Raw genomic sequence first — 65,876 nt, 5'->3', positions numbered from 1 at the left:
CCGGATGTTGTGATGCATGTCTGTAATCCCAGCTACTCGGGAGGCTGAGGCATGAGAATTACTTAAACCTGGAAGGTGAAGGGTGCAGTGAGCCGAGATCATACCATTGCATTCCAGCCCGAGGTGACACAGTGAGACTCTGTCAAAAAAAAAAAAAAAAAAAAAGAGGGAAAGAAAGAGCGAACGAGGCTGATGCCTCTGCACTGAAATGATCTCCACGATGTATTTGAAAAGTGGAGAGAAAAGAGGGCAGAACTTATGGGGTAAAAAAAGAAAAAGACAATTAAAAGAATAGCTGGGCCAGGCGCAGTGGCTCATGCCCATAATCCCAGCACTTTGGGAGGCCAAGGCAGGTAGATATCTTGAGCTCAGAAGATGCCCAGCCTGGGCACCATAGTAAGACCCCCCACCATCTCTACAAAAAATACAAAAAATAGCCAAGCATAGTGGCATGCCTTAGTGCCAACTACTTGGAAGGCTGAGACAGGAGGATTGCTTGAGCCTGGTTGAGGCTGCAGTGAGCCATGATCATGCCACTGCACTCCAGCCTGGGCAACAGAGCGAAACCTTGTCTCAGAAAAAAAAAAAAAAAAGAAATTATTTCAATGGATCTTGCAGTATTGACTGGATAGAAGGCTGGAAGCCAATAAAGCAAAGAGAATACAAACAGACTGTTCTAGAAATTCTATGGATTAAGGGTGGCAACCTACTTGTACTGTTGGGAATTTGTCTTAAAACCATGTCTTCTTAGAAAGCATACATTTATTTATGTATTTATTTATTGAGATGGAGTCTTGCCCTGTCACCCAGACTGGAGGGCAGTGGTGCAATCTCAGCTCACTGAAACTTCTGCCTCCTGAGTTCAAGCGATTCTCCTGCCTCAGCCTCCTGAGTAGCTGGAATTACAGGCACCCACCACCATGTGTGGCTAATTTTTGTATTTTTAGTAGAGATGGGGTTTCACCACGTTGGCCAGGCTGGTCGTGAACTCCGGACCTCAAGTAATCCGCCTCCCTCAGCCTCCCAAAGTGCTAGGATTACAGGCGTGAGCCACCACGCCCGACCAGAAAGCATACGTTTTCTATTTAGATTCTATGCTTATCTGGCGTGGCTTGATATGGGGGTGCTGATGGAGATTGGGAGGTAGAGAAATACCCTCCCAATAATAACAGCCAAATGCAACATAGCACTTGTGATATTTTCTGTGAATTTGATTAGTATGAACTCATTTCAAACTCCTAAAAACCGCGTGGGGCAGGTCCTTTTAACACCCCCATTTCACAGGTGAGGACACAGTGGCCTTTCTAATATCACACACCAGCAAGTGTCAAAGCTTCAAACCCAGGCAGCCTGGTCGCAGAGAGTCACATAACCACTCTGCAAACCTGCCTCCCTCTGCTTCAGAGGGGCTCAGATTCGGGGTTTGCCTCTCACTAGCTGGGCAAGCTTAGGCACCGGCCTTCTCAGAGCCTTGGTTTTCTCGCCGCAGAATGACGGTAATTGCGAAGTTGTTGAGGAGCATTTGAAGCACCTGATTCTTGGTGCTCAATACAGGGAACATGTGATGGTTACTGCCGACTTAGAGCAGAGCTCAGGCAGGCACTGCACCAGGATTTGATTACTGATGCATCTCCAAGCTGAGGTAAGCCTGTGGTCCCATGCCAGGGAGCAGCTGCCAGTGCCTCCGTCTGCTGCAAAGCTTGGCTGTGTATGGATGGGTGGGACAAGTCACTCCAGAAGCTTCTCCCCTTAAGACATCTTGACATTAAGGAATCTTCTTCCTTTGCTCCTCTTTCTGTCCTCCCTGCCCCCATTCCTCCCTCCCTTTCTTCTTTAAATGCCCAAGGTCAGTTGACACCTTTTCTTAAGTAACTCAATAAGCAAGACAGGCAGTTTGCTCATGGTTGGCAGTGGGCAGGATTAAGGGAGGATTAAGGCCCTTTGTCAATTTCTCATCTCCTGTCTGCAGAGACAAGACCTGAAGGATTGCTAAAGAATGCCCTTGGTAACAACCGTTTCTCCGGGGCCCTGTTTGGCCTCCCTCTGGCTGGGTGGAACCCCCTGTGTGCAGCCTTCGCAGGGAGGTGGGCCAAAGGCTGCCAACACTGGAGCAGGTGAACTATGGCATTTGCACTGGGCTGGGTCTCCATTCTTGGGCCAAATCAACTCACCTCTTGGGCGAGTTGCTTCAGACTTCAGAGACAAGCCACATCATGCCGAGAGGCTTTCCCCCAGTTCCAGGGCCCAAGGGTGCAGGCACGTAGCCAGCCCAGCCTTCTCTTCCCTTTGTGTTCTCCCCTTGGTTTCTCCTCCCTTGTGAAGAAACAGCACACCTGCTTTTACACAAGGCCAGTCCTCCACGGGCGCCCTCATCCCACCCCTTTTGACCTTCTCAAGGACTTCAAGTCTGTAATGATCCTCTCCCGCTCCTGACTCACCCGTCTCTCCCTCTCCCTTGCGACTCAGCAGCGTACAGACCTGCCTCTAGATTAAAACAAAAACAGAAACCCCTCCGACCACCCCCTCCACCCTTTTTTCCTGCTTTTCCTCAGAGACAAACTTCTCAGCAACCCCTGCCTCCTTTCCTCAATTCCCATCCATTCTCCAGCCCACTTCCAGCTGGCTTTGGCACCTACCATCCCTCCTCTCCTCTCAGATTCACTTTTTTTTTTTTTTTTTTTTTGTTAAGATGGAGTCTCGCTCTGTCACCCAGGCTGGAGTGCAATGGCACGATCTCAGCTCACTGCAGGCTCCGCCCCATGGGTTCACTCTGTTTTCCGGCCTCAGCCTCCCGAGTAGCTGGGACTACAGGCACCCGCCACCTCGCCCGGCTAATTTTTTGTATTTTTAGTAGAGACGGGGTTTCACTGTGTTAGCCAGGATGGTCTCGATCTCTTGACCTTGTGATCTGCCCGCCTCGGCCTCCCAAAGTGCTGGGATTACAGATGTAAGCCACTGCACCTGGCGCAGATTCACTCTTGTCAAGGTCACCAGGAATACCCCGTGCACAGTACAACGGGCACTTCCATGTCCTCGTGGGATGGGTCTTCCCAGCTGCACTTGACGCAGCTGACCCAGGGCGCTCCCCTCCCTCCCCTCCTGGGGCACGCTCATGGCTTTCCCACCTCCTCCCTCTGACCATCCTGCCTCCTTCCTCGGACCCAGGGCGCTCTCCTCCCTCCTCTCCTGGAACACGCTCATGGCTTTCCCTCCTCCTCCCTGGCCACCTCCTCCCTGGCCACCTCTTCTCAGTCTTCATTTCCGACTTTTCCTCTTTCTGTTCTCTGAATGTTGGCTTTCGGCATGGCTCGGCCCTGGGTCCCCCTCTAGCTACACTCTCATGGGATGATCTCATCTGTGGCCAAGGTTTTTAACATAATCTAGAAGCTGAGACTCCGGTATTGCATCTCTGGTCTTGCTGTCAACTCACATGTCCGTGGCCTGCTGGATACCCCTGTTCTGTCTCTTGGGCATTCCACACTTAGTGTTTCCTAAATCAGACTGTCCAGGGCCTTCCACACTGGTTTGCTCCCAGTCTCCCTTGGAGCCGGCACTGGTGCCACCCTTCCACCCGGTGCCTGGCTGCCAAGCTTGATTCCCTCCTCCTCCTCCCTAAACCCTCCCCTCCACAGACCTTACTTTTTTCATCCTCACATTGCCACCCTAGGCCAGGCCACCATCAGCTCCTGCCTGGACACTGTGACAGCCTCCTAAGTAATCGACAGCCCCCATTTTTCACGCTGCTGCCATTGAGATCTTTCTAGAATAAAAATCAAATCAAGCCAGTCCTTTGCACCCTATTGCTCTTCAGGTGAAGCTAACCTCCTTAACTCGGTTTACACAGCCCCTCCCAGCCAGCCCCTCCCTGCCTCTCCCACCTCCAGTGCCACCCCCAGACCTCAAGTGATCCGCCCACCTCAGCCTCTCAAAGTACTGGGTGGTGGCTCACACCTGGCCTCGTCCTCCTCCACCCTTCCCCTTCCCCTTCCCCTTGCCCTCCTCCTCCTCCTCCTCCTCCTCCTTCTACTACTCCTTCTTCCTCCTTCTTCTTCCTCCTCCTTCTTCTATGAGTGGTCAGTTATTCCAATGATAGATTACAGAATTGACTTCTGCCTTTCACAAATTAAATCATAACCCGTCTCCTGAAGTTTGAACACAGCCTTGCCTAATTTTGTTTCATTTATATTATTGTCATCACTACAGTTATTTGGGGTGGATTGAGGACACGGCTGGAGCTGGAGTGTGGCTGTGACCTCCTCTTGACATCTTTCTGCACCACTATTAATGGTATCCCAAGTGCTGGGCACAGAGGAGGAGATAGATCAATATTTGATGAATAAATGGCTGGGCGTGGTGGCTCACGCCTGTAATCCCAGAACTTTGGGAGGCTGAGGCAGGTGAATCACCTGAGGTCAGGAGTTCAAGACCAGCCTGGCCAACATAGTGAAACCCCATCTCTACTAAAAATGAAAAAATTAGGCCAGGCGGGGTGGCTCACACGTGTAATCCCAACACTTTAGGAGGCTGAGGTGGGCAGATCACCTGAGGTCGGGAGTTCGAGACCAGCCTGACTTAACATGGAGAAATCCCATCTCCACTAAAAATACAAAATTAGCCAGGCGTGGTGGCACACGCCTGTAATCCCAGCTACTTGGGAGGCTGAGGCAGGAGAATCGCTTGAACCTGGGAGGTGGAGGTTGCTGTAAGCCAAGATTGCGCCATTGCACTCCAGCCTGGGCAACAAGAGCAAAACTCTGTCTCAAAAAAAAAAAAATTAGCTGGGCATGATGGGGCATGCCTGTAGTCCCAGCTACTTGGGAGGCTGAGACAGGAGAATTGCTTGAACCCAGGAGGCGGAGGTTGCAGTGAGCCAAGATCGCGCCATTGCACTCCAGCCTGGGCGATGAGAGCAAAACTCAGTCTCAAAAAAAAAAAAAAAAAAAAGACTTTGATGAATAAATGAATGAATGAATGAAATCATTCTCAAACCAGAGCTTCGAGTTTCATGTTATTGGCCTGGAGTGGTTAATTTTGTCAACATACACAAGACTCTCAGTCTCCAAATCGTGGAACTATAGGATGGCAGGATGGGAGAATCCCTGGACCACTCAGGGCCCAACCTCCAAATTTATCAGTTGAGCCAGCTGAGCCATTGCTCACCCACAGTTGTCCCAGAGCAGGCAGGCTGCCTGCAGGATGGAAGAACGTGGAGGAGGAAGGGTGTGCAGGGGCCAGGTCTTACCTGGACTTGTTGATTTTATTCTCAATGTGATGAGAAGTCCCAGGAGACTTTAACATAATCCCTGATCTTATTTTATTTTATTTTTTTTAAAGATCATTGCAATCCCTGCAAAACCAGATTCAGGACTGGAGAGAGAAAATAAGGTATGGGCTGGGGAGTCAACACACATTTGTGCCTCTTTAATGGCAAGGCCTAGGAGCACATGCCTGGGGTCAGCTTGCCACCGTGTGGCCAAACCTAAGGACTGCACATCTCCCATCTTGCTTTCCCAGGGCTCCATGTACTTGTGGAGACAGGATTTGGACCCAGGTCTCTCCTCCCACCAAAGTCCAGGGTCTACAGGTCCGAGTTCAAATCCCGGTTCCTGCACTCCCAGTCATATGACCAAAGAGGATTCAGGTTCTGTGTCCAACTCATGGGGACAGCAACACACTCATCTCTCACAGTGAAGACCCAGTAAGAAATGGCAGCTGTAGGCCGGGTGCAGTGGCTCACGCCTGTAATCTCAGCACTTTGGGAGGCCGAGGTGGGCGAATCACAAGGTCAGGAGATCAAGACCATCCTGGCTAACACGGTGAAACCCTGTCTCTATTAAAAATACAAAAAATTAGCCGGGCGTGGTGGCAGGCACCTGCAATCCCAGCTACTTGGGAGGCTGAGGCAGGAGAATGGCGTGAACCCAGGGGGTGGAGGTTGCAGTGAGCCGAGATCGCACCACTGCACTCCAGCCTGGCGACAGAGTGAGACTCTGTCTCAAAAAAAAAAAAAAAAGCCAGGTGCAATGGCTCAAGCCTGTAATTCCAGCACTTTGGGAGGCCGAGGTGGGCAGGTTGCCTGAGCTCAGGAGTTTGCGACCAGCCTGGGCAATATGGTGAAACCCCACTTCTGAAAAAAAAAAAAAAAAAAAATTAGCTGCGCGTGGCGGCGTGTGCCTGAAGTCCCAGCTACTCAAGAGGCTGAGGCAGGGGAATTGCTTGAACCCGGGAGGCAGAGATTGCAGTGAGCCGAGATCGCACCACTGCACTCCAGTCTGGGTGACCGAGTGAGACTCCGTTTCAAACAAACAAACAAACAAACAAACAAAAATAGGGGCTGAGTACAGTGGCTCACACTTGTAATCCCAGCACTTTGGGAGAGGATTGCTTGAGGCCAGGAGTTTGAGACCAGTCTGGGCATCATGGTGAGACCTCCACCTCTATTTAAAAAAATAAAAAATTATAATAAATAAGTAAATGTCTAACCACCTTATCTTAGGGAGGAAGAAACTGAGGCTCAGAGAAAAGGTAGAAAGCAAGATTTCTCGGGCCGGGCACGGTGGCTCACGCCTGTAATCCCAGCACTCTGGGAGGCCGAGGCAGGCAGATCACCGCTCGGGAGTTTGAGACCAGCCTGACCAACATGGAGAAGCCCCATGTCAACTAAAAACCCAAAATTAGCTGGGCATAGTGGTGCATGCCTGTAGTCCCAGCTACTTGGGAGGCTGTGGCAGGAGAATCACTTGAACCCGGGGGGCGGAGGTTGTGGTGAGCTGAAATTGTGCCATTGTACTCCAGCCTGAGCAACAAGAGCGAAACCCCGTCTCAAAAAAATAATAATAATAGAAGAAAGAAATCAAGACTTCTCAAGGCTCTGTTCAAAATGCAGGACTTCCACTCCCCAGGTCAGCAGCGAGCCCAAGGCTCTAGCTCCAGCAGAAGGCTGGACAGTGTTGGGGCTGGAGGTGCCAGGCAGGCACCCCAGAATGAGATTCAGAAACGGCCAGTGAAGACAGAAGCCACGGCGCTTTGGAAGCCCAGCTCCTTCTTCCTGCTGATCAACAGGCATCCAGAGAGCCTGTGAGCGGGGTTGTGTGCTCCAGACCATGTCCCAGGTGTACAGAATTTCAGGCATTTAGTGAAGATCTTGCCCAACACTTTTTTGCCTTACAGGAGAGGAAGCTGAGATCCTGAAAGAGGTGGGGCCCGGCCCGGGGTCACTCAGCAATTTTCAGTAGCTGCTCCCTACTGGAGAACTGTGTGTCTGAGGTCGCGGCCATCTGTCCAAAGAGTTTCTTCTGACCAAAGAGCTCATTTTCATAGGGTGACCACAGAGGTATGTATTTTATAACCTTACCTCATTTCATCATTCCAGCAGCCTTGCAGGGAGGTTTATTTCCATTTTGCAAATGAGGACTCTGAGGCTCAGGGAGGTGATGTGACATGCGCAAGGCTGGGAGGGGTGGGTGAGGACTTGCCCTGTCTCCACTGGCCTCCAGACCCTGCACTCACAGCTGGTCCCATGTGGCATTGCAAGAACCTTTGAGCTTCTCAGGAGGGTTAATAAACGGTGTGAGAAAGGACAGAGCTTTAGGAGGGCCGACTTCAGAGTTTACTTCTCTGTGTTCTAGAGAGAACCAACGACCCTCATGCATTGCTTTTTGGCAAAGGAAATGAAGGATTCAGGACAGTGGGCACTGGGCACCCACGGGGTTTATTCAAGCAGCCGAAGCTCCTGCTTCAGAACCTTGGCACGGTTAGGGCCCAGATAAGGGTCTTTTCCGTCTCTCTTTGAACACAGCCTTGCCTAATTTTGTTTCATTTATATTATTGTTACAACTACAGTTATTTGGTGTGGCCACCCCCATCCCACAGCTGCTCCCACCCCTCCCTGCCGTAGAAACGGAGGAGGGAAGGCCCAGTGGCTCCAGTGTGAGGGGAAGAGACCTGACTGCACCTGGGCTGTGTCTTCTCCATCCACAGGACACCCGTGGGAAGAGGAGTCGGGGCATCCCTTGCTGGAAATACCCCAGCCCTGAAGGATGCTGGCAACACCCACCATTCAATTCGGAACAAAAAGTCCACTCCAGGAGCCCCTGAGAGCGTCAAAAAGAACAAGGTGGGTGGGTTGGGGGGAAACATTGCCGAGAGGCTACCTAGGCCTGGATCCCCAGCAGATGCAGGTCCACAAACCCACTCCGACCACCGGCCGGCCCTCCCGAGTGTCTGACTGCGGGACTACCTGGCATCCACTCCCTGCGCCCCAACCCCTGTGGACACTCCCTCGGGAGCATTTCTAACTAGGCCTGGGCATGTGAAACAAGAGGAATCCTTTCGCGGAAGGCAGGCTGGACCTGGGAAAACAGTGCTCCATGGATGGAGAAGTGAGAGGATAAAGGATGATGAACGTAGCTGTCTTCTTTCCAGTCCACATTGTCTCTAGGTTCTTTGGAACCAGGGGTCATCTTTTATCTCCCACAGTAACTCATGTCTGCCTTAGACTTATTTCCAACCCCTCAAGTCCAGTTGAAGATCTTTGTAGGATCTACACATTCATACTTTAGTTACTGACACCCCACAACCTATAAACCATAACAAAATGCACCTTCTGCACACATCTGAAAGGTTTCCTTTTTTTTGGTTTTGTTTTGTTTGAGACAGAATCTTGCTCTGTTGCCCAGGCTGGAGTGCAATGGCGTGATCTCAGCTCACTGCAACCTGTGCCTCCCAGGTTCAAGTGATTTTCCCCCCTCAGCCTCCCAAGTAGCTAGGATTACAGGTGCACCACCATGCCCAGCTAATTTTTGTATTTTTAGTAGAGACGGGGTTTCACTATGTTGGCCAGGCTGGTGTCGAACTCCTGACTTCAGGTGATCCACCTGCCTCGGCCTCCCAAAGTACTTGGATTACAAGCGTGAGCACTGCGCCCGGCCAACATTTTCTTTGCTGTAAAATGTTTTAAAATGTATAACTGAGTTTTGCCAGCTGCATATAGTTCAATTTGTTCTTGTGATTCAAACTTTATTATGTTTTTATGTAAAGCTCTATCAAGAATCCAAAAACATTCTATACATTTGGAAGTTTAAAGACAAGCCTCTAAATAAGTCACGATCAAAGAGGAAATCATGATGTAAATGGGAAAATACCTAGAACTGAAGGGCAATGAAAGCCCTACCTAGTTAAATGTGTGGGAGGCAGGTAAGGTTGTACCTAAGAGAAAATATATGGCCTTAAATAAACGCACACATATAATCAGGAAGAAAGACTAAAAAATAATGAGTTAAAGGTTCAACTCAACAAATTAGAAAAGGACACCAGAGCAAACCCAAAGAAAATGAAAGAGAATGACAAAAATAATAGTAGAAATTAATTAGAATGCACTCAGAGTATCAACAAAACCAGAAGTTAGCTCTTTGAAAATAAAGACAAATGACTAAGACTCTGATGATATTATTTATGGAAAAAAAGAAAATGTATACATTTTATGAATGAAAACAGAAGCACTACAGACATGGTAGAGATTAAAAAATAAAAGGACAAGCCAAACACACTGGCACATGCCTCTAATCCCAGCTACTTGGGAGGCTGAGGCAGGAGGATCACTTGAGACTAGGAGTTTGAGGCTGCAGTGAGCTGTGATCATGCCACTGCACTCCAGTGTGGGTGAGAGAGAGCGACCCTGTCTCTGAAAAGTAAATACACAGAGATAAGAGAACACTTTGAAGCAGCTATATACCAATGAATTTGAAAATTTAGAAGAAAATGACAATTTTCTGGGAAAACACAACCTACCAAAATCACTTTGGAGGAGTGCAGTACACCTGCATTCATTGTATTGAGTCAGTAGTTTCACATGCAGCCAATAGACCCTACAAAACCTCTGTGATTTTGCAAGGAAGTCCTAGCAAATAAAAAACAGATAATCCTTATAATGTTCCAGAGAATAAAAAATGAGGGAAAACTCCCTGTGCTAGTCTGTTTTCACACTACTATAAAGAACTTCTCTGTCCGGGCGCAGTGGCTCACGCCTGTAATCTTAACACTTTGGGAGGCTGAGGTGAGCAGATCACCTGAGGTCGGGAGTTTGAGACCAGCCCGACCAACATGGAGAAAACCTGTCTGTACTAAAAATACAAAATTAGCCAGACATGGTGGCGCATGCCTGTAATCCCAGCTACTCGGGAGGCTAAGGCAGGAGAATCACTTGAACCCAGGAGATGGAGATTGCAGTGAGCCAAGATCACACCATTGCACTCCAGCCTGGGCAACAGAGCGAAATTCCGTCTCAAAAAAAAAAAAAAAGAACTTCCCTGAGACTGGGTAATTTATAAAGGAAAGAGATTTAATTGACTCACAGTTCCACTTGGCTTGGGAGGCCTCAGGAAACTTACAGTCATGGCAGAAGGGGGAGCAGACACATCCTACGTGGCAGAAGGCAAGAGAGAGCGTGTGTGAAGGAGCAACCGTCAAACACCTAGAAAACCATCAGATCTCCTGAGAACAGCATTGGGGGAAGCCACAGCCATGATCCAATTTCCCCCTCCTCTGACACGTGGGGATTACAAGTCTTTCCCTTCACATGTGGGGATTACAATTTGAGATGAGATTTGGATGGGGACACAAAGTCAAACCATTTCACTCCTCATCTCATTTTTTTTTCTTTTGAGACTGAGTGTCACTCTGTCACCCAGGCTGGAGTGCAGTGGCGTGATCTTGGCTCACTGCAACCTCTGCCTTCTGGGGTCAAGCAATTCTCCTGCTTTAGTCTCCCAAGTAGCTGGGATTACAGGCGTATGCCACCACATCTGGCTAATTTTTGTATTTGTAGTAGAGATGGGGCTTCACCATGTTGGTAAGGCTGGTCTCTAACTTCTGGGCTCATGTGACCCACCCACCTTAGCTTCCCAAAGTGCTGGGATTATAGGTGTGAGCCACCTTACCCAGCCCCCATCTCATTTAGTGAGGCTAGATTCAGCTTAGTACAATACCAGAGAGGAGAGAAAGAAACAAACACTATGGCCAGTATTGCTTAGGAACACAGTTCAAAAATACTACATAAAGAATCATTAAGCCAAATGGAACTAAATATGGAGAACATATATTTTGTGTGCCCTCTGTGGAAGTCCCTGGGACAGGGTGGGGCAGCAACCTGGCAGGGAGCTGGTGCTCATATTGTCAGGGTGTCTGGGAGATCCAGTGGCCCAGTAGTTCAGGAGATTTGCTGCACACAGGGTGATGGAGAAAATGAGTCAATATATGGAGGATTTCTGGGATCCAAGTTTCTTACCTTTTTTTTTTTTTTTTTTTTTTAGAGACAGAGTCTCACTCTGTTGCCCAGGCTAGAGTGTCGTGGCGCGATCTCAGCTCACTGCAAGCTCTGCCTCCCGAGTTCACGCCATTCTCCTGTCTCAGCCACCTGAGTTGCTGGGACTACAGGTGCCCGCCACCACTCCCGGCTAGGTTTTTTTTTTTTTTTTTTTTTTTTTTTTGTATTTTTAGTAGAGATGGGGTTTCACTGTGTTAGCTGGTCTTGATCTCCTGACCTTGTGATCTGCCCGCCTCACCCTCCCAAAGTGCTGGGATTACAGGCATGAGCCACCACGCCTGGCGCAAGTTTCTTATTTTCAGAGAGGACAAAAAAGTCCAATTATGGAAGGAGGAAATGCTAGAATGAATCCTGGGGAGGTTTTTGGAATGGGAATAATTAATATGAATGTGTTTTTCCATATAAATATATAAAACAATCAATGTAAATGTGTACACACTCACACCCACACCCCAGTAGTCACGAGCACACATAGTCAGATCTGTGTTTCTAAACACCATCTTCCACTAAACGAAACCAGACCTTTGGGAGGTCAAGGCGGGATAATCCCTTGAAGCTAGAAATTTGAGACCAGCCTGAGCAACATGGCACGACTCCATCTCTACAAGAAATTTGTTAAATTAGCTGGGTGTGGTGGTGTGTGCCTGGAGTCCTAGCTACTCAGGAGGCTTATGGGGGAGAATTAACTTGAGTCCTGGAGTTTGAGGCTGCAGTGAGCTACAATTGTGTCACTGCAGTCCAGACTGAGCACAGTGAGACTTTGTCTCTAAAAAGAATAAACTGCCTAAACAAAGATGATCCTTCAGGCTGGGTAGAGACTTCAGGTGACTGCAGCCCTAATCTGCTCCTGGATTTGCGATCCATGGAAACTCTGTGAGACAATACATATTTATTGTTTTAAGCCACTAAGTTGGCCAGGCACGATAGCTCATGCCTATAATCCCAGCACTTTGGGAGGCCGAGGCGGGTGGATCACGAGGTCAGGGGTTCCAGATCAGCCTGACCAACATGGTGAAACCCCGTCTCTACTAAAAATACAAAAAAATTAGCTGGGCGTGGTGGCAGGTGCCTGTAATCTCAGCTACTCAGGAGGCTGAGGCAGGAGAATTGCTTGAACCCGGGAGGTGGAGGTTGCAGTGAGCTGAGATCGCGCCACTGCACTCCAGCCTGGGCGACAGAGCAAGACTCTGTCTCAAAAAAAAAAAAAAAAAAAAAAGCCACTAAGTTTTGGGTAATTTGTTTACACAATAGATAACTAATGTGCGTGGAAATACAAGTGACCAAGGAATTGCTTGTTGCTTTTTGTATGATCTTCATCTCTCCCACTGCTCATTCCCCATCATCCCCCGACTTTGGCCATCTACACCCCAGTTGCCCTCAAGCAAGGTCAGGCTCCACTGTCTAAACTGGGCTTGTACTGTTGGGGTTCCCTTGCTGACGGCTCTCCCCATGAGACTCTGGTTTTCCCCAAGACAGACCTTCTCCCTCCTTTTCCTTTAAATGCCGAGCAGCAGGGTCCCTAGTGTTGGGCAAAGACCCTGGCAGACCGTGGGCAGTTAGGAATTGTCAGTGGGAGGAGTTATACCCAGTCATAATTGAGGACCCAGTGATGGTTGGATTTATGATGACTGCCAGGCATCATGCTGAATTCTGCAAACCCTACATTCTAGACCAGGGGTTCTCAAAGTGCACTCCCCACCCAAGCAGCATCAGTATCCCAAAATTCCTGGGCCTCACCCCAGACCTACTGAATCAGAAACTCTAAGGGTTGATCCTAGCAATCCATGGCTTAACAATTTCTCTGGGTGGTTCTGGTCCACATTTACATTTGAGAGCCACCGTTCTAGAGTTTGAGAAGACAATGAATTAGAGCAATTGGGTCAATTCCTAGCAGAGAGAAGCAAGAATCTTTTCTGAGGCCCACACGGAATTCCAGCTCTTTCCTGGGCTGATGTCACCATTGTCCTTCACTGGGTGGGTCCACATTTCCAGTTGCCCACCTGGGGAGCTGGTGCAGCAGAGAATGTGCTTAAGGCTCAAATCCCAGCTTTTTTCCTGTTTTAAATCTTGGCTTTATTTACTTTTATTTCTCCAAGTGAGACTTCATGTGACTTATGGGGTAGCTTTTTTTTTTTTTTTTTTTTTTTGAGACGGAGTCTTGCTCTGTCCCCCAGGCTGGAGTGCAGTGGCGTAATCTCAGCTCACTGCAAGCTCTGCCTCCTGGGTTCAAGCCATTCTCCTGCCTCAGCCTCCCGAGTAGCTGGGACTACAGGCGCCCGCCAGCACACCTGGCTAATTTTTTTGTATTTTTAGTAGAGACAGGGTTTCACCATGTTAGCCAGGATGGTCTCGGTCTCCTGACCTCATGATCCGCCTGCGTTGGCCTCCCAAAGTGCTGAGATTACAGGCATGAGCCACTGCGCCCAGCCTGAATAAGTAAATTTAAAAAAAAAAGAGGCCAGGCATGGTGGCTCATGCCTGTAATCCCAGCACTTTGGGAGGCATAGGCAAGTGGATCACGAGGTCAGGAGCTCAAGATCAGCCTGGCCGAGATGGTGAAACCCCGTCTCTACTAAAAATACAAAAAATTAGCCGGGCGTGGTGATGGGCGCCTGTAATCCCAGCTACTTGGGAGGCTCAGGCAGAGAATTGCTTGAACCCGGAAGCTGCAGGTTGCAGTCAGCCGAGAGAGCGCGACTGCACTCCAGCCTGGCGACAGAGGGAGAGACTCTGTCTAAAAAAAAAAAAAAAAGAACCAGGTGTGGTGGCTCACGCCTGTAATCCCAGTACTTGGGAGGCCGAGGTGAGTGGATCACCTGAGGTCAGAAGTTCGAGACCAGCCTGGTCAACATGGTGAAACTCTGTCTCTACTAATAATACAAAAATTAGCCGGGCATGGTAGTTCACACCTGTAATCTCAGCTACTCGGGAGGCTGAGGCAGGAGAATCACTTGGACCCAGGAGGTGGAGGTCACAATGAGCCGAGATCATGCCATTGCACTCCAGCCTGGGCGACATAGAGAGACTCTGCCTCAAAAAATTAAATAAATAAATAAATATCTAGAGACAGGGCTCCGTGTGTGTGTGTGTGTGTGTGTGTGTGTGTGTGTGTGTGTGAGATAGAAGGAGGGAGGGACATGGGCCAGGCACGATGGCTTACTCCTGTAATCCCATCACTTTGGGAGGCCAAGGCAGGTGGATCACCTGAGGTCAGGAGTTCAAGATCAGCCTGGCCAACATGGTGAAACCCTGTCTCTACTAAAAAATTAGCTGAGTGTGGTAGCGTGTGCCTGTAATCGCCGCTACTCGGGAGGCTGGGCAGGAGAATCACTTGAACCTGGGAAGCAGAGGTTGCAGTGTGTGAGATGCGGCCATTGCACTCCAGCCTGGGCGACAGAGCAAGGCTCTGTCTAAAAAAAAAAAAAGGAGTGGGGGCAGGACAGAGAGAGGCAGGCTACTTTATAGAATTCCCTTTCTCTGTTAGGTCTTTGGAGCTCATTTTTTCATTTTATTTTATTTTATTTATTTATTTATTTATTTATTTATTTATTTTTGAGATGGAGTCTTGCTCTTGTTGCTCAGGCTGGAGTACAATGAGGCGATCTCAGCTCACTGCAACCTCCACCTCCCGGGTTCAAGTGATTCTCCTGCTCCAGCCTCTGGAGTGGCTGGGATTACAGACGAGCGCCGCCACCCCCAGCTAATTTTTTTGTATTTTTTGTAGAGATGGGGTTTCACCATGTTGGCCAGGCTGGTCTCAAACTCCTGACCTCAGGTGATTCACCCACCTCAGCCTCCCAAAGTGCAGGGATTACAGGTGTGAGCCACTGCGCCCAGCTGGTCTTTACAGCTTATTTTCCAGCCCATCACGAAGTCCACTCCTCCTCACCACCCCATGAACTTTCTCGTTGTTCTTGCTCCTGTCTAGAGTGCCATTCCTGTCTTTCTCCTTCTCCTAGAAGTTTTATGCAATCCATAGAACAATGCAGAAGTGATGGGGGGTTGGGGGAGGATTAGGAGGAGGAGGAGGAAGGGAGAATGAACTGCTCCCAGTTCTCTGGCATGTATCCTGCCCCTTGCTTCTTGCTCATGAAAAACATTTTATAGCATATTTACAGCTGCTTAGATGCAGATGCATTGTATCCACGGAAATAATCCTTGCAGGATGTACCATTTGTTGTGTAAGTTAAGGAATAAATGTCAGAAGGATGAATTATGTGCCCAGTGACATATAGCAACGGCATGGCTGAGATTAGCCTGGTTATCCCAATCACTCCTGCTCTTTCCCAAGAAAATGAGTGAGGAATGTGCCCCAGCTCCTCCATGCTTAACCTCCGTGCTGAGATGCGCTGAGCACCTGCTATGTGCCAGGCACGCACTGAGCTCTTTATACAATTAGATCTCATTGTTTCACCACAACATTGCAAGGCAGTTACTGTATCATCCTGATTCTATAAATGGAAACAGTAAAGCTCAGAGAGATACTTTAATAACTCAACCATTGTTACCCAGCCTGGGTGTGGCAGGGAAGGGATCTGAACCCAGGTAACCTAGCTTCAGAGACTGTGGGTTTCACCACTGCTTTCTATTGGCAACCTTCAGATAGTTTCTTTCTCTTGAATATTTAGTATATTCGTTTCTAGTGCTGCTTCAACAAATAAGCACAAACAACACAGATTTATTCTCTTACATTTCTAGAAGGCAGAGGTTTAAAATGGATTGGTGGGACCGGGCGCGGTGGATCACACCTGTAATCCCAGCACTTTGGGAGGCTGAGGCGGGCGGATCACGAGGTCAGGAGATCGAGACCATCCTGGCCAACATGGTGAAACCCAGTCTCTACTAAAATAAAAAACTTAGCTAGGCATGGTGGCACACGCCTGTAGTCCCAGCTACTCGGGAGGCTGAGGCAGGGGAATCGCTTGAACCTAGGAGGCGGAGGTTGCAGTGAGCTGAGATCACGCCACTGCACTCCAGCTTGGCAACAGAGTAAGATTCCATCTCAGAAGCAAAAAAAAAAAAAAAAAAGGATGGGTGGGACTATATTCCTTCTGGGGGTTTTAGAGGAGGATCCATTTCCTTGCCATTTCCAGCTTTTTTTTTTTTTTTTTTTTTTTTATCTTTAGTAGAGATGGGGTTTCACTGTGTTAGCCAGGATGGTCTTGATCTCCTGACCTCGTGATCCACCCGCCTCGGCCTCCCAAAGTGCTGGGATTACAGGCGTGAGCCACCACGCCCCACCCCATTTCCAGCTTTTAAAAGCCGCCTGCATTCCTTGGCTCCTGGTGGTCACCTCCATCTTTCCAGACGTCAATCCAGCCTCTGCTTCCATCTTCACCTCTCCTCCTCTGACTCAGACCCTCCTGCCTCTCCGTTCTGGAAGGCCCCCTGTGATTACACTGGGCCTGCCCAGATAATCTGGGATAATCTTTCTATCTCAAGATCCTTAATTTACTCCTATCTGTGAGATCCCTTCGCCATGTTGGGTAATATATCCATAGGTTACAGGGATTTGGATGTGGACAGCTTTTGGGGGCTATTATGGGTTCTACCACATTTGGCTGTTTCTATTTTGTAGACTAATAACAAAAAACATTTTTGAATGCCTTCATAGCCTTTAATTCTATTCGCTTAATTCCACCTGAAAAACCTGTCAATCAAGCAAAGCTAGGTTATTTGGACTTCCTGCAGCAAAGGAGAACACCACGTCACCAGATTCAAATTAGAGAAATTAGGGAATGGTATTTATGGGTTTTTAGGGCCCTGGCTGGGTGATTTTAAAGCAAGTCTTGCAAGGCAGGAAACTGGTTGGGACTGGGGAGTTTCTGACATAAGAGCTTTGGAATGGTGGCCCAGGAAGACAGGGTTTCGAAGTCACATCTGATGCATAATCTTATCTTCCAGAGCAGGTATTTTTTTGGAGCAAGAAGTGAAGTGACTTTTGCCTGTCTTGATATTGCTTAACCCAAGGATTATGTTGGTTTTAGTCCTTGCTAATTACAATAATAGTATTTTTTTGAGACTGAGTCTCACTCTGTCACCACGCTGGAGTGCAGTGGTGCGATCTTGGCTCACTGCAACCTCCGACTCCCTGGTTCAAGTGATTCTCCTGCCTCAGCCTCCCAAGTAGCTAGGATTACAGGCACATGCCACCACGCCCAGCTAATTTTTTGTATTTTTAGTAGAGACGGGGTTTCACCATGTTGGCCAGGATGGTCTCGATCTCCTGACCTTGTGATGCACCCGCTTCGGCCTCTCAAAATGCTGGGATTACAAGCGTGAGCCACCGCGCCTGGCCATAATTTCCATTTTTTTAGAGTACCTCCTACTGGCCAGGCAATTTTGAATACATTTTGACAATTAAAACAACCCTACAAGGCAGGTATTTCAACTTAATCTCAGTATGGCACAATCACTCCCCTCTTGGATTTTGGAGTTAAAAAGTCTTGGATAAAAATCCTGGCTCCTCCACCTACTTGCCAGGTGAATAGGCAGGTAAGTTCTCTGGGTGAGTCTCCATGTCTTCATCTGTAAAATCAGGATAATGATTACCACTTCGAGTGTGTAGGAGTGTGCACACTGTGTGCCCGCATGAGTAAGGGGACCATGCTTCCCTGTCATTGTTTTTGTTTTGTTTTGCTTTAAGACAGAGTCTTGCTCTATCGCCAGGCTGGAGTGCAGTGGCGCAATCTCAGCTCACTGCAACCTCTGCCTCTCAGGTTCAAGCGATTCTCCTGCCTTAGCCTGTCTAGTAGCTGGGATTACAGGTACATGCCACCATGCCCAGTTAATTTTTCATTTTTATTTTTTTTGAGACAGAGTTTTGCACTGTTGCCAGGTTGGAGTGCAGTGGTGCAAACTTGGCTCACTGCAACCTCGGCCTCCCGAGTTCAAGTGATTCTCCTGCCTCAGCCTCCTGAGTAGTTGGGACTACAGGCACACGCCACCACATCCAGCTAATTTTTGTATTTTCAGTAGGGATGGGGTTTCACCATATTGGCCAGGATGGTCTCGGTCTCTTGACCTCATGATCTGCCTGCCTCAGCCTCCCAAAGTGCTGAGATTACAGGCATGAGCCACTGCACCAGGCCAATTTATTTATTTATTTTTGTATCTTTAGTAGAGATGGGGTTTCACCATGTTGGCCAGGCTAGTCTTGAACTCCTGGGCTCAAGTGATCCACCTGCCTCAGCCTCCCAAATTGCTGGGATTACAGGTGTGAGCCAGTGCACCTGGCCCCCTGTCATTGTTATTATTGTTAGTAGTGTCCTTTTTTTTTTTTTTTTTTTTTTTGAGACAGAATCTTGCTCTGTCGCTTAGGCTGGAGTACAGTGGTGCAATCTCGGTTTACTGCAACCTCTGCCACCCGGGGTTCAAGCGATTCTCCTGCCTCAGCCCCCCGAATAGCTAGGATAACAGACGCATGCCACCACACCCGGCTAATTTTTGTATTTTTAGTAGAGATGGGGTTTCATCATCTTGGCCAGGCTGGTCTTGAACTCCTGACCTCGTGATCCAACCCCCTTGGTCTCCCAAAGTGCTGGGATCACAGGCGGGAACCACCACGCCCGGCCATGTCCTTTTATTATTCTCAAAAGAGTCCTTCCTTAGATGATGAATTATATGGGCACGGTTCCAATATGGTGACGCTATGCTTATTACTTTTACTCAATAGGTGAAAGGGGATGGATCACAGAGCTTAGGTGACATGCTTAGGGCTAATTGGGAAGAATTCTCCAAGTTAAAGCCGCAGAGCAGACCAGGTGCTATCCTTCTGCCTGGAACAACTCAACACAATGCCAGACTTTGTAACTATATATTTGTGTGATTTGTTTCAATTTTGATATTTTTAACTGAGACAGAATCTTGCTCTGTTGCCTAGGCTGGAGTGCAGCAGTGTGATTGGTTCACTGCAGCCTCAACCTCCTAGGCTCAAGCAATCCTACTCCTCAAGCCTCCCAAGTAATTGGAACTACAGGCATGCACCACCATGCCCAACTAATTTTTGTATTTTTTATAGAGACAGGGTTTTACCATGTTGCTTAGGCTGGTCTCAACTCCTGACCTCAAGCAATCCACCCACCTTAGGGTCCCAAAGTGCTGTGATCATAGGGTTAAGCCAACGTGCCCGGCCCATTTATGTTATTTTTAAATTAAACCTGTCTTCCACCAGGCTCAGTGGCTCACGCCTGCAATCTCAGCACTTTGGGAGGCTGAGGTGGGCGGATCACTTGAGGTCAGGAGTTCAAGACCAGCTTGGCCAACATGTTGAACCCCCATCTCTACTAAAACAAAAATTAGCTGGGCACGGTGGCACGTGCCTGTAATCCCAGCTACTTGGGAGGCTGAGGCAGGAGAATCACTTGAATCTGGGAGGCAGAGGTTGCAGTGAGCTGAGATTGTGCCATTGCACTCCAGCCTAGGTGACAGAGTAAGACTCTGTCTCAGGAAAAAAAAAAAAAAAAAGCAAAACAAACACACAAACACAAAACTTGTCTTTTGTATTAGATCAGGAGCCCCACAAGGATCCGCAAAAGGTGTGCTTCGTTCGTGACTGTACAGTGGTGCCAGCATCAGTGGGGAGTGCATGGTGTGTCCTCACAGAGGTTTGTGACCCACGTGGAAATGCCTGGCATGCTCCCAGGTAAGTGTTCTAGAAAGGGAGCAACTATATCCATGGCTGCTTTTCCCGAGACACAGCCCTAGAGGCCTCAGAGGCTGTCTCACTCCAGCCAGCAGGAGTTTACGCCCTCCACTGTGCCTTCATCATGACCTGCCTCCAGGGACTCTGCTCCCTGTACATACTCAAGAATTGGTGACAGCAGGGTGTGGTGGCTCACGCCTGTAATCCCAGCACTTTGGGAGGCCGAGACAGGTGGATCATGAGGTCAAGAGATTGAGACCATCCTGGCCAACATGGTGAAACCCCATCTCTACTAAAAATACAAAAATTAGCTGGGCGTGGTGGCGTGTGCCTGTAGTCCCAGCTACTCAGGAGGCTGAGGCAGGAGAATTGCTTAAACCCGGGAGGCAGAAGTTGCAGTGAGGCATCATGCCACTGCACTCCAGCCTGGTGACAGAGCAAGACTCTGTTTCAAAAAAAAAAAAAAATAATTGGTGAGGAAGAGATCATTCATCATTGTCACTGTATTTGATAAGCATCCATCTCCCACAGCTGGGCAGACACAAGAGGGGGGAGAAGTTCTGGCCACGCACTGGGCACTGTCAGGTATGGTTTATATACCTGGCTAGGGCCTGGCTCCAAATGTCCCCCTGCAAACAGGTTTTTTTTGTTGTTGTTGTTTTGTTTTGTTTTTTTTTTTTTTGTAATTACCATACTTTGGGCTTGGCCCTCACAAGATTATCTCCCTTGAATTAGATAGGATTTTTTTGGACATGATGAAACAGTGCCTCCTCTTAACAGTTACTATATTATAATGCTTTGTCTTGGTCTTTACTCCAGGCGTCTCCTAGTTCCGGGAGGAAATTAACCCACACATATTTATGTATTAAGATGAAGGTAATATATGGTCCTGGTATTAAAACTTAAATCGGCCGGGCGCGGTGGCTCACGCCTGTAATCCCAGCACTTTGGGAGGCCGAGGCGGGCGGATCACGAGGTCAGGAGATCGAGACCATCCTGGCTAACACGGTGAAACCCCGTCTCTACTAAAAATACAAAAAATTAGCCGGGCGAGGTGGCAGGCACCTGTAGTCCCAGCTACGCCGGAGGCTGAGGCAGGAGAATGGCGTGAACCCCGGGGGGGGCGGAGCCTGCAGTGAGCCGAGATCGCGCCACTGCACTCCAGCCTGGGTGAAAGAGCGAGACTCTGTCTCAAAAAAAGAAAAAAAACTTCAATCACTATAGAAGAGTTTTTAACAAGATTTAAAATCTGTACAGACCCCATGACTCAGCAGTTTGAACTCCAGGAACCTCATCTTTAAAAACATGCAACCAGCAGGTGTGTAGAGGATACTTCTTTTATCTCTCTTTGTAAAAGCAGGAAAAACTGGAATAACCTAAGGGTCTGTTGAGGAGAGAGGGGTTGCTGACTTACACATCAGGGTCTATCCATACAATGGAATGCCTCTCAGGTGTCAAAAATAAGGAGGCTGAGCTGAAGATGGTATCAAGGATTTGGCATTAGAGAACAAAGCAAACGTTAGCATTATGTATGCTTGCACAGAGATACTCATATAACTGCTTAGAGCGGGGCCTAGAAATGCAAAGTACTTAAATCTGTTACCTCTTTGGCATTTAAAAAAGATTGTATTTAGATAATATTGAGGTCATTTTAGAAAACACACACTTACTGCATTAAAACAAGCAAAAGTTGAACAAAAAGGTAGTAACATTAAGCAGGTTACAATTCCATTGTAAGTAAATGCTGGTGTTAATAGCTCAGGTGCTTCCTTGGTCACATTAAGATTGTTTTTCCAGAGCTGGGCAGCAGGAGAAATAATTTAAAATTTCATTCCAACATCCCCCTGCCAAAAAATAGCCTGAAAATTCAGCCTCAGCTCTGGTCTGAATCCGGTGACGGGACTGACTACCGGGAGATCTCTCAGCCTCTGCGCTGCTGACTTTGGGGTCTGAGTCAGTCTTGGTGCTGGGAGGCTGTCCTGTGCATTGCAGGGTGGGTATACAGAAGCTTCCTTGGCCTCTACCCATTAGATACCTGCATCACCCCCTCCCAGTTCTGACAATCAAAAATGTCTCCAGACCCAGATGTCCCCTGAAGTGCAAATTGCCCACCCCATCCCCACCCGTGGTTGAGAATCACTGGAGTAGGATGATCGACGTCAGGGTTTCCTGGGATCCACCTGGTTGGTGTCTCATGAACTGGGGAAATTACTAACTGCGCCCCCTTTTCTTCTGTGATAAACCATATGGTTACTCTGGCTCTGGCTCCTTTTTCCCTAGAAAAATGTACCCGTGCTTGTGGCATCATAATCCCCATGTCTGTCATTCTCGTCAACACTTCTCGTGGTTTTTGTCACGCACGTCTGTGTGAAGAGACCACCAAACACGCTTTGTGTGAGCAATAAAACTTTTTAATCACCTGGGTGCTGGCGGGCTGAGTCTTGTATGCGTGCAGGTCACACAGGGGATAAGATGGCTTAGCTTGGGCTCAGAGGCCTGACAGTTTTGGTCGTAGCCATCTTCGTGGATGCATGATATACCCTTTTCAAACTTTTTCCAGAACTTTTTTTTTTTTTTTTTTTTTTTTTTTTTTTTTTTTTTTTTTTTTTTTTTTTTTTTTTTTTTTTTTTTTTTTTTTTTTTTTTTTTTTTTTTTTTTTCCTTTTTTTTTTTCTTTTTTTTTTTTTGGAGACAGACTCTTGCTCTGTCACCCAGGCTAGAGTGCAGTGGCACAGTCTTGGCTCACTGCAACCTCCGCCTCCTGCGTTCAAACCATTCTCCTGCCTCAGCCTCCCGAGTAGCTGGGATTGCTGGCACGCACCACCACGCCCAGCTAATTTTTGTAGATTTTGTAGAGACAGGGTTTCACCATGTTGCCCAGGCTTGTCTCGAACTTCTGGGATCAAGCAATCCTCCCGCCTTGGCCTCCCAAAGTGCTGGGATTATAGGCGAGAGCCACTGCGTCCGGCCTTCTTGTCTTAGATTTGTTTTACTCAAAAAAAAGCCCTGTGGCTTACCTTTATATGAAGTTCAAAAGAAGGACATTTTAACACTCCTGTACTTAAGTCACTACTGAAGCATGTTTGGGTGAGGAAACTCTATGAACTTGGTTTCTAAAGAAGGCCTTCCAGCCACAGGCACGCTACACAATGTGGGGCCATTTATTTTGCAAATCAGTAAAACTTCAAAATTTAAAAAATAATAGTATAAGAATGAAGATGGACCGGGTGTGATGGCTCATGCCTGTAATCCCAGCACTTTGGGAGGCTGAGGTGGGTGGATCACCTGAGGTCAGGACTTCAACACCAGCCTGGCCACCATAGTGAAACCCTGTTTCTATTAAAAATACGAAAAGACAATTGCTCGAACCTGGGAGGCAGAGGTTGCAGTGGGTAGAGATTGTGCCACTGCACTCCAGTCTGGGCAACAGAGTGAGTCTCCATCTCAAAAAAAATAAAAAATAAAATAAATTTTAAAATAAAAAATAAAATTAGGATGAATTGCTGGGGGGATGGAGAAATCAATTTCTATTTTTGGTCCCTCTGCCCTGTTTTTGTTTGTCTTCTGGGCCATGCAGATGTCTTGTTTTTATAATTAAAAAACTAGGCAGGGTGCAGTGGCTCACACCTGGAATCCCAGCACTTAGGGAGGCTGAGGCAGGAGGATTGCTTGAGCATAGGAATTCAAGACCAGCCTGGGCAACAGAGCCAGATCTCATCTCTACAAAAAATTTTTAAAATTAGCCAGGTGTGGTAATGCACACCTATGGTCCCAGCTACTGGGAGGCTGAGGCAGGAGAAGTGCTTGAGTCTGGGAGATCGAGGCTGCAGTGAGCTGTGATCCCAGCACGGCCCTTTAGCCTGGGTGACAAAGAGAGACCCTGTCTCAAAACAAAAAGAAAAACAAAACAAGTTATTTTATTATACATAAGTCCAAATACATTAGCACAGGCACTGAAGAGCAGCAGAAATTGCACCTAAATCTCCTTCTCCCCATGTACATATCCAACCCCACCCCTTGTTCCCATTTGTGCTCAGCTGGGGTCAAGGTCTCACCATCAGAGCTGGCTTCCGAAAGGGCTCCTTTCCCTACAGATTTCCCCCACTGGACTTTACCTCCAGATGCCCAGGACATGGGACATCATGCAAAGACCTAGCACGTGGTGAGCATTTAGAAAATATTTACAGAATTATTCACAGTATTTATTGAGCACCTACTGCTTATTCATATCAGTTATGATCTGCCACGCACTGCTGAGCACTGGCAGAAAGAGAAGACCCTGAGCATCTTAAATTCAAGGCAGTTGCCAGCTGGAGCTCCCATCTGAATTTCCTGGAGGAAGGCAGACCCCATTGTGACTTTCTTTCTTTTTTTTCCTTCTTGAGGCTAAGTCTCACTCTGTCTCCCAGGCTGGAGTGCAATGGCGCGATCTCAGCTCACTGCAACTGCCACCTCCCAGGTTCAACAATTCTCCTGCCTCAGCCTCCAGAGTAGCTGGGACTACAGGTGTGCGCCACCAGGCCTGGCCAATTTTTGTATTTTTAGTAGAGACGGGGTTTCGCCATGTTGGCCAGGCTGGTTTCGAACTCCTGACCACAGGTGATTCACCAGCCCCAGCCTCCCAAAGTGGTGGGATTACAGCCATAAGCCACTGCGCCTGCGCCTGGCCTCTTCTTTTTTTTTTTTTTTTCCTTTTTTTTGAGACCAAGTCTCAGTCTGTTGCCCAGGCTGCAGTGCAGTGGCACGATCTTGGCTCACTGCAGCCTCCACCTTCTGAGTTCAAGCGATTCTCTTGCATTGGCCTCTTGAGTAGCTGGGACTACAGATGCCTGCCACCACGCCCAGCTAATTTTTGTATTTTTAGTAGAAACGAAGTTTTGCCACGTTGGCCAGGCTGGTCTTGAACTCCTGACCTTAAATGATCCACCTGCCTCGGCCTCCTAAAGTGCTGAGATTACAGGCATGAGCCACTGTGCCCATCCCCCACCGGGACTTCCTAATTCAGAGTTCTAGAGTGGGACCCTGTAATTTGCATCTCTTTTTTAAATTATTTTTTGTTATTTCCTTCCCCGCCCACCCACCCCCACCGCCCCCACCCCCCACCCACCCAGCTTTTCCTGACTGGGGAAGAACTGGGGACAGAAGGCCCGATTTGCATTTCTACTATTTTCCCAGGAGATGTTGACGTTGCAACAAAGAGAACCACTCAAAGAGAACCCCTCTGTGAGAACCAATGTTCTAGAGTTTAGGAAGACCATCAATTGGGGCAAATGAGCCAATTCCCAGAAGGAATGGGGAAGGACCTTTTCTGAGGCATGATCTGAATTTCCTGGGCTGATGTTGCCCTTTGTTATTTCCACAGGGAATCTGCATTTTCAGTCGTTCACCTGGGGAGCCGCCAGATTCTGGCCACTCTGCTTTTTTCCCTCACTGTGGGTTCTTCAGAGCCCCATGGTTTAGACACAACAGTGGATTCTCTTGTGCCACAATTACCACATGCGTCATGGGGAGAAGAGCTTGAACCCCCCAGAGGGTCAGGTCCAGGTGAGAATTCAGGGTGACACTGTAGAGAATTTAGCTAGGTGGGCGCTGTGTACCCCATCACTGCCTGCTCCTTTCACAGTTTTGCATTTGTGTGTTGTAGAGCTACGTGTCTCAACCTAGAGGGATCTCTAGGATGTATCCCTGGATGGAAAAATTTAGGTACTAGAATCTAGGCCGGGGGCGGTAGCTCATGCCTGGAATCCCAGCGCTTTGGGAGGCTGAGGCGGGTGGATCACGAGGTCAGGAGATTGAGACCATCCTGGCTAACACAGTGAAACCCCATCTCTACTAAAAATACAAAAATTAGCTGGGCACAGTGGCATGCACTCGTAGTCCCAGCTACTCGGGAGGCTGAGCCAGGAGAATCGCTTGTATCCGGGAGGCGGAGGTTGCAGTGAGCCGAGATTGCACCACTGCACTCCAGCCTGGGTGACAGAGTGAGACTCCTCCATCTCACACACACACACAAAAATTAGCCGGGTGTGGTGGTGGGTGCCTGTAATCCCAGCTACTACTTGGGAGGCTGAGGCAGGAGAATCGCTTGAACCCAGGAGGTGGAGGTTACAGTAAGCCAAGATTGCACCACTGCACTCCAGCCTGGATGACAGAGCAAGACTTTGTCTCAAATGAATAAATAAATAATGTAAAAATTAAAAAAATTTAAAAAGAAATCTATATTGAATTTTGTACCTACCTATGATTCATGGATACCTACCAGGGAAAAAGCAGAATAAAAACATGCACAGAAAGAAATATTCCAAATTCTGCTTGCCTGGGTGGTAACTTGCTATAATGTTTTACTTCTGTAATGAGAGGGAGTACACATGTGGCTATTCTATTATTCCTCCCATGTTTTCATATCTGAAATATTTCATGATTTAAATGTTTATGTAATAAATTTTGTCAACGTCTTTCTTCAAGTCTTGGTGTTAAAATCATGTGTATTACTAAATCTTTTTTTTTTTTTTTAATTTAAGAGGCAGGATCTAGCCCTGTCACCCAGGCTAGAGTACAGTGGTGTGATCATAGCTCAGTGCAGCTTCAACCATTTGGACTCAAATAATTCTCCCACCTCTGCCTCCCCAGTAGCTGGAACTACACGTGTGAGCCATCATGGCTGGCTAATTATTTTTATTTCTTGTAGAGATAGGATCTCACCATGTTGCCCAGGCTGGTCTTAAACTCCTGAGCTCAAGCAATCCTCCTGCCTTGGCCACCCAAAACGCTGAGATTACAGGCATGAGCCACTGCACCTGGCCTTAAACACTTTTTCTTCCTAATATATTTTTATACCTTTAACTCTTTGCTATATCTGATGGCCAGCCCTCCATATCCATGGGGTCCTCATTCATGGATTCAAGCAACTGCAGGTGGAAATTACTAGAAATAAAAAAGGATGGTTGTGTTTGTACTGAACATGGACAGTTTTTGTTATTATTCTCTAAACAATACAATATAACAACTATTTACATAGAATTTACATTGTATTAGGTATTAAAGCTAAAGACTGCACAGCAGGTCCTCAAATAACTTTTTTTTTTTTTTTTTTTTGAGATAGAGTCTTGCTCTGTCACCCAAGCTGGAGTGCAGTGGTGCGATCTTGGCTCACTGCAACCTCCACCTGCCGGGTTGAAGCGATTCTCCTGCCTCACCCTCCCAAGTAGTTGGGATTACGGGTGTCCACCGTCATGCCCAGCTAATTATTGTATTTTTTAGTAGAGACGGGATTTCACCATGTTGGCCAGGCTTGTCTGGAACTCCTGACCTCAGGTGATCCGCCTGCCTCAGCCTCTTAAAGTGCTGGGATTGCAGGCATGAGCCACTGTGCCTGGCCAACATTCTTTCATTTAACATTGTTTCATTATATCATTGATGAGAAAACAACTTGGTTTTGTTTATACATCCTTTCCCTTTAAGTCAAAGTTTCTAAGAATCTTAACTGTATACAGAAGGATGTGTGGTTGGTTACATGCAAATACTACATCATTTTATGTAAGGGACTTAAGCATCTATGGATTTTGGTGCCTGAGGAGAGTCCTGGAACCAATCCCCCATGGATACTGAGGGACAACTGTAATCTTTTTTGGAATAAGGAATTAAAAAATTCCCAAAGTGCTTCTCCTTAATGTCATTTATTGAATAACTTGTTATTTCTCCACTGATGGGAAATAATACCTTTTACCATTTACCAAACCCCCATATATATGTGGATGGAATTCTAAATGCCTTATTCTATTTTATTAAGTTTTCTGATTACCCTATACCAGTACCAGATCACTTAATTAAAATTGGTATTATTATCAAGAGGACACATGCTTCTGGTAAATGATGTTGAGACAGCACCTAAAGAGTTTAATTTCCCACCTCTCCTAACCGCACTTCCCAGAGATAAAGCTCTGGGTTAGGGTTTGCAGCAGGATTAGGGAGCCAGAGACCAGCCGGGGTGCTGGGGAGCATGCAGGGCCTTAGGACCAGCGTAGGGAGGTCTCAATCATTTCCCCAGGATTCTGGGTGGTCCCTGTTCATTGCTAGAAATGATGCACCTTTGGGGCTAGCAATGAGCTGTGCTTGTTAGTACTTTATTGATAAAAAAAAAAAAATGAGGTCATGAGTGGCTGTCTAATCCAAAATTATACTGCTAGGGAGTAGGTGAAATTCCTCAAGTTAAAGTTGCATAGCAAGACACATGCTGTTTCTTTTATTTGGAATATCTTCCCTCCTCCATCACTCTTTCATATGTTGTAGCACATATATGTGTATATATATGGTGTGTGTATATATATAATATAAATATGTGTATTTAATTATTTTATATATTATATATCGCATATAATATATCACATATATTATATAAATATATATTTGAGTGAGGGTCTCACTTTGTCACCTAGGCTGGAGTGCAGTGGCACAATCATGGCTCACTGCAGCCTCAACCTCTCAACCTCCTGGGCTCAATTGATCCTCCCCCGTCACCCTCCCGAGTAGCCATGACTAAGGCATGCAATACCATGTAGATATTTGATTGCTATGGCCCCAGTAGACCAGAAACTCCACAGGGTTAGGCACCAAGTCTATTTTGTTCACTGCTCTATGCCCGATGCCTGTAATTGTGAGAGTGTATGGTAGGTGCTCAATGGATGTTTGTGGATTGACAGGAAAACCCTTATCCTACTGCCTGGTGCCTAGGAAAGGGTTAAGACATACTAATAAGGTCGGGCCTGGTGGCTCATGCCTGTAATCCCAGCACTTTGGGAGGCTGAGGTGGGTGGATCACCTGAGATCAGGAGTTCGAGACCAGCCTGGCCAACATGGCAAAACCCTGTCTCTACTAAAAATACAAAAAGTAGCTGCGTGTGGTGGTGGGTGCCTGTAATCCCAGCTGCTCGGGAGGCTGAGGCAGGAGAATTGCATGAACCTGGGAGGCGGAGGTTGCAGTGAGCCGAGATTGCGCCATTGTACTCCAGCCTGGGTGACAAGAGTGAAGCTCAGTTTCAAAAGGAAAAAAAAAAAAAAGGCCGGGTGCAGTGGCTCACACCTGCAATCTCAGCACTTTGGGAGGCCGAGGCAGGCGGATCACCTGAGGTCAGGAGTTTGAGACCAGCCTGGCCAATATGGTAAAACCCCGCCTCTACTAAAAATACAAAAATTACCTGGGCATGGTGGCACGCACCTGTAATCCCAGCTACTCCAGCTGAGGCAGGAGAATTGCTTGAACCTGGGAGGTGGAGGTTGCTGTGAGCCGAGATTGCACCATTGCAGTCCAGCCTGGGCGACAGAGCAAGACTCCATCTCAAAAAAAAGAAAAAGAAAAAAAAAAGAAAAGACATGCTAATAATTATGTGCCAGAGGGCTTTTGATCACAGGCAGGCTCAGTCTCCAAATGTCTAGTACAGAATCCTCTAAAGATGTTCGCAAGTCCAGCAACATGGTATGTATTCCAGTAACAGAAAAGCCTCTGCTTCCACCAATTATCTGTGTAGGTGCAATGACCCTGTGCCTGAGTAACCCAGAGTCTGAGTAAAGAGCATTCCTCATTTTGGTTGCTTTTATTTAAACATTGGTGCCAAGCCACCTCTCAATCAGGTAGACCTGGCCAGCGTGGTGGCTCACGCGTGTAATCCCAGAACTTTGGGAGGCTGAGGCGGGCGGATCACCACGTCAGGAGCTCAAGACCAACCTGGCCAATATGGTGAAACCCCGTCTTTACTGAAAATACAAAAAAATTAGCCGAGCATGAGGGCACACGCCTGTAGTCCCAGCTACTCGGGAGGCTGAGGCAGGAGAATCACTTGAACCCGGGAGGCAGAGGTTGCAGTGAGCGAGATCATGCCACTGCACTCCAGCCTGAGTTACAGGAGGCTCCGTGTCTAAAAATAAAAATAAGCTAGACCCAGGAAGCAGAAATCATGCCCATGCCCTGGGTTCTCTTGGTTATGGTTTATGTGCCAGTGCTTTTGTCCTGTCTCCTAGATGGGCTATTCATGCTCACAAGACTTTCCCTTAATCACCACACTTGGGGAGTGGGGGTGTCTCATAGATTTGCTGCCACCTGACAGAATGAAAATTCTAAATTCTCCTGGAATATTTTCTTGGTTACTAGAATAACAAATCCTACAAATCTTGGTCTCCTACCACAGGAGAAAATTATTGTTTCTATATATCAACTAACTTACATTCCTTAAGGTGGACTTTTCCCCAGATGTTAAAAAATGCATGCTGGGCGTGGTGGCCCAAGCCTGTAATTCCAGCTACTTGGGGACTGAGGTGGGAGGATCTTTTGAGCCTAGTAGTTGGAGGCTACAGTGAACTGTGATTGTGCCACTGTACTCCAGCCTGGGAAACAGAGCAAGACCTTGTCTGTATTTACAAACAAAAGAGAAAAGACTGGGCACGGTGGCTCACGCCTGTAATCCCAGCACTTTGGGAGGCCGAGGTAGGAGGATAGCTTGAGCCCAGGAGTTCGAGACCGGCCTGGGCAACATAGGGAGACCCCGTCTCTACAAAATATAAAAATTAGGGCCCCAATTTCTACGCGCACTAGAAGACGGAGGTCCTCTTTCCTTGCCTAATGCAGCCATGGCTCGTGGTCCCAAGAAGCATCTGAAGCAGATAGCAGCTCCAAAGCATTGGATGCTGAATAAATTGACTGGTGTGTTTGCTCCTCGTCCATCCACCAATCCCCACAATTTGAGAGAGTGTCTCCCCCTCATCATTTTCCTAAAGAACAGACTTAAGTATGTCCTCACAAGAAATGAAGTAAAGAAGATTTGCATGCAGCGGTTCATAAAGATCAATGGCAAGGTCCGTACTGACATAACCTACTCTGCTGGATTCATGGATGTCAACAGCATTGACAAGTCAGGAGAGAATTTCCGTCTGATCTATGACACCAAGGGTCGCTTTGCTGTACATCGTATTACACATGAGGAGATCAAGCACAAGTTTATGCAAACTGAGAAAAATCTTTGTGGGCACAAAAGGAATCCCTCATATATATATATAAATGTGTATATATTTATATATATAAATATATATATGTGTGTATATATATATTTTTTTCCCCAAAGGAAAAAGAAGATGTGAGCCACCACGCCCAGCCTCCACAATTGTATTATACATATATCAAAACATGTTGTACACTGTAAATATACATAACTTTTATTTGTCAGTTTCAGCTTAATAAAATTGGAGGAAAAGGCTAGTAGAGAACAAAATGAGATATGGGCATAGATAATAATGCAGAAGAATGGACAAGAATATTGCCAAGTGGTATATTTATGTAAAATAGCAAAGAATAAGATCCTCATTATAAAAGCTGTATGCAAGGCCAGGCGAGGTGGCTCATGCCTGTAATCCCAGCACTTTGGGAGGCCAAGGCTGGTGGATCACCTGAGGTCAGGAGTTCAAGACCAGCCTGGCCAACATGGTGAAACCCCATCTCTACTAAAAAATACAAAAATTAGCCGGGTGTGGTGGCCCGAGGCTGTAATCCCAGCTACTAGAAGGGGCTGAGGCAGAAGAATCGCTTGAACCCAGGAGGCAGAGGTTGCAGTGAGCTGAGATGGTGCCATTGCACTCTAGCCAGGGTGACAGAGTGAGACTCCACCTCAAAAAAAAAAAAAAAAAAAAGCTGTATGCAGAGTTATGTACTTAAATACATAGAAAAGGCACTCCAGGGATATTTACCATGTTTCCTTCTGGGGAGAAGCGAGGCAATTCCTACTTGTTGGTATCGGAAGAGCACCTACCAGGGCAGAGCCTGAGAGAAATATCCTATTAACCTCAGGAATAATGTTTAATTCTGGGAAAAAGGCAGGAAGATGGACATTTATGTGTTCCATAGCAATACACTTATACATATTTTAAGAGTATTTTATAACCAAAATATACGTATGCCTTCCTGGATTTTAAAAATATATTAATACTAAAAGCTAACAGAAAGTTATAAAGTGGAAAAAAATGCAAGTATCTGTCTTTACCCACCCACCACTCAGCTGCCTTCGCCACTTCCGGGTAGCCACCATAAACAATGTTCCCTTAGATCTGGAATTGTTCCTTTGTAAGCAAATATTGTTGTTAAGAGAAAATGCTAATAGCAAGGGTTTTCTGCAGCAAATTTCCGTGGCTATGCATTGGGTGTGGTCATGGGAGGAGAAAGAAATTAAACCATCCCTCCAATGGGGGGGTGGGGGGGGAAGGAAAGAAAGAAAGGAAGAAAGGAAAAAGAAGACGATGACCCACAAAAGGAGTACCTCTGAGTCTGATCCGAAACCCTTCTACGCATAATGCACAGGCACAACAGTTGACTACCAGGCCTTAATTATGATGATGATGATGATTATTTTTTAACTCAGAGTTTCGCTCTTGTTACCAAGGCGAATGTACAATGGTACAATCTCGGCTCACCGCAACCTCTGCCTCCCAGATTCAAGCGATTCTCCTGCCTCAGCCTCCCAAGTAGCTGGGATTACAGGCATGTGCCACCACGCCCGGCTAATTTTGTATTTTTAGTAGAGACATGGTTTCTCCATGTTGGTCAGGCTGGTCTCGAACTCCCAACCTCAAGTGATCCGCCCGCCTTGGCCTCCCAAAGTGCTGGGATTACAGGCATGAGCCACTGCACCCGGCCAAATTTTATTATTTTAAAATTGTATGTAAAGATGGAGTCTCACTATGTTGCCCAGGTTGAACTCCTGGGTTCAAGCATTCTTCCTGCCTGCCTAGGCCTCCCAAAGTGCTGGGATTACAAGTGGGAGCTTCTGCACCCAGCCCTGCCCTTTAAATAATATTGATGTTAATTAGAATAAGAACAGCAGCTATTGTGCTTGATCCTATTTCTTTTTCTTTCTTTTTTTTTTTTTGAGACGGAGTCTCCCTCTATTGTCCAGGCTGGAGTGCACTGGCACGATCTCTGCTAACTGCAACCTCCACCTCCTGGGTTCAAGTTATTCTCCTGCCTCAACCTCTGGATTAGCTGGGATTACAGGCATGCCTCATGCCCGGCTAATTTTTGTATTGTTATTGGAGACGGGGTTTCACCATGTTTGCCAGGCTGGTCCGACCTCAAGTGATCCACCTGCCTGGGCCTCCCAAAGTGCTGAGATTACAGGCGTGAGCCACCATACCTGGCCCTTTTTTCTTTTTTATAAATTGAGACAGGGTCTTGCTCTGTCACCCAGGCTGGACTGCAGCGGCACAAACGCTGCTTGCTACAGCCTCAACCTCCTGGGTTTGAGCAATCCTCCTGCCTCAGCCTCTCGTGTAGCTGGGACCACAGGCACACGCCACCACGGCTGGTTAATTTTTAAATTTCCTGTAAAGATGGGGTCTTGTAGAGAACAGCCTAGGCTGGTCTGGAATCCTTGGGCTCGCTCAATCCTCCTGCCTCAGCCTCTCAAAGCGCTTGGATTATAGGCGTAAGCCACTGTGCCTGGCCTACCCACGGGGGTCTCAACTGCCACATTTTCTGCTGCGTGGGTTTCACCCATCCCTCTCCTCCACCCGTCCCTCCTTTCTCAGTATTGTAAAACACACCCTGGCTTCATATCATTTTACCCAGAAATACATCAGTGTGCATCTAAGCAGATAAAGGCGTTCTTGCTTGTTTGTTTTTCTAACCCCCAATGTGATCATCACTCCCAGTACACGTTAATAAAAATTTCTGGGCTGGGTGCGGCGGCTTGCGCCTGTAATCCTGGCACTTTGGGAGGCCAAGACAGGGGAATGGCTTGAAACAAGGAATTTGAGACCAGCCTGGGCAACAGAGTGAGACCCCCATCTCCACACACACACACACACACACACACACACACACTAGCGTGGTGTGGTGGTGGAAGACTGTGGTCTCAGTTACTTGGGAGGCTGAGGTGGGAGGATTGCTTGAGCCCAGGAGGTTGAGGCTGCAGTGAGACATGATTGTGCCACTGCACTCCAGCCTGAGTGATAGAGTGAGACCCTATCTCAAAATAAATAAATAAACCAGGCATTTATTAATTCTGTGACTCCCATCTGTAATCACAGCACTTGGGGAGGCTGAGACAGGAAAATTGCTCAAACCTGAGAGGGGGAGGTTGCAGCGAGCAGAGATCATGCCACTGCACTCCAGCCCGGGCAACAGAGTGACTGAGACTCCATCTCAAAAAATAATAATTTCTTACCATCTAACAACAGGTCCCCTTTTCAATTCTGTGCTTTTAAATGAGACCAGAGGAAGGGCTGGAAAGCTTTGGAAACTTGGCAAACATTGTAAAGCACTTAAATGAATGTCTTCAAGGGCTGTGCTCAAAGTGTGATCCTCGGGTGGGGCCACCAAACCACCCTGGAGCTTGCTAGAAATGCAAAATCCCAGGCCCAGGGCCCCAGATCCAGTGGAACTGAGCTACCACTGGACCAAAACCAACGGATCATTCAAGTTTGAGGTTGGCTATCTCCACTGTGTAGGAGGCAGTGGCTGGTCCACTCTGAATTACTTTTTCTTGAGGCCTGGATCTTGCTGATTGGTAGCAGCTTCACTGAGTCTTCCCACCAGCAGTGAGAGCCCCCCATGTGTTAAACGTCAACCAGGCCTATGGGGACAGACGAGGTCACTGCCGTCAACAGGCTCCTATTCCAGTGCAAGATACGACAAGAAGCTAATAAATGATAAAGAAATAAAGTAATCTCAGGTTGTGATTGTTTACATATGAGTTGTGTGAGGCCTCCCCAACAAGCCTATTGAGATTGCACCAGCAAAGCCAGGTGCGGTGGCTCACACTTGTAATCCCTGCACTTTGGGAGGCTGAGGTGGGCGGATCACCTGTCAGGAGTTGGAGACCAGCTGGCCAACATGGTGAAACTGTCTCTACTAAAAGTATAAATATTAGCTGGGAATGGTAGCACCTGCCTGTAATCTCAGCTACTAGGGAGACTGAGGCACGAGAATCTCTTGAAACTGGGAGGTGGAGGCTGCAGTGAGCCGAGAACGCACCACCGCACTCTAGCCTGGGTGATAGAGCAAGCAAGACTCAGTCTCAAAAAAAAAAAAAAAGAAAAGAAAAAGAAATGGTTCCAGCGCCTAAGGTGTCCTCCCCCTCTGGCTTTACTTTGCCCTGTGGCCCTGTCTCCAGATGTTGGGCCATGCATCTTACTACTTATTTGCTCATTGCTTTTCTCCCAGGCCAGGATGTAATCATCACACACACACTGCCATATACCCACCCTTAGGACACAGAAGGAGTAGGAGAAATACTTGTTGAATGAAAGCTACTATAATTTTTCAAACAATGAGAGTGCCTAAAAGTGATCAATACCTGATTAGTGATTGTTTTTTAATACATCTGATTCCTACTCATGGGAAGCGTTCCTGTGTGGAATGAGGCTACAGTTCTTTCACTGAAAATAAATTGCACCCTGTCCTGGGTGCTGCTCCAACCTCACCTCAGGGCTGGGAGCCTGGTGCTGCCACACCCTTGCCCTGAGCAGAAGAATCCGGAAGAAGCCTTTGGCCAGAGCCGCAGGTGAGTCATTTGAGGACTCTATGCCCTTGTGGCCATCCTTCAGTCACCTGTCTGGAATTTTATTTTTTTTAGCCCGAGGGCTCTGCATCAAACAGCTGGCTTTTTTTGTTGTTGTTCCAGCTATACCTAAAAGGGACCAGCCTCATTCATATAAAGATCTCAGATCTCTCAGAAGGGATCTACAAATTAAGAGTAATTCTGCTCAAAATTAAAGGAAAAAAAATTTTTTGGCGGAGGAGGGAATCGTGTAGAGTTGGAGAAATCCAAGAGATTGCAAAGTTCTTGTAGAGGGTGGAGTCGGTGAGAGGAGGCAGAGAAACAAGGCGATGGCCTTTGCGCTCCATCTGATATCTGTGTCCAATAGATGGTTTCACCCACAGCACGGCAGAATCCAGCACAGGTCCGAGACTGTGCAGGAATCAGGGAAATGATGAAGACAGCACTTCAAATGGGAGGGATTTTTAAGTAAATGCTATTGGGCCAATCGACTGGAAGTCTATTCATTTGGAAACAGTAACATGAGGCTTCCTCCTCAAACCCCAAACGCATATAGACGCACATTCCACAGTTCCACACGGGCTCAAGACCCAAACCTAAAAAACAAATTCTATGAGAATGCTTGATACAAGACTAATAAAAAGAAGACTGGGCCAGGTGCGGTGGCTCATGCCCATAATACCAACACCTTGGGAGGCCTAGGCAGGAGGATCACTTAAGGCCAGGAGTTTGAGACCAGCCTGGGCAGCATGGTGAGACCCCCTTCACTACAAAAAATACAAAAATTAGCTGGGTGTGCTGGCACGCTCCTGTGGTCCCAGCTATTCAGCGGGCTGAGGTGGGAGGATCGCTTGAGCCCAGGAAATGGAGGCTGCAGTGAACCCCGATTGAGTGATTGAACCTGGATGACAGAGCACGACCCCGTCTCAAAAAAGAAAAAAAAAAGAAACTACACTTTCAGGGATAATTTCTATAGTTGGTTACTAGAGAAGTTTCTCTAAATATGTAGAGCACCATTTAAACATAATAATAAAAAGGCTGGGAGCGGTGGCTCACGCCTGTAATCCCAGCACTTTGGGAGGCCGAGGTGGGCAGATCGCTTGAGGCCAGGAGTTCGAGACCAACCTGGCCAACATGGCAAAACCCCATCTCTATGAAAAATCCAAAAATTAAGCCGGGCGTGGTAGCTCACGCCTGTAATCTCAGCACTTTGGGAGGCCAAGGTAGACAGATCACCTGAGGTTGGGAGTTCAAGACCAGCCTGGCCAACATGGTGAAACCTCATCTCTACTAAAAATACAAAAATTAGCCAGGTGTGGTGGCGCGTGTCTGTAATTACAGCTACTCAGGAGGCTGAGGCAGGAGAATTGCTTGAACCTGGGACGCGGAGGTTGCAGTGAGCCGAGATCGTGCCACTGCACTCCAGCCTGGGTGACAGAGTGAGACTCTGTCTCAAAAAAAAAAAAAAGAAACATACAAAAATTAGCCGGACATGGTGGTGCACGCCTGTAATCTCAGCTGCTCGGAGGCTGAAGCGGGAGAATCACTTGGACCAGACCCAGGAGACAGAGGTTGCAGTGAGCAGAGATCGCATCACTGCACTCTAGCCTGGGCAAGAGAGCGAGACTCCATTTTAAAATAATAATAATAATAATAATAATAATAAGAAGAAGAAGAAGAAGAAGAAGAAGAAAAAGAGAAAGAACGCTAAAAAGATAGTGCAATGGTAACATGAGCAAAGAGCTTAAACAGGTAGTTCACTGAAGAAGGAATACAGGTAAATACAGTAAATACAGTAAATTCCAGAAGAGTTGTCATCACCATACCATGTCTACCATCAGGGCGTGCAGATGCTAAAATGACAAACAAACAGAAAATGAGACATAGCTGTAGATAACGTCGAAGAATGGCCAAGAATGTTGCTTGGCAAATTCATGTAAAAGAGCAGTAAGATCTTCTTTATAAAAGCTGTGTGCAGAAATATGTACGTAAATACAGTATATAGAAAAAGGACTCAAGGGCTACGGACTTCTTAATCCTGGTTATTTCTGTGGAGAAGGCAGGGAGTTCCTACTCGTGATAGTGTACCAAGTGGAACATCCATTGCCGGTGAACTTACCAGGACGCAGGCTCTCTTCTTCGCTGTCGGCAGGGGTCTAATTCAATTGATGGGAGCATTTGAGAACCTAAATGTAGCATTAGCTAAAAACTCTTGGACACTACACCCTCCCTTCTTGCATTTACCCGATAGCATGCACCTGTATGATTCTGTAAGTCCTATAGATACTATAGGGGATGGATCCATTACATTCTGTAGCACTGAACTTCCCAAATGCTCACAGCCCTTAGGTCCTAAACAGCCTGTGGGGTGGCTTTTGCTTGGGCCACAGGCTATATTAAAATGTATCGCAATCAAGCAGGGGAATAGTTTAATCTTAAAGCAAGTGGTTTAGCACCTGGTGTGAGAATCTCGCTTGAGCCGCCTGCCTGGCCCTAAAGGGGACATCTCTAAACATCTGCCTCTGGGGTTCCGAAGTGTGCAGTGGGGAGTCACCTTCATAGAGAGGACTTGCCGTGACCTCTAAGACACCATGCCTCTTCTCTTTCCTTCCGAGTACTGCGTGAGAGTGTCCTAAGTATTTGTTTGTGGTGGTTTATCCTCCCCAATCGTGGTAAGCATTGTGAGATCAGGGGCTTTGTTGCTTTTGTTCCCCGGGGTCCCCAAGCCAGGCCTGGCATCTGGGAGGTGCTCAGAGTGTATCTGTTGCAGGAACAAGAAAGTCTTATCCACCGCCCATGCAGTTTAAGAAAAGCATCATATTTACTAAACACTCGCTGTGGTCCAAATGCTTTGTTGAGCAAGGTAGATAAGAGGATGGATGTTTGTGGACTGAAAGAACCAGCTCCTGACCCCACCCTTAGTGCTCCAATTCTGGCTGCGCTCTGGATGCCCCAGGGCCTTGCTATCCCTTCCCCTCCCCCTGCTTCCTCTAAGGATCTTCTCCATCCTTCAAGACCCTCAGGATTGCTGCGAAGCTGTCTCACCCCTGGACTGGACCAGACCACCCGTAGCCTCCCATAGCACCCTCCTGTATCACCTCTGTAAATGCTGGGCTGGTTATGGAATTGTCCACCAAGTGCGAAGGTTTATCTCCCACTGCTGATGGGAAGCCCCCTGAAGATGGGGACTTTTGGCCTCTTTGGTGTTTTTTTTGTTTGTTTGTTTGTTTTTGTTTTTTTTTGTTTTTTTGAGACAGGGTCTCGCTATCGCCCAGGCTGGAGTGCAGCTGCGCAATCATGACTCACTGCAGCCTTGACCTCCCAGGCTCAAGTAATTCTCCCACCTCAGCCTCCCGGGTAGCTGGGAGCACAGGCGCATGCCGCCATGCCTAGCTAATGTTTCTATTATTTGTAAAGACTGAGTTTTCTTATGTTGCCCAGGCTGCTCTGGAACTCCTGGGCTCAAGCGATCCTCCCTCCTCAGCCTCCCAAATTGTTGGGATTACAGGCGTGAGCCATCATGCCAGCCAGATTTTGGCCTCTTTGGTTGACTCTCAGCTCCCCAGCACAGGGCCTGAGAATCTGTGGAATGAATGCATGAGTACCAGACTGACAACTGGGGCAGAGGTGGGGAATCCCAGCATGGAGGGACCTGGGCAGGCCTGGGTGGCCAGTCTGAAAGGTGATGCATGTGATTCAACACCTGGCCTGACAGGGGACCACTTCGGCCTTCCCAGGGTACCCATGCCACAGACACATGTAGACCCTGGGCACAGCCTGAATGAGGCCCTTGTTAGGATGAAGGGTCTGGCTTTCCAAGCCCCCCAAGCGCTCTGCAGACATTACTTTTCACTTATCTCTCCCCCAAATCCCAAGAGGTTGAGACTATCATTTTCATTTTTTTTTTTTTTTTTGGAGACAGAGTCTTGCTCTGTCACCCAGGCTGCAGTGCAGTGGCTCGATTTCGGCTCACTGCAACCTCTGCCTCCTGGGTTCAAGCGATTCTCCTGCCTCAGCCTCCCAAGTAGTTGGGATTGCAGGCGGGTGTCACCTGCCCGGCTAATTTTTGTTTGTTTTTTTTTTAATAGAGATGGGGTTTCGCCATGTTGGTCAGGCTGGTCTCAAACTCTTGGCCTCAAGTGATCTGCCTGCCTCAGCCTCCCAAAGTGCTGGGATTACAGGTATAAGCCACCACGCCCGGCTATCATTTTTATTTTAAATGTGTGGAAACTGAGGCACAGAGAGGTTAGGTCACTTCCAGTGAGGGATGAAGGTGGGTTGAACCTGGAGCCCTGGGACCCCAGGTCAGTGCAGCCTCAGGTGGAGCCAGCTGCCTCGGTCCTGGTTGCCCTTGAGGCCTTGCTGGTTCTGACACTGACCAAGTTTGGAAGTTCCCTCCTAACCTCCCTGAGCCTCAGTTTCTTTGTCTGTAAATAGAAATATTCAAAGGACCCATTTCGCAGGGCATCGTGAAGCTCAGATGACCTCGTGCACAGGGCCCAGGTCAGGTGGGGTTGCTGCTGTGCAGGGCTGGGCATTCGCATCCCTGACCTCCTGGCAGTGCCTGTTCCATGCCCAGCGGGCCCCAGAGGAACAAATCTTTCACTAATGCTCATTACGGGTTAAGCTGAACCCCACATTTCACATCCAAGAGGCCTTCCCCTTCCTGTGGGAGGCAGGAGGGCATCCTGATTAGTACCAAGCTCTGGACCCAAGGTTTGAGGTTTGGCTCTGGGGACTTGGTCAGTCTTCAAACTCCCCTGTGGGTGAAAGAGTCAAAACCCATGTTTCCATCTCACGGATGTGAGGAGGATCTTATCTAGATCAATGCCCAGAAATCATAATACACTGTGCCTGGCACAGAGTCGGTGCCCAGGCAGGGTCTCAGCCTCATTACTGATGCCACTCAGCCCTCCTGCCCTCCTCTGTGGTCTGGCTTAAAGTCTTCCTGGTGGAATTAGGCGCCCAAGCTCAGAAGTTTCACCTGTTCCACCAAGGGCTCCAGAAATCTTCATAGGGATCCCCCAAGTCTTCACTTGGACATTATGATGTTTCATCTTAGGTGTCAAGATGAAGGCACATGTGGTGCCCAGACATTCGGTCAAACATTATATGGTGGCTCACACCTATAAACCCAACACTTAATCTGTGCATTTTATTTATTTATTTTATTTTATTGTTTGAGATGGAGTCTCGCTCTGTCACCCAGGCTGGAGTGCAATGGTGTGATCTTGACTCATTGCAACCTCCACCTCCCAGGTTCAAGTGATTCTCCTGCCTCGGCCTCCTGAGTAGCTGGGATTACAAGTGCCCACTACCATGCCTGGCTAATTTTTCTATTTTAAGTAGAGACAGAGTTTTACCACGTTGGCCAGGCTGGTCTTGAACTCCTGGCCTCAAGTGATTCGCCCACCTCAGCTTCCCAAAGTGTTAGGATTACAGGAGTGAGCCACTGCACCCAGTCAATCTGTGCATTTTATACTTTGTAAACTAGATCTCCACAAGGTTGATTTAAAATGTTAAAAAAGAAAGTAAGCGGCTGGGCACGGTGGCTCACGCCTGTAATCCCAGCACTTTGAGAGGCTAAGGCAAGCGGATCACGAGGTCAGGAGATCAAGACCATCCTGGCTAACACGGTGAAATCCCATCTCTACTAAACATACAAAAAATTAACTGGGCGTGGTGGCATGCGCCTGTAGTTCCAGCTACTCCGGAGGCTGAGGCAGGAGAATCGCTTGAACCTGGGAGGTGGAGGTTGCAGTGAGCTGAGATTGTGCCACTGCACTCCAGCCTGGGTGACAGAGCGAGACTCCGTCTCAAAAAAAAAAAAAAAAAAAAAGAGCGAAAGAAAGTAAATATATATCCATATATGGAAAAGGCTAATTTTATGGAGGTCGTTGTGATTCTAACCATTATAGAGGGTACCTAAGAGGAAAGGGGGACTGATTCTAACAGCTTGGACCTGACCCTGGCATGCTGCTCAGCCTCACTCAGGGCGGGGAGCCTGGACACTCCCACACTCTGCCCTGTGCTGCCTTCATTGAAAGAAGTCAGAAGAAGCCTTAGCCCAGACGCACAGGTAAGTCATATGAGAACTCTATGCCCTTGTGGCCATCCTCTGGGGCGCCTGTTTGGATTTTGATTTGATAACCCAGGGTTCCTCAACCTCAGCACTGTTGACATTTTGGACCAGATAATGCTTTGTGGTGGGCACTGTGCTTGTAGGATGTGGAGCAGCATCGCTGGCCTCTACCCACTAGATGCCAGGAACACCCTCCCTAGTCATAACAACTAAAAATATCCCCAAACCTAGCTGAATGTCCCCTGGGGGGGTCAGGGGCACTAAATCACCTTGGTTGAGCTACTGCTTTAATATAAGTGTTCTGCCCCAGGGCTTGCCCTTTCTAGACTGACAAGAGACCTTATCTCAGCCTCATTAGTAGAAAGATATCCAGTCTTTATATCTACCCATTCTGAGTAATTCCACACAAAATTAGAGCAAGATTTGTTTATGTGTTGGAAGGTGGGGAAGAACAGGACACATTGGTTCTATAACTTTACTGGAAGACTTGAACCAGGGAAATGAGGCAGAAATTGAAACAAGGCTGAAAGCTACAATAATCAAAACAGTCTGGCATCAACATAGGAATAGACTCAGTGGATCAGAATCATAGGAATAGAATCAACTAAACAGGTAAGAGGGTGCAGAAGAAGGCACATGGATAGAGGTCAGCTCATTATATGATTAAAGGTGACATTTCCAGGCCAGGTGCCATGGCTCTTGCCTGTAATCCCAGCACTTTGGGAGGCTGAGGTGGGCGAATCACCTGAGGTCAGGAGTTTGAGACCAGCCTGACCAACATGGCAAAACCCTGTCTCTACTAAAAATACAAAAATTAGCTGGGCATGGTGGTGGGTGCCTGCAATCCAAACTACTCAGGAGGCTGAGGCAGGAGAATTGCTTGAACCTGGGAGGTGGAGGTTGCCGTGAGCTGAGATTGCGCCATTGCATTCCAGCCTGGGTGACAGTGTGAGACTCCATCTCAGAAAAAAAAAAAAAAAAAAAAAAAAAAAAAAAAAGATGACATTTGCATCAGCCCTGTCTGTGCAGTGAAGGCAATTTATTATATGTCTATTTGGGAAGAATACAAATTAGGTCTACTTTAGACCATAAATATACTCCCCCTACTCATCTCTGCTACCCATACTAGATTCATTGAAGATCTCAACATCAACAACAATTAATTAAAGTAGTTGGGGAAGGCCAGGTGCGGTGGCTTACACCTGTAATCCCAGCACTCTGGGAGGCCGAGGCGGGTGTATCACCTGAGGTCAGGAGTTCGAGACTAGCCTGGCCAACATGGTGAAATGCTGTCTCTACTGAAAACACAAAAATTAGCTTGGCATGGTGTCGTGCTCCTGTAATCCCAGCTACTCGGGAGGCTGAGGCAGAAGAATTGCTTGAATCTGAGAGGTGGAGGTTGCAGTGAGTCAAGATTGTGCCACTGCACTCCAGCCTGAGCAACAGAGGAAGATTCTGTCTTGAAAAAAAAAATACATAAAAATAAATAAATAAAGTAGTTTGGGGAAAAAAACTGAAGAAAGGTAACACAGCAGAAAAATGGGCAACTCACATAAATCGAAGAGAAGAAGTAATACAAATGACCAACAAATATTTGAAAAGATGCGGCCGGTCGTGGTGGCTCACGCCTGTAATCCCAGCACTTTGGGAGGCCCAGGTGGGTGGATCACGAGTTCAGGAGATCGAGACCATCCTGGCTAACACAGTGAAACCCCATCTCTACTAAAAATACAAAAAAATTAGACAGGCGTGGTAGTGGGCACCTGTAGTTCTAGCTACTCAGGAGGCCGAGGCAGGAGAATGGCGTGAACCTGGGAGGCGGAGCTTGCAGTGAGCCGAGATTGCGCCACTGCACCCCAGCCTGGGCGACAGAGCGAGACTCCATCTCAAAAAAAAAAAAAAAAAAAAATGCATATCAAATGTGCACTTTCTTTTGGGGTGGTTTATCTTGTTGGCAAAAAAATTGAGGACTGGTAAAGTAACTCTCCTCCCAACAACATCTGGATTTAGCACTTTTCCTGCATTGCTGTAGGGAAGATGAGGGAGTGGGACCTTTTAGAGACTGCAGTCTCCTACAGCCTTACCCTGGCAGCCCCCGGGCTCTCAATAGCCTGTGGATGTGTTTGTTCGTGTCACAGGTTACTTTAAAAGGCAACTTGACTCAACTTGTAAGGGTATGTGCTCAGCACCTAGTGTTCACACATTTTTGACACCTGCCTGGCCCTGAAGGGTGAGTGACTAAACCACTATGTTCCCTGGTTCCTTCAAATGCAAAACGAACATATAATCCTTCCTACCTCACAGGGTTCATACAAGGACTAAATGAACTAGTACGTGCAGAGGGCTGGTGAGGAACATGCGGTAGGCCTGTTAGCCATGTGGCATATGAAAAAAGACTAACAAAAGTGAAAAAAAAAAAGGGCCAGGCTCAGTGGTCCCCACCTGGAATCCTGTCACTTTGGGAGGCTGAAGTGGGAGAACTGCTCGAGGGCCAGGGGTTCAAAACCAGCCTGGGCAACATAGTGTGACCTCATCTTTGAAAATAATAATAATAACAATAATAACATAACAAAAAAAGTCCTAACATCCTAACATGGCAGTTATTATCTTTTTTTTTTTTTTTTTAAAGATGAGATCACAGCACTGCACTCCAGCCTGGGTAACAAGAGCAAAAACTCTGTCTCAAAGAAAAAAAAAAATTTATGTTGCTATGTTGCCCAGGCTGATGACTCCACTATTGTTATTAAAAAAGAATTTGGCTGGGTGCTATGGCTCATGCCTGTAATCCCAGCACTTTGGGAGGCCGAGGCGGGAGGATCACCTGAGGTCGGGAATTGGAGACCAGCCTGACCAACATGGAGAAACCATGTCTCTACTAAAAATACAAAAATTAGCCAGGTGTGTTGGTGCATGCCTGTAATCTCAGCTACCCAGGAAGCAGGAGAATTGCTTGAACCCGGGAGGCGGAGGTTGCAGTGAGCCAAGATCATGCCATTGCACTCCAGACTGGGCAACAAGAGCGAAATTCCGTCTCAAAAAAAAAATACAATTCATTATGAGCCAGATGTGATAGCTCATGCCTGTAATCCCAGCACTTTGCGAGGCCAAGGCAGGTGGATCATTTGAGCCCAGGAGTTGGAGACCAGCCTGGGCACCATGGGGGAAACTCCCTCTCTGCATAAAATACAAATATCCACCGGGCAAGGTGGCATGCACCTGTAGACCCAGCTGCTCGGGAAGCTGAGGTGGGAGGATCACCTAAGCCTGGGGATTTGGAGGCTGCAGAGCTGTGACTGCACCACTGCACTCCAGCCTAAGTGACAAAATGAGACTCTGGGTCAAGAAACAAACAAAAATTATTGTTTTAGCCGGGCACAGTGGTTCATGCCTGTAATCCCAGCACTTTGGGAGGCCGAAGAGGGTGGACAGATCACTTGAGGTCAGGAGTTTGAGACCAGACTGGCCAATGTGGTGAAACCCCGTGTCTCCCAAACAATCCAAAAATTAGCTGGGCATGGTGGCGTGTGCCTGTAATCCCAGCTACTCCGGAGGCTGAGGCGAGAGAATTGCTTGAACCCAGGAGGTGGAGTTTGCTGTGAGCCGAGATCATGCCACTGCACTCCAGCCTGGGTGACAGAGCGAGATCCTGTCTCCAAGAAAAAAAAAATATTATGTCTAATGTTATAGCTTTAATGTAACATGTTATATTTTCTGTATCATAAATCATACAGATTATGACTAGAAAAAGTGTAGAATTATACTTCTGTGTTCTAGTAGTTTTTATCTCTGAATGGGAGTGTGGGGAAATTGGAGACTATTCTATTTCATCTACTTCCTTTGTGATTACCTTTTTTTTTGAGACAGAGTCTCACTCTGTCACCCAGGCTGGAGTGCAGTGGTGCGATCTTGGCTCACTGCAACCCCCGCTTTCTGGGTTCAAGTGATTCTCCTGCCTCAGCCTCCCAAGTACCTGGGACTACAGGCGCCCGCCACCATGGCCGGCTAATTTTTGTATTTTTAGTAGAGACAGGGTTTCCCCATATTGGCCAGGCTGGTCTCGAACTCCTGACCTTGTGATCCACCTGCCTCGACCTCCCAAAGTGCTGGGATTCCAGGCGTAAGCCACCGCGCCCAGCCTGTGCTTGCCTTTTGAGCATTCAAGTCTCCACTAAAGACTGTTTCCTTTACCTGAGCACCTGTTTGTAATGCCCTCTCTCCCCACGGTTTCCCAGCCCTCGGCCTTTCTTCCTAGCACTGTCTGGCCTGAGGGTTTTATGTACATGGTGCTTCTGGTCTTCCTTTCAATGCTTCTCGAGGGCAGGGACTTAACCTCTCTTTTGCCACTGTCCCCTGGCACAGGAGAGGGGCTGGCAAACTGCCTGCTGAGTGAATGAGGAAATCCACTCACTACCCCGTGAGATTATCAAAGGATGGAACAGCATTTTCTTTCCTAAACATCTACTCTGGGCCAAATACTCTGGAGCTAACATGCGTTAAGTAACACGTGCATCTCAGCTCCCAGTTCCTGTGGACAATGGTGCCCCTTTCAGAAGATGAGCTCCCTGTCTCTGGGTACACTAGGACCTGCCACACCCTTCTCTTTCCCACCCCTTGGCTTCATGTTAGGATCTCCTTCTTCCATCCTCCCCAGTTCCAAAGTCAGCTGTTCAGTCCAGCCTGACAGTGCAGTCCAGCTGTTGGGAACCCCTAGCTAGCCTAGCCCCTCCCCAGGCTGTGTTACAGACACGCACAGCCACATGGCCCCCTGGCCTCTGCTGAAGCCTTTGTCCTCTCAGGATTTCTGCCCTCTTGCTCTCCCTTCTTTCCTTCCTTCCTTCCTCTTTTTTTCCCCATTATAACTGTTTTCTTTTTTTTTTGAGACGGAGTTTCACTCTTGTTATCTAGGCTGGAGTGCAGTGGTGCGATCTCAACTCACTGCAACATCTACCTCCCCGGTTCAAGCGATTCTCCTGCTTCAGCCTCCCAAGTAGCTGGGATTACAGGCACCTGCTGCCACGCCTGGCTAACTTTTTTTTTATTTTTAGTAGAGACAGGGTTTCATCATGTTGGCCAGGCTGGTCTCGAACTCCTGACCTCAGGTGATCCACCTGCCTCGACCTCCCAAAGTGCTGGGATTACAGGCGTGAGCCACTGCGCCCAGCCTGTAACAGTTTCCTTACGACTTACCTCCTGCAGGTCAACATAGGCTTCATGAGTTTGGGAATGTCATCAGTTTTGTTCATGTTCTGTATCCCGCAATAGAGCCTGCCACAAAGTAGGCCCTGAAAAAAACTGTTGACTGGATAAATGAGTGCATCCCCTCCTGGACTAGAAGCTGCAAGAAGGCAGGTTTCCTGCTGGTTGACAGCCTAGCAGAGGTCCCGACTGTTGAATGAAGGAACGAATGTCTTAAGCTCCTCTCATTTGCTGATTCACCTGAGGACTACTGACCTGGCAGATGGACCTAGGAGGTGGACCTGGCTGATGGAGGGTGCAGGGAGGTGGTTCAGTGTAGGGCTGGGGCACCTGACCCTGGAGGCCTGGGGGCTTGGGGGATGGTCATCCTCAGAAATAGGATTCAGTCTGGGTCAGAGCGCCCCTATGCTGTGGGAATGAAGAGAATCTCAATGACAATAGTAACAGTTATGCTCAAACACTTATTTTTGCTATTACTGTCTCAACACTCTACCTATATTTTCTCCTTTAATCCTCAACCCTATGAGATAGGCACTATTGTTTTGTTTTGTTTTTTGCGACAGAGTCTGGTTCTGTCACCCAGGCTGGAGTGCAGTGGCACAATCTTGGCTCACTGCAACCTCCACCTCCCGGGTCAAGTGATTTTCCTGCCTCAGTTTCCAAGACCAGGCGTGTGCCACCATGCCCAGCTAATTTTTCTATTTTTTAGTAGAGACAGTGTTTCACCACGTTGGCCAGGCTGGTCTCAAACTCCTGACCTCAGGTAATCCACCCGCCTCGGCCTCCCAGAGTGCTGGGATTCCAGGCATGAGCCACCGCACCCGGCTGGCACTACTGTTGCCTCCATGTTGTTGAAGAACTTTGATTAAAATATGGCAGAGTCAAAGTGTGGACTAGACCTGGTTTCCAACCTGTGGTCTTAACCATGAGCTGCGGGGACAAGAGTGTGGTGCATTCTGGGAAAGGCAGACACCACCTGCCTTCCAGCTCCACGGGCAACTCTCAATAAAATATGACATTTAAGGCAGTAGAGTCCCCTATTTTCTAATGCTGAGTGCCATAAAGCATGGCCCCCGCCTTTGCTCTCTGTCTTCAGCCCCCCACTAGAGCAGGCCGTAGCTGCCAGTGCCTTGCAGAGTCCAAGACAAAGAAAAATGTGCGCCTCCATATGCATTTATCAAAGAAGCCGCCCAAGTGGAAACAGTTAATAAAACTCAACAACAACAACAACAAAATGACTCTGCCGGCCATGGTGGCTCACACCTGTAAATCCCAATACTTTGGGAGGCCAAGGTGGGAGGATTGCTTGAGCCTAGGATTTTGAGACCAGCTTGGGCAACATAGTGAGACCTCATCTCTATTTATTTGTTTGTTTATTTATTTATTTTTTTGAGATGGAGTCTCACTGTGTTGTCAGGCTGGAGTACAGTGGCACGATGTTGGCTCACTGCAACCTCCACCTCCTGGGATCAAGCAGTTCTCCTGTCTCAGCCTCCCAAGTAGCTGGGACTACAGGTGTGCGCCACCATGCCCAGCTAATTTTTGTATTTTTAGTAGAGACGGGGTTTCACCATGTTGGCCAGGATGGTCTCAATCCCTTGAGCTTGTGATCCACCTGCCTCAGCCTCCCAAAATGCTGGGATTACAGACATGAGCCACTGTGCCCGGCCTCATCTCTATTTAAAAAAAAAAAAGCAGCCAGGCACAGTGGCTCATGCCTGTAATCCTAACACTTTGGGATGCTGAGGCAGGTGATGACCTGAAGTCAGGAGTTTGAGACCAGCCTGACCAAAGTGGAGAAACCTCATCTCCACTGAAAATACAAAATTAGCTGGGTGTGGTGGCACATGCCTGTAATCCCAGGTACTTGGGAGGCTGAGGCAGAAGAATCACTTGAACCCGTGAGGTGGAGGTTGCGGTGAGCCCAGATTGCGTCATTGCACTCCAGCCTGGGCAGCAAAAGCAAAATTCCATCTCAAAAATATAAATAAATAAATATATATATATATATTATTTAAAAAAAGCATGACTCTGGATAAAGCCCCTCCTTGCCCAATCTGTTTGCTCGCCATTGTCAACTCCTATGACAGCAAGGGTAGGGGACAAAGAAGGGCTTTGAACTGATTGGAAATAACTGGGGTGGGGGGAAAATAAAAGGAAATAACTATTTCCATTGCACAATAATACAGGGCGGTGAAACAAACAACAGCCTGTCTTTTTTTTTTTTTTTTTTTTCTTTTTTTTTTTGAGACAGAGTTCTTGCTCTTTAGCCCAGGCTGGAGTACAGTGGTGCAATCTCGGCTCGCTGCAACCTCTGCCTCCCAGGTTCAAGCAATTCTCCTGCCCCAGTCTTACCAGTAGCTGGGACTACAGGCGCATACCACCACATCCGGCTAAGTTTTGTATTTTTAGTGGAGATGGGGTTTTACCATGTTGGCCAGACTGGTCTCGGACGCCTGACCTCAAGTGATCCACCTGCCTTGGCCTCCCAAAGTGCTGGGATTACGAGCATGAGCCACCGCACCCAGCCAAAAACTATTTATTTAAAACAAAGTCAAGGTCTTAATGAGTGGTGTTGAGTAGGGTAAAGTTATTGTTTAAAAGCCTAATTTGTGAAAAGATTAAAGAACATCGTTCAGTACAAAAAGGGTTCACAGATCTGAGTCACAGTGAAGGATAAAGAAATCCCTATTCTATACAGTTATGGTTTTGGAACACAGAGGTTTGATTCAGTGTACACAGTTTTAAAGTCTCACATATGAATAAGAGAATAAATAATATCACCCTTGTTTTCATAGCAATCATTTATGCCAGTGGGTCTCAAACTTCAGTGTGTTCCAGAATCATCTGGAGAGCTGGTCAAGGCACAAGCTGGCGGGCTCCACTTACAGATCTTCTGATTCCAAGGAGTCTGAGGTGGGGCCTGAAAATGGGGAGTTCTAACAAGTTCCCATGGGATGCTCTTCATCTGGGGCCTTATTTGAGAGCCACTGCTTTGTGCTAAGTGCAGGATTTTTTTTTGTTTTGTTTTGTGTTTTGAGACAGGGTCTCTCTGTCACCCAGGCTGGAGTGCAGTGGCATAGTCATGGCTCACTGCAACCTCAATCTCCTGGGGTCAAGTGATCCTCCCACCTCAGCCTGCTGTGTAGCTGGGACCACAGGCACATGCCACCACACCCAGCTCATTTTTATATTTTTCGTAGAGATGGGGTTTTGCCATGTTGCCCAGCCTAAGTGCAGGATTTTAATGGATAAGAACTTTCCAACTGGCAAATAAATGACATTGGATGAGGGCGTAGCAGATCTGCTTACGCAGCAGTAGGACATCTTTAACCAAAATGAAAATGCATTATTGCCTCGTAGGATAAATTAGGGTAGGGAAGTGTCATGAATCTCTTTTGAGCATATCTAGGTTTCTTTTTTTTTCTTTTTTTTTTTGAGATGGAGTCTCGCTCTGTCACCAGGCTGGAGTGCAGTGGCGTGATCTTGGCTCACTGCAATCTCCGCCTCCCGGGTTCAAGCGATTCTCCTGCCTCAGCCTCCTGAGTAGCTGGGACTACAGGCACCCGCCACCAAGCCCGGCTAATTTTTGTATTTTTAGTAGAGATGGGGTTTCACCATGTTGGCCAGGATGTTCTTGATTTCTTGACCTTGTGATCTGCCTGCTTCGGCCTCCCAAAGTGCTGGGATTACAGGCATGAGCCACTGTGCCCGGCCAAGCATATCTTTTCTCTTTTTTTTTTTTTTTTTTTGAGACAGAGTCTCAATCAGTTGCCCGGGCTAGAGTGCAATGGTGCGATCTCGGCTCACTGCAAGCTCCGCCTCCCGAGTTCATGCCATTCTCCTGCCTCAGCCTCCCGAGTAGCTGGGACTACAGACGCCCGCCACCGTGCCTGGCCCCGGCCAAGCATATCTAAGTTTCTTAAAGAAAGGAAATGTTGGCCTGGCACAGTGGCTCACGCCTGTGATCCCAGCATTTGGGAGGTTGAGACAGGCAGATCACAAGATCGAGAGATCGAGACCATCTTGGCTAACACGGTGAAACCTCATCTCTACTAAAAATACAAAAAAATTAGCCAAGTGTGGTGGCACATGCCTGTAGTTCCAGCTACTCGGGAGGCTGAGGCAGGAGAATCGCTTGAACCTGGGAGGCGAAGGTTGCAGTGAGCCAAGATCATGCCATTGCACTCCAGCCTGGGCAACAAGAGCAAAACTCCATCTAAAAAGTAAAAATAATTAAAAAAAATTTTATTCAGTGGAGGGGAAAAAAAAAATATATATATATATATATGGTCTCTAAAATTTTTTTATTGGTGTGTCTGGTACTGAAAAGGGCTTGGAGATTGATATTTATTTTATACTACAGAGTATACAGAGTTGATCTAAAGAATAATATTTTTTCTTTCTTTGAGGTTCTGGTTTTAATTTGGTGTTGATTTTTGCTGGCTAGAGTTCCCCTTTGGATCTCTGGGTTGCCATGGTGACATTTTGGCCTTTATCACATTGCTGTTGTTTTTGGGCCTGCAGCTCCACTGAAATGAGTTCTTACATGCAGGACTCAGGAGCTTGGCACTGGGTCTAGGGAAGCCCACGTTTGTGTGCCACGTGAGGAAGATGAGGGAGAGAAAATCAAGATACTGCAGTCTGGCTCATGAGACTTTAAAAAGTGGACAAAGGAGAAAGAACTGTTCCAAAAGGGTGTTGCTCCAGCTTCCTTGCAGACCCTTCCAGTGGGTGTTATCTCGAGGAAAGGGACCCTGGGGAGGTCGGAACCTTGTCCAAGTGCCAATTTTTCATCCTCATGTATTGTGACAAGACAAGGTGCTCCAGTTTCTGAAGACAAGTAATATATTTGGGCATTAACAATGGTTATGGCATCCTTTGGTTTTTTTAAATTGTAAAAGTAGATATTGGCCAGGTGCAGTGGCTCACGCCTGTAATCCCAGCACTTTGGGAAGCTGAGGTGGGTGAATCACTTTGAGGTCAGGAGTTTGAGACTAGCCTGGCCAACATGGTGAAACCCCATCTCTACTAACAATACAAAAATTAGCTGTTTGTGGTGGCAGGCTCCTATAGTCCCAGCTACTCAGGAGGCTGAGGGTGGAGAATTGCTTGAACCCAGGAGGTGGAGGTTGCAGGGAGCTGAGATCGCACCACTGCACTTCAGCCTGGGTAACAGACTAAGACTCTGTCTCAAAAAAGAAAAAAAAAAAGTTGATACTGTGTTACATGTTTCTTTTTTTTTTGAGACGGGGTCTCGCTCTGTCACCCAGGCAGGAGTGCAGTGTCGCCATCTCAGCTTACTGCAAGCTCTGCCTCCCGGGTTCACGCCATTCTCCTGCCTCAGCCTCCCGAGTAGCTTGGACCACAGGCTAATTTTTTTGTATTTTTAGTAGAGACAGGATTTCTCTGTGTTAGCCAGGATGGTCTCGATCCCCTGACCTCGTGATCCGCCCTCCTCGGCCTCCCAAAGTGCTGGGATTACAGGCGTGAGCCACTGCGCCCGGCCCGCTGTGTTATGTGTTTCTTTATTGCTGCTGCTGTGATTGTATCACATGTAACTACAACAACAACGAAAATCTTCCTTTCTGGATTAAATTTTTAAATAAAATCAGGATGTTAACAGTGATCATTGTGGTTATTTTGAGAAATAATTACAACAGGATATATTAATTGCAACCCCCGCAATAAGAAAAAACCAAAACCAAAACCCAACCATAAATAAGTAAAAAGTTGGCTTTCTCTCTATACGTCCCCTCCCCCCACCCCATCCTCCTGCCTGGGTGTACCTTTCAGTGACTCCTGTAGCAGGGACATACAGAATGGCACGTGTCGCTCTTAGACTATTAGTGATCAAAATCCTATTCACGCCTCCAATGAAGACTTATTTTCCCTGCATTTTTGTATTCTGCCTATTTTTTGGCCCAAGAAGTAGCCAGGGATGAATGTTTAAACCCTTTTCCATGAAAGTGTCACTGTGCTGAAGTCACTTTTTGTTTTGTGCAGCGGAAAAATGCACATTCCATTCTTTTTTTTTTGAGACCGAGTCTAGCTCTGTCACCCAGGCTGGAGTACAATGGCATAATCTTGGCTCACTGCAACCTCTGCCTCCTGGGTTCAAGCGATTCTCCTGCCTCAGCCTCCCGAGTAGCTGGGATTACAGGTACGTGCCACTGCAGAGTAGCTGGGATTACAGGCACGTGCCACTGCAGAGTAGCTGGGATTACAGGTATGTGCCACTGCAGAGTAGCTGGGATTACAGGTGTGCGCCACTGCAGAGTAGCTGGGATTACAGGTGCGAGCCACTGCACCCGGCTAATATTTTGTATTTATAGTAGAGACAGTAGAGACAGTTCACCATGTTGGCCAGGCTGGTCTCGAACTCCTGACCTCAGGTAATCCGCCTGCCTCGGGCTCCCAAAGTGTTAGCATTACAGGCGTGAGTCACACGCCCAGCCTCTTTGTGCATTAAAAACACTGCCTTTGCCGGGCGCGGTGGCTCACGCCTGTAATTCCAGCACTTTGGGAGGCCGAGGCAGGCGGATTACCTGAGGTCGGGAGTTCGAGACCAGCCTGACCAACACGGAGAAACCCCATCTCTAGTAAAAATACAAAAATTAGCCGGGCGTGGTGGTGCATGCCTGTAATACCAGTTACTCTGGAGGCTGAGGCAGGAGAATCGCTTGAACCCAGGAGGCAGAGGTTACAGTGAGATGAGATCGCGCCATTGCACTCCAGCCTGGGCAACAAGAGCGAAACTCCATCTCAAAGTAAATAAATAAATAAATAAATATAAAATAAAATAAAACAAAACACTGCCTTTGAAGGCTACTGGGGCACTGGGAAACTCTGGGAGAGGTTACCAGCAGGTGGGTGGAACTCTGCTTGCCTGCTGCTTTTTTATTTCTTCTAAGGCATGTGTAGAGGAATCTTGGATAAGTTTTCAACTCACCTCTCTTGGAAGGAAGCTGTTTGGGTTGCCTGGGCAGGTTTTGTGTGAAAACCAGCAAGAACTCAGATGATGCGAAGCAGCTTCTGTACAAGTCTGATTTCTCCTGCCTGGCCTGGGTGATCACAGTGGGTCCCGGGATGTTTAAACTGATGTTACAGTCAACCATCAGCATTTATTTCTGTGTTTACAGTCTTCTTATTCTATTTTACTGGGCTCTTAGTTTTTGCTTTCCTTCCTTCCTTCCTTCCTTCCTTCCTTCCTTCCTTCCTTCCTTCCTTCCTTCCTTCCATGTACTTTGCCCCTTTCTCTAAGGCAAATTAGCATGTAATGTGCAAACATATCTCTCTGGCACTTAAGACCCCAAACCTCACTCCCTTTCTTCCCCTACCCCAAGAATTCACTACCACTGGTTCAATTTTAGCTGAACCCGGAAACCTGTGATGTGACATGAAGGCTGAGAATTCCCAGAAATGTTAATACTTTTGGTCTTAGAAACTAACTAAAAAAAAATCCCTTGTCAGTAAGAGGTAGGCTACATTTAAAATAATTTCTGACTGAAGGAGTCCTACGTACCGCTTGTCATATACATATGTAAAGATAATTTAAAACCCTAGGGTATACCCTTTTCAAATGCAGAGTTTACAGTTTCCAAGGGGAGGAGGGCAGGGGAGGAGTAACCAAGACCTTTCCTGCCAGTCTTCCAATCGCGATAGCTCGTTTGGCTGTGAATTTCCCCCCCTTCCCCTCCCCCTCCCCCTCCCCTCCCCCTCCCCCTCCCCTCCCCCTCCCCCTCCCCCTCCCGTTAATTAAATAAACGCTGGAAGCATGTGTTTACCGCACACGACTGGGCCCTCGGGGAACTCTTTTTCTACGTCTCTCCTACTCTTAAACTCCACAACTCACAGAGGGTTGGAGAGCTGGTACCATGAGCTTCCAGTTCCTACGGGTGAGAAAAGAGGTGTCTGGGTGGAGGGCAGATGCGACCCCGGGGGCTGGCAGAGAGGAAAGGCTGCGGGGGGACTCGCTGCGAAGGGCGAGGGGTGGCGCTGTGTGGGACGGGCGCCTGGGGGCGTGCAGGGTGGCTCCTGGGTGCTGCCCGGGCTGCCTGTCGCCCAGTACTGGCGCAGGAGGACGGGTCCGCGTAGCGTCTGGCAACAGTGGCCTGCTCCACGCCTGGCGGCGACCAAGTTCTGAGTTAAAGCCGCCGGGCTTAGCTGGCCTGGAAGTGTATGGTGACCCAGGACACGGAGCGGAGAAGGCCTCAGGGGACACGAGGCTCCCGCCTTAGTCCTCGGGCCTGCGCTCCGAGCGGTTAGGGTGCGTACGGATGGGCTCCGGGATGGTAGTGGAGAGGTGACAGGAGTCTACCAAACGGCGGCCAAGCGTGTGAGGCCTCCGGCGGGCGGGGGTGCCCCGGGGCAGGGCAGGGGGAGAGTCAGGCATGTCTCCAACGGGCTCCCTAGAACCGCTAGGAAGGTGGCCTTCAACCCTAGGCACCTTTGCGGCTTTCAGGTAGTTGGGCGACTAAAAATTCACTTTTGCCTGCTGTGAAATGGGACAGGTGGTTGTCAGGTTAGAGACTGTGCCCACGAAGTTTGGTTCGGCGGGCCGGGACTGACGTGGACGCGGGCCCTCCTCGGAAGCTTGGGAACCTGTGAGCCCCTCAGCTCCTCGCCTCACTTTGCCTGTTTGAAAAAAGGAGTTGTTTGCGAGGAAGAGGTAAGGGTCAAAAGGTTCTAAACGAAGAGCATGCGGCCTGAGGCGGAGCGCAAAGAAGCGAGCAGTGAACTGAGTCTGGTGGGACTGAGACCAGAGGCGTCTGTGTATGCGGCGGCCGCTTCGCGCCCTATTAAAGCAATCTGTTATTTACGATAATCATTTTTGTAATTATTTTGGAGTGGCTGTGACTTGATGTCTGTGGTGCCCCAGGGCGTGCCCTTACTGGACATAGATAGTTCAGGGTGCCCTTTGACACCAGTGTCGGTCCAGTGGGTGCCAGTGCCGCTAAGGGAGCGTGGCGGGCGTGAATGACCCTCCTCCTGGGTTTGCCGCAGGCCCGGGCCTTTCCACCCTGCTTGATCCTGGCGGGTCTGCCACTTACTGAGGTCCCTACCGGCGCTCACGCTGTCCCGAGAGGCGGGACAAACGTCCGGCGCGTGGCGCGGAGTCTGCGAAAGCGCTCGGGGGCCTCCATCTTCTGCTCCGGAGTCCCCTCCCTGGGGCCCGAAGAGGAGTCGCAGATCTGCCCAAATCTTGCTCTACCCGCCTAGCCGCCTTCTTCGGTCTGGGGTGGGGGCAGGGGCGGCGGATGACTCAGGCCTGGGGCCGGGAGCCCTGTTTCCAAAGGCACCAGCTCGCGCCTCTTTGGAAGTGGCGCGCTTTTGGGGCGCTCCCGTTGTTGGAGAGGCCTGGTCTGCGGTTTCCATAGGGGCGTGGGTCCAGGGCTTCCAGGGAGTAAGTGAGTTTAGGCTCCCTAGGGGGCGGTAGAGGGGAACCCCCGACAACCTTCCACCCTCTTCTCCAGGCGGCTGCGAGGCCTCCGGGGTTCCAGAGGGGTCCCGTTCTGCGGGCGCCGGCTGTCTTGAGCGCGGCCACGCAGTCCGCGTCTTCACGTGGGCAAGGGGCGGGGACGTTGGAGGGAGGCTGTCTTGGATGCTGGAGCCTTCTGTTCCCGGCTCTCTGCTGAGCAGAAAAGTTGAAGTCAAGGAAGGGTTGAGGCTTCCTCACAAGGGCGCGCGCGTGCCTGGGTGCCGGCCCAGAAGCCGAGAGTGTGCGTATTCGGGAAGGGTCTCCTGTGCCGAGAAGACAGAGGATTTGTTGTAGCTGCCTTCCTTCCGTACAGAGGGCGCGGAGGTTGCGCTCCAGTTCGAGCGCTTACGCATTGGAAAGGGGGCAGCGCCGGGGTCCAGGGAAGCTCCTTGGGAATGAATGGCCTTTGCCAAGCGGTTCCGGATCCTCTGGGTCCTTTGGACCCAGGGAACGGCGCTGCGCGAGCCCTCAGTGCCCATCGGCTCCTTTCGCCTCCTGCGTAGACGCTCCCAGACGCGGAGGCATCTCCGTTCCTCGGGGCGGCTTTGGCTAGTGTTTCTGCGGGAAAGGAGAGCCAGGGCCTGGGATGGGGGATGAGCACCTTCTTGCCCATTCCGGGCCCCAGCGTGCAGGAGGTAAACTTGCCAGCACAGACGAGACAACTTGTTCAAGCTGCACCTCAGGCCGGGTCAGGGAATAAAACCAAGGGCTAGAAGGCCCAGAATGTCGGACAGCCCAGCGGCACCCGTCAGGGAGTCCCAGGAGCCCGAAGGAGGCGCCGCACCCTTCCTCTGGAGAGTCCAGGACCCATCTTCCCGGATCCGTGCTCTGGAGTGCCTGCGGGCCTGGGTCTAATTTCTGCTTCTGGCAGGTGTCCCCCTCCGCCGCCGCTAATACCAGGAGCTCTGCTTCTGCGGTAACTTATTTTTCCCCCAGAAGCCTGTTTTGGGACACAAGTGTCAGGGTCCTGTGTGTCTTTTTATGCACTGTTCTCCTTAGTGCAAAGCCCTGCAGATACGCTTGGCCGAAAAGTCTCAGTGGTTTCAACTTCCAGATTTTGTTCTCGCGTCCGGTCGGAAAACCACCTGGGATTTGGCTGCTGTCTAAGGCCGGGGGAAAGTTTCCCTTGGAGGACGCCTATTATTATTATTATTTTTTTTTAGGCCCACCTGGGTCTAAATAAATGCTAAAGTTCAAACGAACCCGAGAAGGAACAGCGAGGCGCAGTGGATGCCGCCATTCTGTGGATGGGAAGAGTCAGGTCTACTCCAGGTGCGGACACCGTACTGATAGGCATCGATTATTGCACAGTCGTATTCAGTATCAAATAGAAATAGTCTTCTCCTCTAATCCGCTCAGAACGTTTAAATCCAGCCCAGGGAGCCAGTTGGGGCGTCCCAACAAATACGCCCTCGAGAATTAGCGATGTTCCCCTTACAATGAAAGTCAGTTGCTGCATAATCACTGGGCCAAAGAATTTCGTTAGTTTGAATTTTAAAAATTAATATTGCACTTTGCTTTCAAGTTTGGGTGGCAAGTACCGAAGGGGAGAGGGAAGCAGCGTTTGTGTGGAAGGAAGTTTTGTTTTCTGCCTCAACATGTGGGACTTGGGTGTCTACCTCTCCAGTCGAGAGCTCTCTGCACGCTCTCTCTCCACTTCCTGCACCTCCTCACCTCCACCTTACCCGTGGCGCTCGGGTTTTATTTCTGCCCGGCGCTTCTTTCCCAGGGTGAGTAGAGGCTTCTGAGTGACCGGCCCGCCGGAGGCAGCTGCCGAGCCGGCGTTCCGCAGGGCAGGGCAGGGCCGGGCCGCTGGGCTGGTCCAGTGCGCACGGGTTCCCCCACCACCCGGCCTCAGCCAGCCGCAGGAGATGCCGCTTCGGGCGGCAGCGGCGAGAAGCCGCTGTCCGCAACTCCTGGGCGGGTAGGACCGTCTGCTGCCTCTGCCGCCCTTGGGGCAGACTCCCCAGGAGTCCCTTCCTCTCTCCTCCTGGCCGGGGGCCGGGACCGCGCTGTGCCCAAGGAGGGAACTGGGCGTCTCTGGCGGACTGGGGCTCCAGCTGCATGATCCCAGCTCAGACCTTAAGCCTCAGTGGGGTGTAGGTGGGATGGGATGGGATGTGTTTTTAGGAGATGAGGAGACCCCGGTTGTTGAGTCGCTCCCCAAATGCGCAGTTTCTTAACTCCAGGTGACATCCGTCTTCTTGAGGAAGGAGTGAAGGCCGTTTAGGCGAAAGTGGGGTGGGTTTCAGTATTTGGATCCCTTCCCCCAGCTCTGCCAATCTCAGGTGTGCTTACGGTGGAGGTGACAGAAGGAAGGCGCGTCGGGGGACCCAGGCCTCGCAGGTCTTCGGCTGTCAACTAGGCACCGCCCACTGACTCCGCTCTTCGTCCCTCACAGCGTGGGGCTCGGCGCTGCGCCAGGCCCGGGTGCAGGGCGGAGCTAGGCTGGGACTGGCTGGGGGCCGCCCCGCCTGGCGCCTGGGCCTCCGCGCCGGCCCCCGGGGAGGAGTTATGATAATTTCCTTCTCATTAAGGCGCTCGGGTCCCCCGGCTATCGCCAGGACACACAGTTCGGGCGCGGCTTTCCCCGTCCACTGCAGCAGTCTTGACACCCGCGGCGGCAGCATCTACGCTCGCAGAGCCGCCGATGCGCGCCCAGTGACCCAGACAGCAAGGCCCGCGCGCGGCGGGGGCGGCGGCAGACGCCTGGTCACCGTGACCCCGATTTTGGATTTACCGCTTGGGGGCTGGGGGGAGCCTGGATTTAACTGGCGACTGTTTTGGGGGACGCCGGACGCCATGTTGTGGAAAATAACCGATAATGTCAAGTACGAAGAGGACTGCGAGGTGAGCTGGGGCTCCGGGGTGCAGCCCCGCCCCGCCGAGAACAGTCCGGGAGGCATGGGCCACTGGACCGAGGTCGGGGACGAGGGCACAGGAGCCCTGGCCTCTCGGTGGAACGGGATCCACTTCTCCGGACACCCCTTAGTCCATTTCTGCGGGGCCCCTTTCCTGTACAGGGCCTTTTCCTAAATAGCCTCCCCTCGGGAACGAGGCCTGGAAAGAGAATGGCAAATCCCACCCACACAGCTTACCAGGCGCTTTCCTAAGCGGCAAACAGCCCTGCTTCCCGTTTTCTCGGAAAAGTGCCCCGTCTGCAACCCTCAGACGTGGCTTTTACGCACGAAGTCTCCGTCCAAAGGGGTCAGATGAGGCTACCTGCCAGGGACACCTTGGCGGACACTCCTCCAAGGCCGGCTCGTCACCTGCCCCGCTACCTCCTCGGGGAAGCACGAAAACAACCGAAGTTTGGCTTTCAAAAGAAGTGGGGGCTGGGGAGTCGGGGGGGGGTGCCCGAGGCCAGATGGGGCCGTAAGCGCTCGCGAGTGCTCCAGCCTGTCGGACAGGTTGAGCTAGAGTTTCGGAGAGTGGGAGGGAAGGAGGCGGCGAGCGGGAAGAGGAAGAAGACGCAGGCAGCGCTAGGCGAGCTCCGGGGCGCTGGGAGCGCGGAGCTCGGGCCACGGACTCGCGGGAGTTCACTGCGCCTCCGGGCCCTGGAGGGGCTGCCCCTGCCCGCAGGCCCGGGCGCTTCCGCCAGGAGGCGACAGCGCCATGTTCCTCCAGGTTCCCGGCGCCCCGAGACCCCTGGGCAGATGGGGACGCATCCTTTAGAAACTAAGTCGGGCCGCCCAGGGGCGAGGGAACGTGCGCGGGGAAGGCTGCCCAATTTCCAGGGTCCTTCATGCCCCCTCTGCGCCCCGACGTGCGAGAACGCTGCCCTTGGCAGTGTAGGGCGCCCCCACTTATTACTCCCCTCGGCTGGGCCTGGCCAGCAGGGAGGGCCGCCCTGTGCGCGCGCTCCGTCTTCACTCCCCAGGGCGGCGCAGGGTGGCGGGCCCTGCTTTGCGAGCGCCGCCCGCCCGGAGGTCTTTGTCCCGAGGGCGTGGAAGGGAGGGTCCCAGGGGCGGGGGAGGTGCGCATTTCCCGCGCCGCGCGCTCTATCCGCGTCTGCCGCGCTGCCACCTCCTGCAGTCCCTGCGCCATGGGCGGGCTCCACGAGATCGCTCTGCACCGGGCGTCCGGCTCCTTCGCCCCGGGCTCTGGCTCCTTCGCCCCGGGCTCCGGCCCCCGCCTTTTCTGGCCCAAGACCCAGGGTTCGGACTTGGCGCCTCCGAGCGCCTCGGGTTTCGGAGCAGCGCCTAGACCTTCGCCGCCGGGCTTTGAGAACTCGTTCCCCCAGGTCTTTTCACCAGACTCTCCTCCCTCCGCGCACTCTTTGCTTACAACGAAATCCTCGGGGCGCATTGCCCCCGGGTACCTTCCGACCTTGGGCAAGCCCCGCGGGGCCGGGTGGGGGTGGTCCTCTGGGGCCCTCCGCGCAGCCCGGCGATGCCGGCCAGTTCGCAGTAGCGGGGTTTCGCACTAACGGGGTCTCCTGTTTTTTTTTCCTTCCAGGATCGCCACGACGGGAGCAGCAATGGGAATCCGCGAGTCCCCCACCTCTCCTCCGCCGGGCAGCACCTCTACAGCCCCGCGCCACCCCTCTCCCACACTGGAGTCGCCGAATATCAGCCGCCACCTTACTTTCCCCCTCCCTACCAGCAGCTGGCCTACTCCCAGTCTGCCGACCCCTACTCGCATCTGGGGGAAGCGTACGCCGCCGCCATCAACCCCCTGCACCAGCCGGCGCCCACAGGCAGCCAGCAGCAGGCCTGGCCCGGCCGCCAGAGCCAGGAGGGAGCGGGGCTGCCCTCGCACCACGGGCGCCCGGCCGGCCTGCTGCCCCACCTCTCCGGGCTGGAGGCGGGCGCGATGAGCGCCCGCAGGGATGCCTACCGCCGCTCCGACCTGCTGCTACCGCACGCACACGCCCTGGATGCCGCGGGCCTGGCCGAGAACCTGGGGCTCCACGACATGCCTCACCAGATGGACGAGGTGCAGGTGAGCGGCGCTGCGGCTCCTGCCCGGACCTGTTCGCACTACGGCCTTCTGCCCCAACCCCGCACCCCTCTAGGCTCCCCCGAACTTAAGGGAATTTTGTCCTCTCTCCCCCAGAATGTCGACGACCAGCACCTGTTGCTGCACGATCAGACAGTCATTCGCAAAGGTAAATAGCAAGGTGGCATCGTCTTCCTCTGGTCACACGATCTGGGCTTATGAAGTTGACTGGCAAGGTTGGGGACATTTGGTGGCCAACGTGGGACATTTGTGGTAGAAGGGACTGAAGGAGATTCATGGAAGCTAGATTTTAGGAGTGAGAGAAGGGGATTTCCCTCCGACCTCCTAGGAGCTCTCCATCTCCGGAGTTGTTACTGCCTAGTTTTTTTTCTTTGAAAAATGCCCTTGCATTCCAGTGGGTGTTTCACAATGTGAGAGAAAGTCTTCCAGAGCGAGTGAACACTGATTTAATTTGAAAAACAACAACAAAAAAGTCACAGGCACACCTTCGTTGAGTGGCTGGTTCTGTAACAATTTTAATTGTTGAATAAGTTGTGATTTTATTTTTGATTTCAAACACGTGTATGGAAAACCTCCTTAATTCTGACCTGCGAGAAAAGTTTTGAAGCGATTTGGCCTACCAAAATGAATACCTCTAAAAGGAAAAGAGCTTGGAATGATCTGTCAGAGGGAGGGTTTTGCAGGATGGGGGAGGAGGGGATTTGGAAAATTGGATTACTTGGTGAGTGAGTGGTTTATGAAATTAAGTTACTTAACTGACAGGATTACCAGGATTACCATTTTGACTGTTTTGGGAAATAGAGTAGGCCTAAACTGAAGGTAGTTTCAGTCTGTTACTTGAACTGCTTAAATGGATTGAGGATGGAGGAAAAATGGATTTTAAAGAAAAACTCAGAAAAGACTACAAATTTTCAGTAAACTGAGAATGTATTAGTTTGGATGATTAAATTTACTGTGATCAACTGCCCTGAAAAATTTTGGCAAAGAATCTTAATGTGTCCTGTGATTTTGGTTGTTCTTGAGTGGGGAAAAAAACTCACCGTTTATTTAGTATTGAAGCAGTCTTCTGAAAACAAATGTTCTAATTAAATAGTTTTCAGCAGCTGCTAGGAAAAAAAAAAAAAAAAGAAACCCTCTAAGCTTGGGATCTTCACTAATTAACTTCCAAAGGTGTTAACTTGTGAATTTCAGATTAGATTTGTCTCTGAAGTAGGGGGCTTTTTAAAAAAGTCAGCCATGGCCAGGTGCAGTGGCTGACGCCTCTAATCCCAGCACTTTGGGAGGCCAAGGCAGGCAGATCACTTGAGGTCAGGAGTTTGAGACCAGCCTGGCTAACATGGTGAAACCCCATCTCTACTAAAACAAAAAATTAGCTGGATGCAGTGGTGGGCGCCTGCTGGAGAATCACTTGAGCCCGCAGGCTGAGGCTGCAGTGAGCAGAGATCACACCACTGCACTCCAGCCTGGGCCACAGAGTGAGACTCTTTTTTTTTTTTTTTTTTTAAATAAAGTCAGCCTGCAGTTGATCGTGGGGTGTGCAACGATGCTTGTCTAAAGATCACTTTCAGCTTTGGTTAGTGGTTTTGAAAAGGTCTCTTTTGCTCAGAGAGAGCTTTTGTGACTGTCAGCTCTGACCTTCATTCACAGGTCCCATTTCCATGACCAAGAACCCTCTGAGCCTCCCCTGTCAGAAGGAGCTGGTGGGGGCCGTAATGAACCCCACCGAGGTCTTCTGCTCAGTCCCTGGAAGATTGTCCCTCCTCAGCTCTACGTCTAAATACAAAGTGACAGTGGCCGAAGTACAGCGGCGACTGTCCCCACCTGAATGCTTAAATGCCTCGTTACTGGGAGGTGTTCTCAGAAGGTACTTGGGGCACAATTCTAGGCATGGTGGTTGGGTAGTTGAAGGTGAGTGTATCAGAGGCCCAGGAGGTATTTTTAACATTTATGTGACTTTATGCCTACCACTGAATTCTAATCGGGTTAGAGTTTTTAGTACATTTCTTCTCTTTTAGAAAGTGCCAAATGTGGGAAGAAGTGCTAAAACAACGCTCACAAATTGTCATTTGGTTAGAATTTGATCCCATGTATGAAGTGATAGCATCTGTATTGAGGGGAGGTGGGGAGCACCCTGAGTTTGTTCCCCAGGGGGTTTCTGTGGGGCTGTTGTAGTTTCACAAGTGAAAATTTATCTGCTCCCATACAGTTTGAAATATTCTGGGATGCAAAGTTTGATGTTAGGAAAGATTGATTTTGTATCTTACAGGGACTAATTAAAAGAGGACCTTGCTATCACTTTGAATTATGGTTCACGTGATGTAGATGGTCTTTGACGGATTTCAGCTTTGACAGCAGCACTTTAGGAGTTTAGAATTTTTAAAGTGTGTGTTCTTATTTTTTTTTTTTTGAGAGTAGCCAGAGTCAATTTTTCTTTTTCTTAGAGCCAAGTCGAAAAATGGAGGCCGGTCCTTGCGGGAGAAGTTGGACAAGATTGGGTTGAATCTTCCGGCTGGGAGACGGAAAGCCGCTCATGTGACTCTCCTGACATCCTTAGTAGAAGGTCAGTGGGGCTTTGTTTTTGGTTTGTGATGTTTTTAATTTGTGCCTGTGTCTTTAATATTTCTTGCAGAAAAAATGGAAAACAAGTCTTAAAACTTGGTTCCAAGTAGAGATGAAAGCAATTGGAATTGTTTTCTAAGTTTATTGGAATGAATCACAGTTAATTTCATCAAATAAGTTAACATTTAAGTATCTGGCTGCTCAGGTAGGCTCTTCTGTATTCCTCAGAGAATCAATGTAGGAAAGAAACTGGTTGGTTTTCCTGACCTAAGAAACCACACTCTAGGGGTGTCGGCATTTCCTGTTAAATGAACCAGTTTTTTTGAAAGATAACAGCTGATCATTTGGTACACCTTGAATAAAAGCTGGTTACTTACTGGTGAGCAGAAGTACTGCTTCTGTTTTTTGTAGCTGTGGGTTATTTTGTAGCTGGGGATTGTGGTCAGTGAAGAGAACCTCTTGTATACAGTACGACTGGCCCGATTCACAACTCTATTCTTTCCTCCCATCCAAAGAAAAAAACTAATCGAACCCCTGGCCCACGCACAAGTTCCTCTCGCCAGTGCTAAGATAGTAGGACATAGCATTTCAGTTTCTTGAACGGGGGGCCCCTTTACCCCAACCTGGACAGTAGCCAAGAATGCAACACAACCTTTAAAAGGAGCTGAAGGGAAAGTAAAATAATTTTTTAAAAACAAAACAAAGCACGTTGTTACTGCTCCCAGGAAGAGTTGGACGCTGAGAGAGGCTTAGGGCTCTCACTATGGGCAGGGGAAGCCAAGGAGAAATGGGCTCCCCGTGGTAGTACCCTCTTTTGAAGACTTTCTTTCCTTGCTCTGATGGCGTGACCGTGGTGCTCAAAGAGACTTGGCAGAGTCCCTGCTCTACCTTTTACGAGTGCCTTTGGAGGTCAGGGCAAGGAGAAAGGAACTGCCTGTCTGAGAACAGCTGTCCTGCCTGTAGAATCGGCAGTTCTGCTGGGGTTTCTTGCTAGCCAGGCAGGGTGATTGAATAAGAAAGTGTGTTCCAGAACAATGGCCCTCCAAGGCTGCTTCAGTCAACCCAGGGGGCACCTCCACCATCTGGGTTTTTGCAAAGCTCAGCAGTCCTGCACCCTGGAGCCAGGGAAGGTACCTCTTGGGTGGGAGATAACTCTTGGTTGCCTCCCTTAGCTCTTGCACTGACTCGGACAGGGAAAAGGGTGCTCCAAGTTGGGTTTTAGGAAGCACATCCCTCCCATCTTTTTAAAAAGAAACATTCTAGAGATCTGCCCTTCAGTAAAAAGGCACTATTAAAAAAAAGTAAGGTGTCAGATGTTGTCGCCGTTTTATAGAGAAGTGACTAGTTTGCTTTTGTCAAACATATTTATAGCCCTTAAATTTTCCTACTTCCCCAAAATGATACTACTTAATATAAAGAGAAAACATGGGTATGTTTGATTATCTGTTGAGCAGAGGACTGGGAAACGTTTTTCAAGTTTACTCATCTCAGTATCCATGGGGCACTGGTTCCAGGTCCCATACCAAAACCTGAGGATGTTCAAAATGTTATATCTGTATATAACCTACACACATCCTTCCGTATAGTTGAAATCATCTCTACAACACTTACTTATAATGCCTAATACTATGTAAATAGTTGTTACATTGTATTGCTCAGGGAATAATGGCAAAAGTCTGTGTATGTTCAGTACAGACACAACCATTCATTATTTCCCCCCTGAATCTTTTCAATCTGTGTTTAGATGAATATAGATTCAGAACCCACGGATACAGAGGGCTGACTTGACTGTGCAGTTAGAAGTTTCAGGGTCTTTTCTGCTCACGTTGTGTGATCTCCACCCTCTATTCCTGGGGTGGAGGACCTACTGAGAATCCCTAGAAAGTTCTTCCTACCAGCTGAGTTGTCTGCCCTGTATATGATTTCATTCTCGCATGCAATGTGTGACTGGTAGACAATGTATACTAGAAAGAGAGAAAATGGGGGCTGGGTGCTGTGGCTCCTGTCTGTAATCCCTGGCATGAGCCATTGGTTGAGACCAGGAGCTCAAGCCCAGTCTGACCAATGTGGCAAAATGCTGTATCTACTAAAAAT

The 65,876-nt window shown here is 48.8% G+C and overlaps 1 protein-coding gene, 1 long non-coding RNA gene and 1 pseudogene across 3 annotated transcripts in view; all 3 read left to right on the top strand.

The window, feature by feature from the left end:
- Positions 1–5,335: 5,335 nt before the first annotated feature.
- LOC115837927 lies at positions 5,336–25,152 on the top strand. Its single transcript, XR_004032939.1, has 6 exons — positions 5,336–5,385; positions 5,515–5,723; positions 7,171–7,333; positions 7,981–8,116; positions 24,061–24,128; positions 25,078–25,152. It is a non-coding gene; the product is annotated as an uncharacterized LOC115837927 (long non-coding RNA).
- Positions 25,153–30,539: 5,387 nt separating this feature from the next.
- LOC100605352 lies at positions 30,540–31,013 on the top strand (annotated as a pseudogene).
- A 27,812-nt stretch (positions 31,014–58,825) lies between these two features.
- TFAP2C (transcription factor AP-2 gamma) overlaps positions 58,826–65,876 on the top strand; it is a 9,947-nt gene continuing 2,896 nt past the window's right edge. The window contains exons 1-5 of one of the 2 annotated variants that reach the window (XM_012511736.2): positions 58,826–59,111; positions 60,720–61,205; positions 61,320–61,371; positions 62,871–63,087; positions 63,665–63,783. In XM_012511736.2, the coding sequence (XP_012367190.2) occupies positions 59,064–59,111; positions 60,720–61,205; positions 61,320–61,371; positions 62,871–63,087; positions 63,665–63,783 (922 nt within the window). In that variant the 5' untranslated portion in view covers positions 58,826–59,063. Of the gene's footprint in view, positions 59,112–60,403; positions 60,505–60,719; positions 61,206–61,319; positions 61,372–62,870; positions 63,088–63,664; positions 63,784–65,876 lie in introns of those variants that run through there. The other variant, XM_030825775.1, reaches the window with a different exon arrangement.

The sequence above is a fragment of the Nomascus leucogenys genome, chromosome 13 (genome assembly GCF_006542625.1).
Source record: "Nomascus leucogenys isolate Asia chromosome 13, Asia_NLE_v1, whole genome shotgun sequence".
Lineage (NCBI taxonomy): Eukaryota > Metazoa > Chordata > Mammalia > Primates > Hylobatidae > Nomascus > Nomascus leucogenys.
The sequence above is the reverse complement of the archived record's forward strand: the minus strand, read 5'-3'. Positions and strand labels throughout refer to the sequence as shown.